Here is a 66,907-nt window from a genome sequence, read left to right on the forward strand (position 1 = left end):
GAGGGAGCTTCCCCGGGAGAAGATCATCGTAGCATCTGGTGTCTGCGTTTAGAGCACTTAAAGCTTTACCATTCAAAGCAATTATGTTTCTATGTTTGTCTCAGCACGCCAAATTTACCCTCATATAGCATCTCTGATAGGAGCTGAAATGGTACTTCCCCTTCCCTGAATTTCAGGCTCAACTGACAGCCCTGTCTGGAAATCCTCCTGCCAAGTAAGGCTAAGGGAGGCCAAAAAGACAGTAACAGCACAGAGACTTCCAAGTGGTTTTCTCTCTTTCTTCTTACTCTGGTTTTGGTGCAAAAGTTATTGCTCATGTGACCCCATGCAACATCATAAATGAAGTGGATTAGGAGATTACACTATCACGGAGAAAATTCCACCCTCATAATCTCCTGCTGCGCCTGTAATCTGCAAGACTTCCCCATTTTACCTCCTCTCTATTTTAACCCTGAACTCTTAATGCCTGGCAGGAGCCCATCAGCCCCCTGAGCCTCATTGGCCGGGGAGGGATTTGCTGGGTACTTAAATGTCACCCTCTTGTCCACAGAGGGTTTTGTGCTTTTCAGTTTTCCTGGGGAGAGGTGTCTTTCACATCCATCACCACCAACACTGAATCGGTACAGCCCGTGCACAAGGCAGTTTGGTTTTTCCCCGATACTGTGATCTCTGCAGTGCTGGGGACATTTGGACTTTAAAGGCAAGAAGCAGAATTTAAAAGAAAGCCCTCAAATTTCAGAAAACATCCATTTTTGGCTGCTAAGTGACCAGCACTTGGTGTGGAGATGGGGAACATGGACGGGAAAGCCGTGGAGGAGCTGAGCACTACCGAGTGCCACCAGTGGTATAAGAAGTTCATGACGGAGTGTCCTTCTGGCCAGCTCACCCTGTATGAGTTCAAACAGTTTTTTGGCTTGAAAAACCTGAGTCCGGCAGCGAACAAATACGTTGAGCAAATGTTTGAGACGTTTGACTTTAATAAGGTAAATATTGTCCTTCCCGCTCAGCCTGTGCAGGGATCGGCTGTGCTCTGCTCCCAGCATGCGATCGCGTGTCGTGTATTTGGGTGTATGCAATATAGATGTGTATCTAAGTATGTACGGTCTGATTCGCTATGGCCTCATAAATTGTAAAATCAGTTATGTCAGGCGAAAAATGTCAGCAAAAACTCCTCACCTGCTGACTGTTCTGGAAGAAAACAGACTTCTCCCAGAACTGGTATTTCCCTTTCAGTTTTAAATTATTAAAATAGTGGGGTTTTATCTGGTAGTGTGTGATCCCTTTAAAATGAAGTGCCCTTTAATCCTTAAATATCGAATGTTGTGACGGTAAGCAACAAGCCAGCGGTGTGAGAACAAGTGCTGCATTCATGCAGAAACAGCAAGCTCCTGAGCCACGCAGCGTGGCATGAGCTATGGTTTACAGAACAGATCGGGTTTGTTTTTCTATTGTTTTAAATTATAAATGGATTACGGTTTCATTGATTTTATTACATGTGCTCAGTCCCATATGATAAGGAGCTCGGGCCCTTTGTTCCCTGCGGAGAGGCTTTGCACCACGGGCTGTCGCTGTGCCGGAGCCCCAGAGCGGGGCAGCCCGGGAGCACCGGCACGCATTCCAGAGCACTGTCTTCCCAGCTCAGGAGCCGTGCCAGAGAAGCAGATGGATGCTGTGTCTCCGAGAGGAAGCAGCATCCTCCTTTACTTGCAAATGATTTGAAATTGCACCTCATGGGAGATGAGAAATATATTTTACGGCAACCTGCGTGCTTATTCCCACTGAAAATAATACAATTTAGGCCCTAAATCCTTTAGGTATTTTGTTTCTGCCTTGGCCTTTACCTTGCTCACCGCCCCATGTTTGAATGCATGCCTGAAAAGGGAATTGATGCCCAGGAAATCCTGCTGGGAATGGGGCTCAGTAGCTATTTATACCTAATCTGGCTCTTGCAGCAGTGGGATAAAGCAGATAGATAATCTCTTCTTGAACCCGCCTCGTGGTGCGGTGGCTTTGTTCATTGACAAAACCCTGGCTTATTGCCCCCCAAAGACTTTCCGTGGTTTATAGCATGTACCATCTTCCTTCGAAGTGCTTTGTATCTCAACGGTATGTGCCATCGAAATGCGCTGTGGCGAGCACTACGCATTTGAACAAACTTCCTCGAAGCTGTGAACGTCACGGGGCAGTGTCTGGAGGCAGGGTGGTGGCACGTGAGCTCACCCCAGCACGGCTTCGCATTGGTACCATAACCCTGGCCGGAGAGCCGTCTGCTCTAACGCCGTGGCGTGAGCTGGTGGTGGGCAAACACCTAGGAGGAAAGTCAAAGATAAAACTGTTTGTGCTTTTCACGTGACCAAACGTGAAGCAGATACACAAATGGCACAGGGACAGAGCAGCATCTTCCTGGCCCGAGATGTCAGGAACATGCTGGGCTAATTCCTGAGCTCGTTCCTCTCCTGGAGGTTTGCATGCGAGACCTCTTTGCAGCAGAAAAGAGCTATAGGTGTGTGCAGACAGGATAACGTTAGGTAATCCATCAGGGTTCATCTGCATAAGCCTGTTTGTCTTTGACCTCTGAATTACCACTGCTTTGCATAAAGAGATTCCTTTATCACAGGCTAGCTGTCGAGGCTTTGTTAGTCCCCAGGCCAGGTACACACACCGAGTTCGTTCGTTATCAACACATAGTGGCTCTGCATAGATTAACATGGAGGTTGCTCTGGCTTTAACTGGTGGGGGACCCGCACCCAGCACCTCTGCTGCGCTCCCCAAGCCCCGGCTCTCAAGGTGGTGGCCACACGCTGAAGTCTTCCAGTGGGGACTTCCAAAAGTGACCAGGAAAATCACTTACTGCCTGACTCTTTGCTTTTAATCTCATCTAGCTTCTAACCTTCTGCTTTTAGGATGGCTACATAGATTTTATGGAGTATGTGGCAGCTCTGAGCCTGGTCCTGAAAGGGAAGGTGGATCAGAAGCTGCGATGGTATTTCAAGCTCTACGATGTGGATGGGAACGGCTGCATTGACCGGGGAGAATTGCTGAACATCATCAAAGTGAGTGGGCTCAGCTTTTTCCATTTCTGTCATCACAGATGACGGTCGTTAGACACAGGTAGACAGAGAGGTTGTGACAGGAATATTCCAGCCCAAAAGACAACTCCCTGGTAAATTAGTAGGCACTGGCCAAACCTGCGGCTTGTCCTCTGCCAGTCCTCCCACCACGCTGGCCTCCCTGGCCGGACCTGTCTCGAACGCCCCACACCCCCCACGGCACCCACACGCTCCGACATGCAGCAACCCCTTGTCTTCTTATTGCAGGTCGTTCAACCACATCCACTGAAACCCAGGCTGAGATAAGCACTTGAATTTAATCTAAGGATTTTCAGAGGTGAACGGCTCCTGGCTTATCCCAGTATGCCCACTTAATCTTTTAATGCATCGATTGCCTTTTTAAGTGATTTTAATCTCCAGTTTTTTAGAAAGGACTTATTCCTTTCAGAACCTAACTGCCTGCAAAAAAGTTTGGCCTCTCATGCCTGGTCACTTAGCCACTTGTACCGATGGATACACAGATCTGCACAACGCTCAGTAATTGTCCTCTGTGTCCTTCTTTCCCTCCAGGCTATTCGAGCTATCAACCGGTGCAACGAAACGATGACGGCTGAGGAATTCACAAACATGGTGTTTGACAAAATTGATATAAACGGAGATGGTAAGGACCTTTCTTATGCAATGCCAAATACTGCTCCCACTTTTCCCCTTACCTGTAGTTCAGTCTGCCAGAGCAATTCCAGATGCTGGATGTCCCAAAACACCAGGACATGGGCTGAGCTGGCAGAGAGCGGCTCTCCGTGAAGGTTCAGCTCCCCATCCCCTCCGCAGGCTGCAGCCAGCCCGAGGGGACGCTGCAAATTGCCCCTCGTCATACCGGCAGGGAGGGGATCTGCGTGGATTTAGCTGTGATGGGGTCTGGGGTGTACGATACACAGACCCGGGACCTCAGGAAGGGCCCCGCTTTATAGTCCGTGCAGCTCCTGGGGGGCTGCTCCGAGGCTGCCGGCGGAGGGAGAAGACAGGCTGCGGGATGTAACAGACCTTTTCTGAACGTGCTCTCGCAGGCGAACTCTCCCTGGAAGAGTTCATGGAGGGCGTGCAAAAGGATGAAGTGCTGCTCGAGATCCTCACCCGCAGCCTGGACCTGACACACATCGTCCAGTTGATCCAGAATGACGGGAAGAACCCGCACGAGCCGGAGCAGGCGGCGGAGGCTGCCCAGTAGGCTCCCGCGACGCCTTCCCTTCATCTCTACTTTTTCCCCCTCGCATTATTAAAACAAATCAGGTTGTGGTTGTGGGAGCTGGTGAGCTGTCCCAGCACTAGTGCGACCAGCAATAGACTATCCCGCTAGCGCAGGGACCAGGATCTGCTCCGAAGGTGCCGCTCCCCTGGCAGACGGTTCGGGGCAGCCCGGGGCTCTCCGGGCACTGCCCTGGCCCTGCCCGGCGCAGCCGCACCAGCCGGCGAGAGGAAAGGCTGCTGCAAAGAGGGGGTGCTGCGGTGGCGGCTCATCATGCTGGGAGCACACAGCCACCCCCGGCACCGCGGCCCTTCACTGTGCGGGGGCCTCTGGATTATTGCTGCTGAGCAGAGAGGGGATAGAGTCTCGCCTCGCCGGGAAGGGGGAGCGGCACCACGCGATGCAGTTAGATAACGCACCGAGGGAGCCTCAAAATTCACACCAAGGCAGCGGCCAAGCCCAGCGACTGCAGCCTCTGTGGGGGACAAACCCCAGGGCTGCCCGGCACTTGGCCCCAGTGAGGGGGGGTCCCCAAAGCACACGCACACAAAACCTAGGAAGCAGACCTGAACCTTCTCTTTCCATATATATTTCCAGAGCACAAGATCAGTGGTTTTGGTCATTCATTCTTTGATTTGTTATTATTCTGTTAGCAATCGTTAGTGAGAATGTAAGATAAAAACATCTATGAGCTAGACAAAGGGGAGTGGTGAATGCAGTGGCTTTTCTTTGTTTAAAAGCTTTAAAAACATGGAATGGTGCCTTTTTTTAACAGCTCTCTGAACTTCAAGGGCATGTTTCTCCTTGAAATATCTGGAAGGTCTGCAATGGCAGTAACCTGAGAGGGAAAAGTTTTGCATGTTTGTAGGAATATTCCTGCATGTCTTATCACCTGTACAACAAACTTAAACTCTCCTGCAAGTTACGCTCCGTGGTGCCCTCGAGCATCAGGTAGTTTTAACTACTTTGGCAGCAAATTGTCTGCATGCAGTTCAGAGGGGTGTGCTGCTAGAGACGGGCTAGATGCAGCGTCCACACCACAAGCGTCTGCAAGTACCTGAGTATCCCTGAGCAGGCAATGGGTACCGTCACCTCCATGGTACAGTGGGCTCAAGTACCATCCCCCGTGGAATAAAACCCAGTCACCCCTTATCAGAGCATCCTGGGCACAGCAACCTCGTCTGCCGGTGCTAATTAGCAGTGCCACGAGCAGGGGCTGCACCCAGGACCCAGCACACGCACAAGGGAGGCTGCGAGAGCAGCGGCCTCGCCCCCGCACCGCCCGCCGTCCCCGCGCCGAGCCAGGGCTGCGCCTTGGCTGCTCCTGGAGAGGAGTTTCCTCGTGTGATGGGAGCAAGTTTCAGGCCTGGTGAGGCAATACGGGACACCAGGAAGGATTTCTGGCCTAGCTGAAAGACTTGTTATTTAACACTGGATGCTTGCAATTCATAAGCAACTTTCTGAGCATTTTTCCTGTGCATCTTTTTCATTTGACAGTGGTTTACCTGGAAGCTTTTGTACTTCCAATCTTATAGTGAACTAATAAAGATATTTTACAAGATTATTTCAGGTTGTGCTTTTTCTCTCTTTCAATCAATCATTCTGTTTCCAGCAGGACAGATTAACTGTCTCATGCAAGTGCAGAAACCTTTGTTTTGGCTTCATTAAAATCGCTCTTTTGCAAGAACAGCACCAGCGTGGGGAGAGGTCTGTTTTCTTCAGAATCAGCGTAGAAAAGGGGCTGCTCCCAGGTTCTCGCATCCCATGGGCACTGCCTGCTCTTCTGAACTTCACCTGCATTGAGCAAGCGTAGCTTGCTTTAATAAAACCTCACCCCCTGGGTGGTCCCACAACTCTTTCTTCTAGAGCTCTGCTTTACCTACCCACGTTTCTAGGCATCTCCTGCTGCCCTCCCTGCTGCCTTCTGGGCCACGGTGTGCCAGCCCCGTAGCTCCCTCCTGCCCCCGTTTTCTGCCCAGACAGACAGCCAGCGCAGGATGCACGGCCCCGGCCCCGCCGGCAGCTGCCCCGACAGCCTGGTTCGGGCTCCAGGGTTGTTGGACAGGCACGCAAACCAAAAGGGCGCGGAGAGGAACCCCTTGATGGGCCAGCTTGTCCAGCCACCCCACTTACACCGGTGCGAGAGAAAGCAGGCTGCGACTGTCTTATTAGAGCCGGGCTGAGCTGTTTACTCAGTGTGTAACATTCCTCCTTGCAGCAAAATTAACTCCCCCACAAATGACCAGCACAAAACTTACTGCGCTTCATCTTTACAACAGCAGCAAGGAGGGAGCCGAGTTCGGCGTGGGCTTTCTGCGCACACTCCCTCCGCAGAGACACATTCAGTCCCGCCTGTGCTTCCTTCGGCCTCTCTCTCCTCTGCATGCCCAAGAAGCTGCCAGAAGCAGCCCTGACAAGCCCGATTTCTATTTATAAAGACGAAGTTATTCTAAAAGGGCTGTCTCAGAACTGCCGTCTGGCCGAAGGCACCTTTCAAACATCAGCATCTCTCTCCAAAGGATGTTTTTTCAGCCTCTAAGAAAACAAATTTAAATAATTAAAAACTAATATTGTGACTCTCTTTGCCCTAACTCATGCATAATTAACTTCAAAATAGTGGTGGCTGTTCAGGTGCCAGCCATAGACACATTGCTCACTCTTGTGACAATATCACTGGTGAACGAGAGGCAGCACAGCCTCGCTGGTGAGCGTGGGAGAGGCTTTTTTTGGGAGCTGCCATCAGAGGGGCGATGGGCCCGTGAGGCTGCACGGCCGTGCAGCAGGTCCGACGTCAGGTCCCAGCTCTGCCTCCCCTTTGCAGTGACCTGGGACAAGTCCCTGGAGCCAGGTTTGTTAAGAAGGGTCGCAGCTACGCTAAAACCACCCAGCGAGTGACTTTCGGCAGCACCATGCCATTCCTCTCAGTGGGGTTTAGGTACCAAAACACCTTAAAAGCTGCAATGCACACCTGCCTTTTGAGGGATGCAGAAATCAGAGATCCATGGACCGCCCGAGGTCGGGAGAGATCTTAGGTGGGCTCTGCGCCCACGTCCTGCCACGAGCAGGGCTAACCTGCAAGCTGGGTTGCTCAGGGCCTTTCCCAGCCCAGTTTTGGAGGGAGGACGTCAAGCAGCACGTCAGCCTTTCATACGCTCTCCACAGCAGAGGAGCCCAGCCCAGAGCTCTGCCATCCCTCTGCAAAGGTACCCGCCTGACTGCCCCTCGCCGCAGCCGGGGCTGCTGCTCCGTCTGCTTGTGCCGCTCGCCCCGGGGAGCCGGGGCTGCCCCGTCCCGGTCCCCGCGGTGCTCTCTGCCTGCGCCGGGCGGGCAGCAGCGGGTCCCGGCGGGGGGAGTGGGGGACAGGCTCACCCGGCCAAGGCATCTCGGTCTGCAGAGGAGCAGCGCTCGGCAATGCTGGGAACCTGCTGGGAATTGAGCCGATGGGCTCTTAAGACAGCAAAATCAAACGGAAGTGAGATGAGGAGCTCAGGAACGGACGATGGCAAATTGCAAAAATATCTCCTTTTGCATCCCTATGCGTTAGGGTGTGAGGCCTGAAAGGCAAAGAAATGAAACAAAACAGGTTCTCAGCCAGATGCTTCTAAATGTCCCTTATCCCCAGGGGATGCGGCTGCCCTACAGCACAGCGCCGGTGTTCCCGTATCATGCATCAGATCCCAGAATACCATTAGATTACCTTAAATACGGGGTCCTTAAGGGTAATATGTTTGAGATACTTTCTCAACTTCTGAGGTGCACTTTCCTTTGAAGAGGAGGAGGAAAAGAAAGAAAGAAAGAAAGAAATATTTTCCCATATTGCCAGAGCTGAGCATGGGTGCTGTGAGAAAGTGACTGAGCATGGTGAGACCACAAAAAGTCCCTATAGCGATCAGCACGGGGCTGTGTAAGTCATGGCATGGCCACTCGGTTTTTCAACATGACATTTTCAAGGGGAAGCTGCACACGGATGCTTTGGGAATGACTTGGACACAAACCTTTCCTCTGGGCAGCCACCCATGGGTGAACCTCCCCTCTCAGAACATCAGGTGTATAGACAAATAAAGAGCATGGCTAAGCACAGAGTTAGATGTAATTATCCTCTTTCCTTCCCAGTCTCATTTCTGCTGCTCAGCGCTTTCCCCAGGAATGTGCCTTCCAGAGCACCTCAGGATGCGATGCCTCCTTGGCTCCTGTTCACTGGCGCCTCTCCCCATCAGCCCCCTTCAACAACAGCCTCACCTTCAACTTTCTAACCTGATTATTTCACCTTCAATCCTACCCAACCTCACAGGCATCAAACATCGGAGCAGATGGTAGACGCTCAGAAAAATCACATGGCATTTGCCTTTTCCAAGCCTTCCTGTTTCCCAATTTAGACCAAAAAGAAATCCGATCAGTCAAATCCAATTCTAGCTGGGCTGTAGTCTGGAAAAATGGATTATGCAAAATGTCTGACATCAACAGCTTGATGTGAATGTTGAACTGAGTTTGGGAGGAGATCAAAGTGTTTATACCTATGGATTTAAAAATAGGACTAAGACTAAAGCACCTTGACAAAAGATTACACAATTGATAAGAGGAACAATTTTCCACTGTGTTATGCCAGCACTAACACAAGCATTACCCACCATGTGCACCGCTCCCATCCTAGGTCTGCCCAGGCCAGAGGAGGTGGAACCATCTGGCTGCCGAGCCCAACGCTTTGAGCCCTAAATTCTTCAAGGTGCCTGTTTCAGTGCTGGCAGGGTTAAAACAGGGGCCATCTGACTGCAGCACTGTCAGCTCACTTTATTGTACGCACCTATTTCAAATTCCATTGAGAAATTTTATTTTATTTTTAATGATACCCTTATGCTTTTCACTGTCATTACATAGAAGTTAAACAGAAGAGACTCCTTTCCTACTCTGCATCTGCAATAGCATCGCCATCTCTGCCTTATATTTGTCTTATCCAGGTTAGCTGTTACACTTAACACCTTCCTTAAATTCATTATGTCAGTCTTAAAGACTACAGTTTTGGTCAGATACTCAGGTGCTTACACAGGTCTTCGCCTTCATTCTAAGTGAGAAATAAATACTACAAACCAGATAGAATTTTAATAAATCATTCTTTATTAAATTCACGTGTTACAAAATTTCTACCAACAACTGTACAAGTGCTCAGTGTTAGGATGCCCTCTACCACCCTAGCAGAGGACTGCTGGTGTGGGGGACACCGAACAGCTCCTTCCGTGCCTGGTCTGACCCGGGGAACAGAGTAAGAGAATTTAAAGCATTTAAGTAAACCTGCAGTATGCAACTACAGTAACTAAACATCCACTTAAAAATTGTGCAAGCAGCAGAGTGTGTTATGTTAGCTGAGATGCTGAAATTTAAGGAGTTAGAGATTTGTATCCTCCCATGAAAACATTTGTCCACAAGTCAGAAAATCAGTAAAGTGAATCTTTTCTTACAGGCCCTCAAGTCAGAAGTAAGATTTTTCTTTTAGATCTTTGGCTGATAAACTATTGACTTGAATGAGCTTTAAACATGAGCATTACAGCAGCATAAGTCAGAAGTGTAATCAGCTCTGATAAGTAAGCATGCCACAAGCTAGTGTGTATTTACAGAGAACTCTTGGAAAGGCTATTTAGAAGTGGAAATGTATATGCATTTGAACTCTAGCACTGATTGTGTCTTATCCTGACTACTTCCTCATGTTCCTGAATTTAAACATGGGTTAAATTGACAAGACCACAAACTAATCAACCCATGAATGATACTACAGTCATAATTAAAGGCCACGAAAAAGGGATTGCAAATCCTTTCATGGGTATGACCTGGCCCACTGATCCCATGGGAAAATTAAAATAAAACAGACAAACTCATATTATTTTCCTGGGGAAATTTTTCTTGCAAATAAACCAATAAATCCAATAAATGTGAACCAAAATATTGGTTCAACCCAAATCTCTTTCCACATACATGTATATACGTAGGAATACGGGTTAGAATAGCAGAGCTCAGACTACAACCTGTGCAAATTTTATATCTATAGTCTGTGGCTAAATTAAGTCCAGTGTAAAACCACTGTACTACTTCAGTAACTCACTCAGATTTTCTGTCACTTGTTCCATTCTGTTGTCCTGCCGATAAAGCAGCGCTAATCTTCTCATTGCAGAGACACTGCCAAGCAAAACTCTGCTCTTCCCTTATCTCTCCTTCCACACAAAACTCTCCCAGTGCAGTGGAAGTCCTGGAGCTCCTTGAGCTCATTCAGTCTTCATGGGGCAGAAAAAGCTGTTCTAGAGTGATGACTCAGTAAGAAACAGGGGCTCAAAAGGAGCAGAATCACACTTGTGCAAATCTGTCCTCTAAACGTGGCTGTCAAAGTACAATTTCTACTGCTGCTCAGTGTCTGGACATAGCCTTTTTCCAGCCCCACAGAAACCCAGGTCTCTGAACAGGTAGGAGCAGACTCTGGTCCCCAGGAGGGAGATGATGCAAGGAGTTACTGCTCCGCCTGTCCAGCCCACACATCATGTTCTCCTCAGCTCTGTGTACTGTCTTGGCTACTGCTTATAATCCAATTCTCGGTTTTGATAGCAATATGTTGGTGTTCAATAATTTTACATTAGCAGTGGTATAGTCTACTAAATATGCATACACATATCCCAAACATACAAAGCCTGCCAGAGCACCTCTTTTGTTGTCACTTTTGGTTTGATGTGTCTGTATCTCTGCAGGCACGAATGATGCAAACACTACTCTGCACTGGAGACAGTACCTCTGCGTCAGGATTTCTCACTTCCCGATCCCGTCTGTCATTAGACTAAAACCCTGCCCACGATCCACTGCAGGAAGCCACAAAAAGGTTGTTCCTTGGGGTGTAACCAAAAACCAGAGCTGGCAAACACAGTATTGTGTACACAGAAAGACTTATTTGTGGGCCAAAAATAGTCTCTGGGTACCAGCAGTATGCAGCACATGGGTTTTAGATTGAGATATGGCTTCTTAAACCACTGAAGTTTTCGTCTGGATGCTGAGATTGTATTAAAAAGGAAAGCCACTACCACCCTAGAGTAAGAGAGCCACAGTTGTAGCCAGCATCACATTTTCAGCTGTATCAAACCTGAATTTTCTCAAAACAAAGCGCTCTTTCTCCTCTGCTCAGAGATCCATCCCCCAGGGTTCACATCCATTTGCAACATCTTCATCACCCACTTGTCTTTCCTGGCCCCATCAATGAACTCGTCAAGAGACAACTGCCCTGTGTATGAGATGAGGAGGACACAAGATGGGGAGACAAAACATGACAGATAAGAGGAGGGCAGGAAGTAAAAACCATCTATGTTTCAGAAAATACGCTAATAAGACAAAAGCTATACTTCATTTCCCCACATAGTTTAGGCCAGCTAGCTGAAAGCCAAACCACCACGCTGTAACCCAATGCATTCACACCTACCCCATCCCGCCGGCTAACATGAAATGTTGCGTTAGCTTACACATGCTCCTCCAGGAGGATTGCAAGTCTGATCCTGCAAGCTCCAATTTGACTGGAGCCATTGTCTTCACCCAGGCTATTTGTGCTGGGACTGGGACCTGCACTCTGGCTACTGGGGGCTTTCAGAGGATGAGATCTCTGTGGCATCAAAATCCAGACCGAATAGTGACCTCTCTGTATTTTACATTAAAATAACAATGAAAATTATTTTGTCCTGCTGGACCAAGTTACTCTTGATCCTAACAAACAGACCAGAACCAAACCCAATGTGTCTAATATGAGTAACATAATAGTCCTAAGTGATTTCTTGATAGACGTAATTAAAGCTAGCCTGCCCAGCACAGATAACGTCTTATTACGCATGAATGCAATCTGAGCCATCGATCACTTACCATCCCCATTCTCATCCACTAACTGAAATATCCTGTCCACAACCTCCTCCGGCGTGAGCAATGGGGTCCTCTCCTCCACCTCCGACCGACACACTCTCTTCAGCTTGTAGATAGACTGAAAAGAAGTTCACAGATTAGGAGAAGCACTGGAATAATGAAAAGCAGTCAACTCCATTATCTTCCCAACAGTGTTAAGGTCTTCTACAAAGGCTGCGGTTTTAACCTTTCTGGAAAGATCTGCCACTCAACAGCCTCAGACCTTTAATGAAACCTCTGACCTTATGCTCACACACACCGTGGATTACTTCATTTGCTCTTTGAAGCTGCTGCCCTCCCATTTTCCTTACACATATTGGTCAGACCTCAGGGTTCCTTTGCAAAGAACAAGGCAAGAGTTTCACAGACGGGAAAATCATCTGACTTTTGGGCATAATTTTTTCCTAACATCTGAGGCCAGGCACATCTGGACTTACCTAGGCCTCTCTCCCAGGGAACGTGTGCCCAAGCTGCAAGACCAAACCTGTGTTAGCACACATTTTGACCCACAGTTTCTGTTCCACTGTGTCACTGGAAAGGGGCAGATTTTATCTATCCCTGCCATGCCCACCACCTCTTCATTATTAACTTCACTCCTTAGGCTGAGGGGTTTTGTCTGAAGTCTTCCCAGACAGCGGATTAGCAAGGGCCTAACACAGCTCTGGCCCATTCCTGGCTGACCTCAAAACTATAATTGAACCTGCCCCAGACAAGCTCCCCAGATGCTCCCATGCCTGCTGCTGGTGCTGCAGGTAACAAGCTGGGCACAGTTTCCAGCCAAAAGGACTTGCTTTCCACAGATTCAATTTCTGATGTTTTCTTGATATTGCATTTCACCCAAGATCCTAAAATGTTTGCTAACCATTGGTTAAGCCTCACAAGTACTGCTGTGCAAGGGTAACAGCACCTCTGGTGCAGAGGTGACTCGAGCACCATCACCAAGATATTTACCTTAAAGAACCCAGGTACCCTGTGTCTGACTGCTAAGCCCCATGCCTCCTCTCACACCTTCACAGAGTCACTAATTAAAGCTAGGTGCAGAACATAACAGAAACCCAGAAAGGAATAATTACAAAAGGGATTTCTGTACTAATTTGTGCCTCCCAGTGTATTCTCACCAGCTGCTCAGGCAGGAAACTTGGCTCCTGTACGGGGCATGGGGTGAAACCCTCTTCCACTGGCCAGTGTGATGAATCTTGGTGTAAAAAGGTTGAAAGGAAAGGCAGAGCAGAGATACAGGGACTCCGCAACAGCACTCAGATGCTGCGCTTCTGGACAGCTTCAGCAGCAGCCGGGGCCAGGCTGCCTGCAGTGGGTACCACTGGTCCCTCAGCCACCCCATCAGGCTCCACCAAACCACCGAGCACATAACCCTTTCACCAAGGTCAGGCATTTTCACTTCATCACTATCCACAGCTGCCTTGAAACCTGATTATCACAAAACCCATGTACATCATTACATTGCCAAAGAACAGTGATTGCTTAAATAAGTGATTAGGCAATGCCTACTTACCTCAACAATTTCCAGCAGCTCAGGTTTATCTATGCAGCCATTCCCATCCTTGTCATATACTTTGAATGTCCACCTCAGCTTGTGTTCCAGTTTTCCTCGTAAAACAAGATTCAAGGCAGCTACGTATTCCAGAAAATCAATGGTATTATCCTGTAGAAACAGAAAAGCAGCAGCTGAATGACACTTAACAAAACCTGGATAAAAACTGCCAAAAAGATAATCCATGGGACAGCTACTTATTTGCCACTTTACAGAAGATTTGTACCAGTTCAAGACCATCAGTAAGCACAGTCATATCCCTCTGCACCAAGGATAAGTTCACGAGGAGTGTGACAGTGGAGAGCAAAGCAATTCTCCTACAGTGCAAGAAGGGGGGGACACCTGCCAGGACTCCAGAAATGAGCGATTCAAATACCCCAAGACAACACAGATTACATGGAGGATGGGGAGGCAGATGAGGATCAGTGCAGGAGGTACTGACTTTTTGGGCAGGGATTGCCATTCTCAATGACCTCAGCTGCTTCACCGCTGAGACCAACACCCAACCATTACCCCCTTCTTCCGTCCTTCCCCCTTGTTTGGTCTTCATTCATCTGAGGAAGACTATGACAATGAAAATGTCACCATTCAGAAGGAGGCAGCAAGAACACCCACAATAAAGGATTTACATCAGCTGTTCACCCTCCTAAAAACTTCAGACAGTGAAGGGATGCAGGGCTCCCTCGGCAGCCTCCAGCTGCCCTCGGGCAGACCACCACCATCCCCAGGGCCCCACATCACCTCACAGCCCTCCCCACCCAGTCAGCAAAACCCCCGGGAAGACCGGGGCTGCGCATCTCCTCCCCGGCACGGAAACGCTCTGCAGTAACTGCAAGCAAAAACCGCTACTACTGGACTTCAAAGGCCAGACAGCATAAAAAGACAACTGAGGAATTGTTTTTATTTTCTTATTGTATTACTAATCATCCTTCAGATTGTTAGGTCCTGCTCAACTGATTGTATACCATGGGTATATTTAAGCAAAAACATGAACCCAGGCCTAATTTAGTGCTCTTCATATATGAAAGTACCAGCATCCCTTAAAAACAGATTTTCAGTCTTACTAGGAAAGCTCCTATAAACTAGGAACGGCACTTTGCCTTTTATGCACGCTGTTTGCTCTGCAACACTTTCTGCACAGCTTTCATAACAGAATTTGGACCTGGACCTTCAGTTTTTTGCAAGAATTGGGGTTTTCCCAACTTCAAATTCCGAGACAAGTCTGACCTGCCCACATCTTCCGTAGCTTTTTTATCCTTTCTCACAAACTGACTTTTGTTGCCATCTCAGTGTGATTTTGTCGCTGGTTTCAAAGGAAGCTTAAGGGAAATTGGTATATCTGAGAGATGACAGACTTCTTTGCTCTTTTCCTATATTGATACACAGCAACAAACAACCCCATACTTTGAATAGATAAAAGAGCTTCAGGAAAAAAAATTGGACTGTTTGGCAAGCATTGCTTACCCATTTCAAGATGAGAAAGGCAACCGTATTACATTTCTTTTGAGTATCTAAAATATCACAGGCTAGCATTAGGCTCTCTTTTGCACCAATACATGGGTATGCCTGAACTGCTACTAAACCTGAAAGCCCATGTTTCCCAGGTGTCTGATGACAAATGCAGCAAAGGGAATCAAAATCAGAATGCCTGAATTGTTCAGCATCCCTTCACTTTTCAGCAGCTAAAATCAATATTTTGTTACGTGCCACCTGTTCATACTGCATATATACACTTCCTCCAATGTATAGCAAGCCTGAGTAGGACTTTCCTCCACTGTAATTCCCCTTCTACCATAACAGATAAATATTTTTTGCCATGTACCAACCTTGGCTATTTGAGGACCTTTCAACAATACTGTCTCAAAATGTGACTGCCTAAATTTCAACCTTTTAACCTATCCTTATCCCCTTAAGGAGACATTCTGTCCTTAATTTGTGTACAGATTTATGAGAAGATAAATCCATACCAGCCCATACAGAGTAGCGCAGCATGCGCTCCTTCTCCTGCCCTAGCAGGTCCATCGCCCTTGCCTTAGTCTCACGAAGCATTGTAGCAAGGGTGGGAACTGCACCAAAACACCTCCAAATTACAGAAGACAGACATGTGAATTATTAGACAAATGATTGTAAAAACTCCTCACCACTTACCCCATTCTTATCAAAAGCTCTGAACATGTTTTCAATGTACTCTGCTGCTTCACGGTTATCCTGGACCCCAAAGAACCGCTTGAATTCATGCATGAAGAGGGTCCCACTGGGACATTCAACCACAAATTTCTTATACCATTCCTGCAATTCTGCAACATCAATCTCTGCTTGCTCCCCTTCGGCGTTGGTGAACTGCTGTCCCATTTTGCTCCTTAAAGCGAGATTTAAAAAAGAAGAAACAAAAGGAAAACCCTGCCAAAGTTGTTTGCTTGTATTGTCCTTTTATCACCTTTAGTTGTTTGTTCTTTTTCTTCTCCCTGTCTTGTGCCTTTATTTGATGTTAATGTGGTGTTGTGCTATTTCACCTTCTTTTTTGTGTTTTACTTTCTTGTTCCTCTTTCTTTCCTATGGTTTTCACCGTCACAGTTTTGCGTGCTTGCTTGGTGATCGTAGAGTTGCTTCTCTGCATTAGGGCAGTATGACATGTGGTATCAGGCATGTATAAAAATAACTAAGATCATTAGGAGATTCCCACCTATGAGTCACAGAGACCTTCAGATGTTCTGAGCTGTGCCCTATTTAGGGGCGAACTCCAGAGGCTCAGGGTCTTTTTGCACATTAAGGAACATCAAAGAATTTGGGAGCCAGGGTTCCCTTTACACACGACATACAACCCCACTCACTTTACTGTAGTTTTTCTAGAAACAAAAAGGGATTGTAAATGAACTTCCCTAACATTAGTTTTTCAGTGCTAGCATATATTACCTGCTTGTGGGGATACTCAATGTTTCAGTGAAATAGAACATAGTAACAAACAACAATTAAGAGAACAAATCCTGAAAGAATAAGCACATACAACTAACACCACTCACACAAAAAAACCCTGCTAATGCATTGTTATTTGAACACCTACTATAGGCTCTACACAAAATGACCAAGAGAACTAGTAAATGCACATAGATACAAATATGTATATTCCTCTCATTTTTACAATTCCTTCTTAAAACTCTCAGTTAAAAATAACAGGAACATTTGATCTTCCTATTTTTTAAAGCCTTGAGTTCTCCTTATTCTCCTTCTCCCTTTTGTGCCTTTATCCATTAAAATACTCTTCCTCCTCTCCCTTACCACTTTTATTACAGATATGACATACAGCTCTACCCCAGCTGCTGCTCACCACAGCCTAGCAGCAGACAGCTTGCAGCCACCTCCTGCCAGAGCTCAAGCCCTCCTCCCTCCAGGTAACCTCCCAGCCTTGCCTTGTCTTGCCGGAGCCACCAGCTTTTATCCATGTCATACCAGGTGTTCTGGATCCAACCATTATCTGTGTCAGCTGGAAAGAAATGACCTGTAGCTATAAATGTGTCTGTGCCAGCCTGACATCCAGATAGGATTTCTCTTTTAAGAGGATTGGAGCAGTATTAATAGGAAACAATACACTCCCTGTTATAATAATGCTAAGGCCCAGAAGGATTTAAGCTGTTCACTTTTTTGGGGCCTTTTTTTTCACTGGTTTGGAAAGAAGACTTTCTCATGTGGAAAAACACTAGTTAAGAGTCGATCTAAAACTTGATACTGCAGAATAGTACAGCAATTCATATTCCACTGTAAAAAGAGAGTTTGCTCTGAATCTACTTGCACCCGTAAGTAACCCATGAGTGATATTGCATGTGTGTATATATATGTTCACAGATTTGCAGGAGTATAGTATAACTTTGCACTTCTGTACATAAGTATACCCAGGTAAAGCATGGATTAACTTAAGCGTCTTAAGCAAGAAAAGGATATAGGCGGCATAGCAGAAGTATGGAGAGGGATGGGAAGGACCAGAGGAGTTACCAGAAAGGTTAAGACTGTTCTCTTTCAATGAAATGGTATGTGTTTATCTAATAATGTAGAGGAATCCTGTTTGTGTATCTTTGTACCTAGAAGAATGCAACACAATTAGTAAATTCAATCCTTCCTTTTGTAAATGCTTCAGCCCCTGACTCTAACATCACTTATTTGTGGCAGAGCAGCTTGAGGTCTGGCTCATCAAAAAAGTTATACTGGATCTATCCCCCAGCATTTGTCTCTTAGCTAGACCTACTAGAAAAAAGGCTTTAGCAGCCACAGTCACTGTGGTATTTATAAAATAGTTCTGTTACATTCTCTATTTCCCTATGCTCAGTTACACATACCATGTAAAGAATTAGCTTTTTCCCTCAATGGTATTTCTTGGATCATCTTGGCTAATATCTGGTGAGGGCATAGGTTCTCTCTGGGTCACCAGCTGCTTTCAAGAAGCAGAGGCCCTGCTGCTGGGACAGGGATGGGCAGGGCTCATCGCACTTTTTCCTGCAGCACAGCTGGGGAGTTTTGCATGCACTGGTGTGAAGCCTTCCACCATTTTGTGCTGCTCTCCTGTACTGAGGCTGCATGCTGGAATGTGAGTGCTGAGAGCACACAACAAGACTCCACATGCCCAGGACATTGTCTTGCCTCATTGCATAATTTTGTTTTGCCTTATGGGAACTTAGTGATCTGTTCCCAGGAGAGAAAATGGTTTCCATTTGTTTTGATGACTACAGTCTTTTCCAGCTAGGAACAAAGGACTGCAAGAGACCTGGGTTACAAAGCCTAGCTGGTGCTATTGCAGGTATCATGACATACAACCATGTTGATAAAAGTACTGATGTTAATTTGGCACTGAAATAAGTAAATCCTATGGCTCCTGGTATCAAAATTCCTCTGCATGTACACTCATTGTCCAAAGCGTGTGCTCTGCAGACTGTACTGAAAGAGCTGCTGTCTCTCAGCTAGTAGAATGTCACTTTATGAAGTACAGTTTATCAGCCAAAGGATTTGTTCATTTGATTTGAAAAAAAAAATGCAGAGAGAACTAAAAAATGATTTCTAGAAAAAGCTACACTGAAGAGGTTGGTGCTATTTGGCTGCCTGAAGGGTTAGGATCAATGCTTTATATATTATGTCAGAGTGAACACTTTGGATGATGAGTTAGTTGCAAACAGGTAACATCTGATTACATGTCCTGCCTAATGAGCTATCCCTAGATTATCACCTGTACAGCTCAAAAGCTGCAGAGTTTCCCAGCCAAGAGCATGGAAAAAGACAGCTTACTTCCCATCAGTTCACTAACACGACATGCTGCCACATGCTTCAGCAGAGGCTGGTAGAAACTCAAGAGAGGAAAAAACCCAAAGCCTGCAGAAGGCTGGGAAGACTCATCTGTTTGGCATCTGCGTTACCACTCAGTGAAGGCAGCAGAGGCTGTAACAAAGGCAGCAGGGTGCAGGCAGGCACAGCTGCCCGGCGTGAGAGGACCAACTTCAATGAAACCGGAGGCAAGCCTAGATCCTTCGCCCACGCTGGAGCGGCCCTTGCTTAGTCATTTTACTGCATTGCTCCATTATTTTTAATACCCCAGCCCTGACCTGCCCTAAGACCCCTCTTGTGGGTTGGACAATCCTTACAGTGGGCCCAGAAAGAGCAAAGCTCTGCCCAGGGCTGCTCCCAGCCCTCTGTCGCAGACAGCCCGGGGCGTGCGGGTGAGTGTGCAGCATCACTGTTGGTGTCTGCTTCCAAAGCTCTCCGAGCATCAGACCACAAAGAAAGCAAACCTGAAGCATCCTTAAATTTACCCGTCACCAGGCAGGACGGACAGGTGGACAGGAGGAATGCAGGGAGGATGAACGGCAGCTTTTGTGCTGACCCATTTGAGGAGAGATCAAAGATCCCTCATGCTTTGGCTGGGAGTTCAGCCCAATGTCTCTGTGCGTCTCTTCCCAGTTGCTCACCGAATTGGCCATACCGTTGCATGTTTTTATACAGCAGCAATAACGACATGGTAGAAGGTATTATTACAGGAGCAGCTGTGCCTTGTTTTGCGTATCAGAAATGGTCAGGTACAACTAACCAAACCCATCTAAAATCCACCATTGCAGTGCTATCCCACAAAGAAAACGCTAACCTTTGAGTGTCACCTATTGTCTTTTGCTTATTGCCAGAAAGATTTTATTATGTGCTGACAAAAGCCTGCTAAAATGTTACCTCTGAGTGGCTACATTTCAGTGATGAATGAAGCCTGAAACATTTATCTTGCACTGTGTATCTTGCAAGGCAAACTTTCCAAGAAAAATGCAGAATTACATTTTCTCTGTGTGTGAAGATTTTCAAAATTTTGCATAGATCCAAAGTCTTGGCACAGGATTGAGCTTTGGATGTAAGTCAGCCTTTCCAAAATCAGGATTCAGCACTACCCGTAGCGTTCACGGTGGGAAGGAGGGAAATTCCCACTGTGTTTTTTTCCTGGTCCATTGAAACTGAATAGTAAAGTATTGTATCTTGAAAAATAGTAAAGTATTGTACGGTCTCTTGAAACCAAGATTCACCACTGAGTCACGGTTCTCCACCTACGAGGAAAAGAAATGAAACGGGAGGCTGGCGGAGATCGCGGTGGAAGGCTGCGGAGGGGCCGGGGGCAGATGCCGCGGAGCCCCCCCCCGAGGTGGGTGTGCGAGCGGGGACGGAGGCGGAGAAGAGGAAGGTTTTTACGCTTCTCAGAGGAAACTGCGTGCCCGGGGCTTTGCGTTAATCGTAGCTGACTTTAAGTTTTGTCTTTGTTCCGCGCTGTGGCTCGGCTGGGCCAAATACGCTTTGAACCGCGAAAAAGCCAGGAACTTCCCGCTTTGTTTGCTCTCCTAAATATTCCATGAGAAAAGAGAGCCGCGGTAAGAGGACGGGGGCGCGGATGCTCCGCTTGCCCCCGAGACCTGCGGCCGGGCGCGGAGCGCGGAGCAGCGCGGAGCGGAGCTTCCCCCGCGGCCGTGGGCGGGGCGGGGCGGGCGGCGGCGCGGCTGCGCCCCGCGCACCTGGGCAGGTGAGGGCGGAGCGGGCGGTGAGCGTGCGCCGCGGCCGCGCTCCCCCTCGCCCCGCTCCCCGGCGCCGCCCCGCCGCTGCGCCCACGCGTGGGCCCCGCGGGGCGGCTGAGAGCCCCCGCGGGCGCCGAGCCGGTCCCCGCCCGCCGGAGGGGTAAGTTGCGCGGGCGGGGGTCGCGGTGCCCGGCGGGACCGGACCGGACCGGACCCCACCACCTCCTTCCCCCCCCCCCCCCGTCGCCGCGCCCCGCGGATCCGCCCGGCCTGGCGTGGACCGCGGCGGGCCCTTCGCGAAGCCCCGTTCCGCGTGGGGCTCCTCGCCGCTCCCGTGCCGCGGCGGGCGGAGCGGGGTCCGTGGCGGGGGAGTTTGGTTGGAACTGGAAAACACGAGGGGCGGCGCGCAGGACACGCGGGTGTCCGTGGGAAGGTTCGCGGCTCGGGGCTGGCAGGAGCGTCCCGATCCGGGCTGGAAAGGGAGGCGGAGGGGGGGGGGGGGCCGTCCGGGTCCGAAGGCAGCCGGGAGGGTGAAGCCCGCTGAAAATGTCTATTGCTCCCTTCCCCATCTGCTCCCGCGGCTTGTGCTGTATTAGCCCTAGGCTACGTCTTTCAAGTTGGCGTAAACCGAGGCCTAGAGTTAGGGCAAGGGTAATATTTGCCCCCCTCCCCGTTCACCGACAGCTGTTTTCGGACCACAGCTGTTAACCGCCCCGAGAAGCCAAATTATCTGTAACAGCTCGTGCCCCTTGCACCTCAGTGGGCTGTCTGGGCATGGCAGAGGGCTGAGGTTAGCAGGTTGGGGCGCAGGGACTGTGAATTGTAAGAGTTAATTGTGCTCAAGGTGTGTTGCTCGCCCTGCGTGGGGCAGGGGAAGCACGGGTGGCTGCGAGAAAAGTAATGTCCAGATCTCTGAAACGTGGGAGCTATAGGTTCCCGGTGCAGGGAGGTGATTAAGTGTCAGACACTCAGATGAAAATTCAGCCTGTTTCTCTGTGGGAACGCTAATGTTAAGGGTTGAGCCGCTTGTCTTTGAAAAAATGAATACAAATCCACAAAATACAGGGTAATGTAATCAAGCGAAGGTAACGAGCAAGGAATGAGGTCTGTAGTATTGCAGCAATGAACCCAGAGAAGACCCCTTCCTTCTTTAGAGCCTTGGTGAACAGGGTGGAGCGGGAGCACTGAATACATTTGGGTGTGCAGGCGGAGAGTGAAAGCATCGGTGCGGCAAGGCTGAGACAGGCTTCAGGTCGCGTTTTCCTGGTGTGCTGCGTGTTGTTATGCTGGCTGGCGCTGCGCCGGAGCCCCGAGAGTCACTGCAGTTCACCGGGGCTGTCCCTGACCTTGGTCACTCAATCTGCGGCTGTCAGGGAAGTGGCTGCAGGATGTCTGCTCGTTCCTGAGTTTGCCTGAGTTGTTCCTGTTGGGGTGAATATCTCCCCTCCAAGGAAAAATGTCTGACTTGGTTAGTAATAGTTGGGGTACAGGGAATAATTACATCACTGACCAGAGATGCGTTAGCAGCACAGGGATGTGCTAATTACACCCCCCCTCCCCCAGCCATTTTGAGTGGGAATAAAGCGAACTGGAGGATTCCTGGGTACGTGCACTGAGGAGTCTTGAGTGAGGGCTAAGGCTCCCTTGGCAAATTCAATTAATAGTGTGAAGACATTCCCCGAGCTCACCCTTGCAGCTCTCGGAGCGGGAGCAGCCTCTGGCGTTAGTGGACCCCACTGGACCGAAGTTGAAGGCTGTAAGAGGCTGACTCACCGTCTGAGCCGAGCAATGGGATTCAAGTTGATTTGCTCTTGGTTATTGTGTCAACAAGTCATTGGTGATAAAAGGTCATAAAGCATTGTAACGTCGCGTATTGACAGACGCTGTCTGTGATCTGAGGGACAATTCAAACCTAATACGGCAGCGCCAGCGCACCCTCCATGTGACCAAATTTATTTTGTTTGAGAGAGGCACGAATTTTTCTCCCCCTGTGTGTGGATTTGAATTTACACCTGGTCTTGCAGATGTGTGTGTACACAGTGTATGTTATTAGAAGCAGAGGGGACTACTTGTAAAGTTAAGTGTAAAAGACATTGTGGAACAAGCTTTAGTTGGGATTTCTTGTTACAATGAGAAGTCACTTTTTTTTTTCCTTTGCAAGGGAAATCGATACCTGGTTTTGGTCTCAATTCTAAGTCCAGGATTAACCTGGACTTTGTGTCTTTGCAAACACGCTACTGAAAGTTTAATTCTGATAGCATTTTCGACATGGATAACTAATACAGCAGAGTTTCAGAAGCACAAAAATAATTTTGATGATTGCTTTCTGATCCTTTGCAGCTCCTGGGAAGCAGTCTGCTGATGTGCCCAGGTCCCTGACGAAGCACGTTTTCAAACTATTATTTAAAGATGGTTTGCAATTGAATCGGAACACTTCCTTTGCTTAACAGATAAAATAAGTTGTGTTCAGATTAATTTTGTGTGAACACTTGCATCTGAATGGGATCTGCAGGTATTTGAACACATAAAACCTGTTCCTAGACTAGTTCTTGGATAGAATTTTTTAATCCTCTCTGTGTCTGCTATTAGACGCATTTTGCAACTCCTGCAGCAGTGTTCAGGGCTTATGGCAAAGGTTTTGCTTATCCTGAAACTGCTTTATTAATGGGAATATTTGTAATTTCTCATGTCTGTTTCAAGATTTACAAATGAATATGGGAGATACACCTTCTAAGCACACATGTAGCGTAAAAGTCCCCTCCCAAAATCCAAAGATACCAAATGCTGCCTCTTCTTGCAGAGGGACAGTCATTAATTTTGTTTGTTTGGCTTTGTATCTGTTCTGCACGAGAAAAATGTTGTTGGTTGGCTGCAAATGTAGTAGCAACACAGGGCTACTTAAACAACAACAGATTTGATCAGTTAACTACAGCGTTGTTTTTTAAAAAAAGCTAAACATTAAGTCAACATCACTTGATTTTTAGCACGAGTGCAGGCAGACTTGCAGTTCATGTCCTTGTGGAGAAACATCCTGGTTATTACAGGTCAGTGGTGTTTGCGAATGATTATACTGCACGCAGAGCATTCATGGAAAACTCATGAAATGCCTTTCAGAGGAATGTCTGTCTCCGTGAGAAAACGGTCCCCTCCACTTCAGCTTGATGCTTCCACCTTTACCTCAACTGGGGCAAAAGCCTCTGATTCGGCATGTTAGTTTTTCTCCTCCTCGATGTCTGACACGACTGAAGAACTAGATCAGATAGGCCCCTGCGCTAAGGCGTACGTGGAGGCTTTTGAAATTCCACTGCCTGTTCTTGCTGTGGCTTGTTTGCGGCTTTATCTCCTGCGCAGCGTTTACAGCTCAGGTCTGATTGGGGCTCGCCCTCCGTGCGCTCGGTTAACACAAATAACGCGCCGTCTCTGCTAACTGGAATATTTAATAGTGAGTTGTTGTTCTTGTAACAATTATGGTCCCCGCTTAGTGATGCGTTTGTAACTCCTCCTGGCAGAAGAGTCGTCTAGCTGAATCTGAATTAGTGGTTTCAATGTGCAGTAACATAACGAACAATAGCAGTAACACGGCATGGGGTCCTTTTTCATGAAATTAATTTTTTTTTGGAAGCATATGAGTCTCAACTAACCTTTAGCAGTTGGTCTGCTATTATCCCTGTCTTTTGTAGACGATGGCGTTACACCCGCGACGAGTTCGCTTGAAGCCGTGGCTGGTAGCCCAGGTAGATAGCGGTATGTATCCCGGCCTTATCTGGCTAAACCGAGAAGCGAAGCGGTTTCAGATCCCCTGGAAGCACGCAACTCGGCACAGCCCGCAGCACGAGGAGGAGAACACCATCTTCAAGGTGAGGGAGGGGAGAGTTCGGATATACCATGGCTCTTGAACAGAGACAAAGGGTTGAATTGTTGGCCCAGGAGCTGGACGGGCATCTCAGTAGCTGTTTCCAGGCACACTTTGTCCTCTTTCTTTGACCTCAGAAAAGCCACTTTGTGCACCTGGATGCCAAGCTTGGCACTGCCTGAAACGGTGTTGAGTTCTTTAACCCTTTCCGACCACCAAAGGCCAGACAATGTCTGATTGCACGGACTCTGGAAGATTACTGCTGTTTGCTTCATCTGCTCAGTTTAGGATGTGGTAGCTGGCTTGTTCTTAGCAGCAAACCATTAAATACTGTTACATAAGTCTTAAGAGGTCCACCACAAACTTCCAGTACTCCTCACTGCTGTCCCTAGTATTTTTATCCCAAGGGATTCATTATAACTCCTACGCTCCTTTGAGGAATTTCTGACCTCTGCCTTGGAGGGATCTTGGACTGATAGTCTGATTTTGGGGTGGGAGAGGGCCAGCCGGATGCCTGTGGCTGCTCTTCCACTCCATTTTAACCGAGCCCATTCCTCCTGCCCAGCATATGGCTCACTGTCAAAAATGACTTTTGGTATTGAACCTGGGAGACCTAGAAAAACTCAGTGCACAATCCTGTACAATTTACACTTTCTTAACTTGTATGAAGATGCATGTTCAGAATTGCTAATAGTTTTTGGAAATTTGGATTTACATCTTTTTTTTTCTCCCCCTTCTTTTAATGGGAAAACCTATTAAAGCAGGACTTTCCGTTGTTGTTATCAGAAGAGCTATAGTTAAGACTTCTGCAAGAGAAGGATTTTACAGTGAATTTGTTTCGAAGTTTGATTTCTGATAAAAGCTGCTCTGTTGAGAGGGCTGGACTGAGCACAGTGTACTTTGTCCCCAGGCATGGGCTGTGGAAACGGGAAAGTACCAGGAAGGAGTCGATGAGCCAGACCCTGCAAAGTGGAAAGCCCAGCTCCGATGTGCTCTTAACAAAAGCCGGGAATTTAATTTGATGTACGATGGCACCAAGGAGGTGCCCATGAATCCTATTAAAATTTATGAAGTGTGCGATATCCCGCAGTCCCAGGGATCAATCATTAATCCAGGTGAGGGCCTTGCTGACACAGGGCTGGTTACCGAGCAGGCGCTTGTCCAATGCAAGTTCCTTTCCCTCCGCAGCATTAACTCTCAAGCTGCCTTTGTGTGCAGTAGAAAGCAGCTGCCGTGCGTAAGCCCGGTTGTACTTAAACTAAGAGGACTTTGAACCATAGTGTACCTATACTAAAATTAATAAAGCTGTACACAGTTGCATGTTTTCTGCTGAACAGTCCAATGTTGGCAATAGTTTATCTGTATCCTTAGCTTTCTAGAATTAGATATTAAACTGAAAATAGTACGTTGTACAGATCAGATTTTTCCTTTTTTACTTATGTTCAGAAAATACACAAATAAATTTCCAATATTGTGCAGAGCCAATATGAGGATTACATTATTTTTTCAAGAAATGCATTGCAGTGTTTCACACTGATTGACTACCCACAAGAATGTGCTTGTTTGCAGGTTCCACTGGCTCAGCTCCATGGGATGAAAAGGATAATGATCTTGATGATGAAGAGGAGGAAGAACTGAATCAATCTCAGCATGTCCCTATTCAAGAGACATTTCCATTTCTTAATATCAATGGTTGGTGGCATAGACTAATGCTTTAGTGACGGTATTTGCTTGTAAATTGGTACATGCTTGAAAGAAAATCTTGGTTTATTGAAGAATTGTTTCCTTTTTGTAGATTCTCCAATGGCTCCAGCCAGTGCAGAAAACTGCAGCCCTGAAGCTGTGTGGCCAAAGAATGAACCTCTAGATATGGAAATGCCCCCAACTGCGCTGCAGCATGACTTCTTCAGCAGCCCTGAGCTCTGGATCAGCTCTCTGCCAAGTATGTACATGGATTTGTAGTGCTTCTGTCATTGTACTTTAAAAAAAAAAAAAAAAGTGTTTTGACTTTTTTCCTGTGGCTGTGTGCTTGTTGGCATGGAGAACTGTGTATAGTCTAAACATCCCTGTGACTGTAGCGTGGATTGCGTGGTGTGTCTCTACTGCCGATGCAGTACCTGCAGAGGTCCAGGAAAAAACACACTGACAGTTTTTCTCTCAGTGACAGACCTAGAAATCAAGTTTGAATATCGAGGAAAGGAGACTGGGCCGACAACGACTGTAAGCAACCCGCAGGGATGCAGGCTTTTCTACGGAGAGCTGGGTCCTATGCCAGACCAGGAAGAGCTCTTCGGGCCTATTAGTTTGGAGCAAGTAAAGTTTCCAGGAACAGAGCAAATCACCAATGAAAGGCAGAAGATCTTCACGAGTCGGCTGCTGGATGTTATGGACAGGGGACTGATCCTGGAGGTCAGTGGCCATGCCATCTACGCTGTCCGGCTCTGCCAGTGCAAGGTGTACTGGTCTGGTCCCTGTGCACCTTCCTCTACCACACCAAATTTGATCGAGAGGCAAAAGAAAGTCAAACTCTTCTGTCTGGAAACGTTCCTAAGCGGTAGGTACTTCTGCAAAATGGCTTTGCATACTGGTCTGGGCACGCGATGGCACTATTGGAAAGGGTGGGCTGCACTGGGGCTCAGCCTGGATGCACCAATTAGTTTGCTTGTCTGTGGAGCGTGGGTAGGGGCCACCGCTTCCCTGACTTCAATGGACCATGGAGCAGACGTACATCAGAAGAAAGTGAATGTACACTGATTTAATGCTCTGAAAAACATTGGAGGGCCTTTCTTCTAAAGAAAGCTCTTCTGGGTGCAAGAAATAAGCTGTAATTGTGTATGTGTAAGAGGTGGCTCTGGCAAAGGACAGTGTATAGGTAAGACCTAGGATGATATAATGAGGTGGGATGTGGTGAGTGTTTCTAACCGAAAGAGGACAACCCCGCAGCATTCTGCTTTTCTTCCTAGAGCTGATTGCCCATCAGAAGGGACAAATTGAGAAACAGCCACCATATGAGATCTACTTCTGTTTTGGAGAAGAATGGCCTGATGGAAAACCCAGGGAGAGGAAGCTGATAGTGGTTCAGGTAGGAGCTGAGGCTCTGCAGTGACACGTGCCAGCCTTGCTGGGGCCGGTGCGTTGGCTCTGGATCGATGCCCACGGATACCAGAGACCTCCTCTTTGTTGTGGTTACTGACACCGGGAAACCCCAATAAGCCCAGTGGGTTTTGTCACGGCAAATACAGATGCTAGGTGTGCTGAATAGCGTCAGTCTGTGAGTGCGCTTTAGGTTATTGTGGAAACCATCCCCTGCATCCAGGGCAGTGGACTCCTGCAAAATAACAGCAATATACTGCGCGACCGTTAGGCTAAAACAACTGACTTCTTCTTAAACAGGTCATTCCAGTCGTGGCCCGGATGATCTACGAAATGTTTTCCGGTGACTTCACGCGCTCCTTTGACAGCGGCAGCGTGCGGCTCCAGATCTCTACGCCCGACATCAAGGACAACATCGTGGCTCACCTGAAGCAGCTGTACCGGCTGCTGCAGAACCACCAGGAAGGGTGGCCGATGCAGGCCCCCGCCATGCACATGGCGCAGCCGCTCCCGGCGCAGTGACAGACGCTTTGCTTTGCCCCATGGTTTCTTACGTTGTACATACAGAAAAGTATTTCTTAATGAGTGCCTTGCCTAAATCTGAATAAAATCTGTAAATCTGGTCATCTGATTCAGTTTCAGCAGTCTGTGGTACTTTTGGTTTGGTAGTGTTCAAAACAGAGAGGGGGTTACAGGAATACCTCTAGCTCCTTCACCCTTTTCAGCTGTTTGCTTAAGCAACCGATATGTATAAATCAGATTTTCGATTCTGTAATTTTTTTTTTAATCTGCTATTGAGACATTGTATATAAATACTTGATCATTGGGGGGGGGGGGGAATAATCTGTGCTCTATTAAACTGCCTGGAGAGTATCGCCTTGTCCAGTTCTATTTTTCTCTTTAACTGGTCTATAGCTGCAAGCTGTGAGGCTGACACTTCTCCCAGCGTGCTTTTTTGTACCTACGTATACATGCACACACATATATATTTAAAAAAAACCAGCTCTGCATGCTCTGAGAAGCCACCTGAAGCTGAAAGCACGCTAATACTACAGCTCTGAAAGCTGGGAGATGGCTCTGTACTGTGCCCCCCGCCCCGTTGCTTCCCCCAAGCTCTGGCTGAAGGTGATGGCAGCGGCCTGCTCCTAAACGGCCTCTTCCTTATCGATGAGGCCGCTGGGGCCCGAGCCCACCCGGGAAGGCCGCTCCGCCCGGACGGGCGGAGCGGCCTTCCCGTGTGAGCCCGGGCCCAGGCCTAGACCGGGGCGGAGCGGCCTTTCCGGGCGGGACCCAGCCGCTCCGCCCCGGGCCACCGCCTACGCTAGCGCCGAGGTCGACCCGGAAGCGGTGGGCCCAGCGGTAGCTTCCCCTCAGCGTACCGCGGCGATGGGCCCAGCGGCCGGGGCGGAGGCGGAGGCCCCGGCGGGCAGTGCCTTGTCGGCGCCGCGGCTGGTGGCGGCGGCACGGGAGGAGCTGGGAGCCGGAGCCGGAGCCGGGGCCGGGCGGCGGCGGCGGTTGCCGGCGGTCCGCGCTTTGCAGCTAGCCGGGGAGGTGCTGGCGGTGGCGGCGGGGCTGAAGCCGGCCCTGCTGTACGATTGCGGCGCGGCGGGTCCCGCCGAGCTGCGGCGGTACCTGGCCCGGTTAAGGGAGGCCGGGCTGGCCCCGCGTCGCCTCCACTTGCTGGGCGCAGAGGGCTCGGCCCTGCTGCTCCACCCGGGACTCGCCCGGCGGAGGCTGGCAGCCGTGCTGCGCGCCCGCCCCGCTCCCTTCATGGACGTCTCGGCAGGGCGGCATTGCCCGGCCCTCTGCGGGCCAGCGGAGGCCGAGGCCATCAGGGGCCACCTCGCCACTCTCCTTGCCCACCTAGGGGCTACGGAGGCCACCAGCGCCGGCCCCGTGTCCTCCAGCGAAGTTGTCCCCGCGGGCTGGAACTTCTGCACCATCGTCGGGGTGCTGCTGGGCTACCCGGCAGCATACACCTTCGCTGTGGAGGAGGGTGCCGAGAACTGCCTGGCGCTGACGCCGCTGAGGGTGTTCACGGTCCAGGCCTCCTGCCCCAGGATAAGGGATGGTCTCAGGGTCCAGATCTACTCCTTCAGCATCCCGGAGAGCCTCTGCGTTGAGCTGAAGGAGGTGCTGGACGCCTGGTGCGATGAGCTGAAGGAGGCCTTCAGCGCGCAGAGTGACTTTGTAGATCTCTGCATTTCGAGCGAGGTGGTGTCTCTTCCGGCGGTTGCCTTGTAAAACACAAGCAAACTCAGACTTTTTGGCCTCTTTCTCGCTTGCATCAGGGACTGAGGCGAGAGATCTGGTTCCCGTATGTGCAGCCCACTGAGGCTCTCTCAAGAGGCCCCTGAGCAACAAAGGCTGAATTGCGACGATCTCGGGCCCTGGAGCTTGTGGGCCAGTTGCAAATCAAGCATGTGTACTTCCCAGAAGACCAGCGTGTGGATGTACGTGCTGACAGCTGCTCTGCAGCCTCCATCCGGACTGCGGAGCGTGCCCTGTAAAGTCAGGGTGTATTTATTTACTGCAAACAGCTGAGGATTAATAAAAAATTCTAATACCACTGTATTTTGAATTTGTGAAGTTTATTGTAGGCTCCGTATCATATTTACTACTCGTGCGATGTGGTGTCACGCACCGCCTCGTAGCTGAGCCTGCGCTTGAACGAGGGGTAAGTGCTACCATAAAACCTGCACAGTGCAGCTCCAAAAGGGGCTTAAAACCCCTCTCTCTGATGAATTAATGTGGCGCCGGCCGTGGAGGGGAAGCGGATGTGGCTGTGGGGACGCTTGGTCACGAGACAGGCTAGAAGAGCAGCGGGCCGAACTGGGCCTGGAGGGCTGGAGGTGGGAAAATTGCTCAGGACAGGCAGGGCATGGGGGGAGCGCGAGGGGACTGGGCTAAAAAGCTTCCCTGAGCTGGGTTTCTTTGTCAGGTATCAGTAGAGATGGTCCGGGGTTGAATACCTCCCATTTAGGGAGGCAATAAATAAAGGAAGAGAATTTTGTAGTCCTCTCAGCTGCCAGGCATGAAAACCGGGGAGGCTGGATGCTAAGGGCGCGGGTTGCCCTGTCCCTGCTGCTCTGTCCCTTCTGCCCCCCGCGAGCCCCGGCAGCGGTGGCTGGAGTGGCTTTGTCCCTCAGCGCCGCAGGAACTGGGCAGCACAACCTTCAACAGACGCAGAAGAACCAAAGCAGCCAAGGGAAGGAGTGATCTCCCAGCGTTTATTGGAGCCGCGGGAGTTTGTCTGGAGTGAGACCAGCTCAGGATATGAACCAAACACGCATGTACAAAACAGCAGAAGGTGCACTGCGGTGAGGGTGCATTGCTGTTGGTGAAGCAGAAGTCAGTTTATGCAGTGAAGTCAGTCATCAAGAACGTCCTTCATGGTCTGTAACTTGCGAGGAAGGTGGCTATGGCTATTGCTATCACTGCCACCACGAGAGGGATCCAGTGACCATGCTGTCTCTGCAAGGAGAAGCAAGTGTTACTAGGAAATCGGTGAGGAGAAGAAACTTCTCATCTCATCCCTAGCAAACATATCATTCATCTTTCTGCACTGCACAAATAAACGGGGGAATTTTTCCCAGACCGATCTGCAGCCTCGGTCTGAAAGCACTGGGAGTCGGGTGAGGAATGCCTCCCACCTTTGCTTGCTTGCTCTGGAAGTGGTTGAGCTCGTCCCGGCACTGGCGCAGCCTGGTCAGGCAGGAGCGGTACTCCTCGCTCAGGGCCTCCAGCTCCGAGCGCAGCTCCGTGCACTGCAAGCAGAGCGAGGGGCTGTTAGCGAGAGGGATCCCCTCACTTCTGTACGCACCGAGACTGGCAGGGCTCCCGCAGCGGCTGCAGCGCTTCGCCCGTGCACGGGCACTGCTGTGACGGGGGTTTTTCACTTCTGCTACCTGTATGTCCATATGTACCTATAGGGGACAGAGCAGATCTCAGTGTTCCTGGGAATGTGGTGATAGAGGCAGTGCCCGGTCTGTTGCCATCCCGTGACCTCCTTGGCTTTGCTGCCATCTTTCACATCCCATGGGAGAAAGAAGCAATAGTTATTTTTACGACCCTAGAAGTGTGCAGGTCAGGAAGATGTGGAGAACAAACTCGTGGCAGGGTTTGCTTCTCATTCTGAAATTCATTGTGCGTTTCACTGACTGCAAGAGCAATCGCAGAGTCCTATAAACCCTCTGAGACATGGGACACGTGGGACAGGTGCCTTGGTTGTGCTGCGCAACCCCAAAACCCAGGGAGCCCCCTTTTTTCCTGAACGGCCCCGCAGCGTGAGACCCTGCCGCCTTGCCGGTGAGCGGTGCGTTCGCAGCAGCAGCTGTGGCAGGAGGCTGCCTGTGCCGAGAGGCTGCAAGAGCCGCTGCTGCGGGGGCAGCCGGGCCCCAGCCGTTCCCTTTTGCTGTGATTGAGCTTTACAAAACCCTTCCCCAGGTGATGCTGGGTGATGTGGGGGGGTGGTGGTGCACTCACCAGCGTGGGTTAGTAGGACAAGCTCTTCTCCTGTGTGGCTCTAAGCTCTGCTAAAGTAAGTTATAAATCCTTTTTTTAGAAATCCTTGCAATCCGAGTACTGCTGTAAGAACTGTGGGGCTGTTGGTTGGCAGAGGGTGCAGTTTGATGGGAAATAGCATGAAAGAGGCTGGAAAACTTTGAATTTTTTTGCAGCTTAGTTGTAAGGGCATTGCTTTTGTTAGCAGACCCTTCTTGTTATTTGCAAGCCTTTTCTTTTCCTTCTCTCCTTCCTTTGTGCTCAGGGTTTCAGTGCTTAAAGCGTGGCTTTGGCTTTTCCCTATGAGCCTGTTGAGGCTCTCCTGCCTGTGAAAGCAGAAATGGGTTTGTATGGAGAGGGCTCTGCTGCTACAGCCCCAGGTGCCCTGCCCTTGCACGCAGATGCTGCATCGGGGGTTTAGGTGAGGCTGGTATCAGGATGAAAATTCAGCAGAGATAATCCTTACAGGAGATACCAAGCTTAGGTTACTTCCAGGAACTTTGGTGCGTTGTGTTGTGCTGCTGCTTGGAGCACTTATATGAGCAGCTTGCTCCCCAGCAGGGAACTTGGTCCCAGCTGTGATTCAGAGACTTCCTCACCTCATTCTCCTTTGCTGTAAGCTGGGATGTCCTTTTCTGCATCTCATCCTTCAGACTTTCTTCTCCCTCCTCCTCCTCGGGGTGCTCTAACAGAGCGTTTTGTTTTTCCTTGGCAGGAGTGAGAGGTGAGGTCTGCGTGGTGAAAACCTGGTCTAGAAAACAGTCAGCTTCTGATGAGAAACAGGTCCAGGCTTTCAGTTTGCTTTAGATCTTGTTTACTCAGCACAGTTTAAAGATAATATTTGCATTCTATGTGCACAGCAGAGGACACAGGAGCTGAGTTAGTTATCACAGGCCTGCCTCTGCTGTAGCTACAAGTTAATCATCTTTAGAGGAATATTTCTAAGTAGTTGCCAGAAACGGAGGGGAGGGAGAGTTAAAATGCCTTTTATTACTTTCTGTTCAAGTACAGCTGTAACTGCAATTATAAACTGGAATGTATTTTGTTTGGAAAAAAAATGGCATGGCCACTGAAGTAGAATTTGCAATGAAATCCATTTATTTTTTTAAAGTGTTTGCCATCATAAATACACTTATGTTTTAATGTAAACTAGCAAAATATAATAACTTGCTTTGTACAGCTTTAAAATAATCCTTTATTCTAAACCAACGCAGACTTCTCCTAGAGTCAGGTCTAATGTTCCTGTGTCCAGTGAGAGGAGTGCTAGGTGGAAGTTACAAAGTTTGCTGACCTTTCCTTTGCACTGTCGCCTCCTGGGTCTTCCATTCATTGCTCTGGTTCTGTATCAAGTCTGTGAGTGTAAAATGCCACTGTTATCTTCCACAGCGCTAACGCAGGTCTCTTACTTTGCACGTCTCTGTGTTACTTACTGTGCAAATGGCTGATGGTTGCCTCCAGCGTTACCTTCTGATTTTGTTCTTTATGCAATTTATCTAAAATAACGATAGAAGAAAATCAAGGTTGATGTAAATCTCTGTGTATCTTTATGCAAGGATGGTAACTTTCCCTTTCTCCACGTGTGTAAAGTGGAGTGGATATTGTTCTGAACTTTCTTCTCTGAAGGGATGTGATTTTTAGCTGTTCATTGCCCTTTCAGTTTTGGCAGCTTTTTCTAGTGTGCCTTACATTCTATTAATTTTTGGTTTATTTTAAAGCTGTTTGTGTGAGACCTGTTATGAAAATAGAACTGTCACCCATTTACTCTTCCTTAATTGTGTTTTAAAATAGCCACATGAAGTATGTGTGTTTCCTTGCCTCTATCTGAATTGGTGCTTTAGGACACTATCAGCACATATTTATATGCTGGTAACATCCACCACCACGCTGCAGCACCTCAGGCAGTAACGGGCGCTGCCTCGCCACCCGAGTGGACTTCCATTGCTGTGTTTGATGGGTCTGACAAGGATGCAAAAGTCCTCATCATAGCTGAGGACTCATCTTTGATTTTTTTTTTTTTTCAGGTCTCCCATTCCGTCCTTCCCTCTAGAAAAGTCACTTGACTTCTCTGAAGTCCTTTAATCTAGTTGGAAACGACTTTAGGAGCCTTTTGGAAACCAGAAGCTTTCTCGGCAAGCTGAGGTGCGCAGCACATTTGGAGAAAGCGCCTTTTGCGTGCGTGTGTACTTGGCTTTAAGGATCAGAATTTTAAGAGTATTTTTCTTATATCCTCCGTTCTTTTGGAGGACAGACCTCCCCCCCTCCATTCCCCTGCGCACCATACCTTCGATGGCGCTGATGTGCTCAGCCTTCAGGTCGTTGTCCTCCCGCAAGGCGCTGGCTCGCTGGTGGAGCGCTGCGTGCTCGCTCTGCAGGCTGCACAGGGCCTGGCGGAGCCGCTCGTTCTGCGTGTCCGCTTGCTGGGGGTGAGAAGAGCCCCGGCATCAGCCCAGCCCTGGCACTACGCTGCGGGCAGCCCGCCAGCATGCAACATTGCCGGCTTTCCGGCGAGGAAAGGCAGCCCCGAGCCGAGGACTGGGTTGCACGTGTGGCCCCTGTGCTTCATCAAAGGGGCTTTTTTTATATAGTGATCTCAACTGCTTCCCTGCTTGCAAATCAGAAAACGCGAACTCCCGTGGATGCTGTTCCTGCGGGGAACTAACGTACCTGCAGTTCACCTTGCAAAACGTGGAAGCTGTTTTTGAGCTCGGTGTGCGCCGTGGTCATCTTGGTCAATTCGGCTTTGAGCGTGGTGTAGTGCTCTTTCCAGAAGGCAAGGTCCTCTCTCATCGCTGCCAGGCTTCTCTGGGGAGGAGAGCAAGGACCCACGGGTGGGCTGGGACCCACGGCCCCGTGGGACCGTGCCAGACTGCCCCGAATAACACCTGCCGGCACTCGTGTCAGCTGGCCTGTGCGTGGGGCTGGGGCAGCGCTGCCGCCTCCTGCACCGGGGTTCTCGCAACCTGCGTGGGGCTGATCCCATCTGATGGGCAGAGCGAACACGGGCGGAGGGTTCGCTGGGGAACCCGAGTTCCAGTGCTGCCGGGAGGATTTAGAAGCCTGGTAGTATTTGGGATAAGATTTACTTGTTTTTCTGAAAATACCAGTTATCCTGTGGGTCAAAGCAAATAGCTACCTCTTGGGGAAAATCCATTTTCATATCAAAGAGCAACTCCAGAAAAAGCATCTCTGGAGACCTCGTGCCCTGGATGTCTGTGTGTGTGGCTTGTCGCTCCCTGCGTGTGCGCAGAGCAGGGAATGGGACGAAGGGATGGTGGAGGAGAAGGGATTACGCTGAAAACTGCCAAACAGCAGCATATTTCCCCAACTGTGTGCTGTTTTTAATAACCTGATATGTGGCTCACAAAATGAGCACAGGTTACAGCTAAGCTGCTTTGGACTTTGCTCGGTAGCTAAAAAATAGTATTTTTGCATCTTTGTTGCTAATGGTAAGCTAGTCATCACCTTTCCCTGAAATGCGGGGGCTCTTTGTCACACTCAGACCAGATTAAAGCAAAGCCAGGTGTAAAACACGTTGCTTACCTGAGAGCTTTGCAGCTGCTGCTCTGTCTGGAGTTTGTCCTCCAGCATCTTCTGAAGAGCCTCTTTTGCCTTCTGCTCGTAGGTCTGCTTCTGGTCCTCCATCTCTATCAGGATCTTCTTCACACACTCCTTTGAGTAACTCTTTAAAGGAAGAATTAAAGTGCTTGAAGGGTCTTATCTGACATATTCCTAATCTTGCTAAACCTGAATATTAGCAAATCCAGAGCGTGTAAATGCTACTGCTAATTTGCTGTGAAGCGTTGCTTCAGCAAAGAGGAAAAATCGTTTTCAGATCCATATCTAATCAGATTGCTCTAGAAACTGAGACCCGACTTAATTACATGGTTCTGTATTTCGTTTTCATGCCTTTCTTCACTCATGTTTGTTTCTCAGTGAATCAGACGTTACCTGGGTGCAGGCCTGCAGCTGATTTTCAAGTGCCCTTAGTTTACACTTCAGTTTATCTTCGTTCAGCTGACCCTGCGGAAAAAACAAGTGAACCGATGTGTGGAATCGTGAACTATGCAATACAACCCCAATGTTTTGTTAGCTTGTGTTTTGATTTGCTTTCTCCCTTCATCTATAATATTGTGGCTAAATTTGGTCAAAGTCTCTTCAAAGCTTAGAGTTCAAATAATCTTTCACGATCTCAGAATAAATGGGATATGGGGGAAGTAAAACTTTTATGCATTGAACAGCTCTCCTGAGGGAGTTCCACTGGTTACTGAGTGCAGGTGCTTGCAGTGAGATGAGAAGTTAAGAGCAAGGGGATTTCAGGTGAGTCTGGATGGGTCTGGCAGAAGCATAGCTGCCGCCTGTCCCCGCGTACAGCCCTGTTCCCTGGCTGATGGTTCCTCCCCGCAATGCTCCTTGCCTAAAGCTCTGGCTGGTGCTGAGGTCTTGTCTTGCTGGTTCCCTTAGGAAATAGGTTCGGTCTGCGTTGCAACATCTAGCAGTTGGGCAGGGGGATAGAGGGCAACAGTGATGATTCATTTTCCTTATTATAATCTCCTCTCAGTGTTAGTCAGGCTTCTTAGGTTTTGTGAAACCAGACTGCATGCAAATTCAGATAAAATTTCTAGCAAAGAGTTCACGTAGGCTGTTTTTCCACCGCCGATACTGAGAACGCCAGTATCCTCTCTGCTTACTGCTGTTTGAAGTCAAGCCTCTGAAAAACAGCTCCTTGATGTTACAGGAATAGCTGTTAGACCCAAGCAAAACCAGAGTCTCTGGTGTCTTAGCACTGTTTACATTTGCACAGAAGTAAGTTTACAGTCCCAAAGACTAAGTCTTCCCAGTTCGGTTGTTGGTACAAAGAACTAAAAGCTCTATCCTCTTAGGAAGGAGGTGGAATTTTGAAAAACATTTTTATGTGTGAAATATTATGCCTAGTTTTTCTCTGTAGTTTAGTTTATTCTGCTATCTGCAAAGGTTCACGTTGGAGGGTGGTGGTGTTAGGGCCATTGTGCACAGATGTAAATGACTGTGCAAAGTACAAGGCAACAGAGCACTGGGCCCTTCCTACGCTTCAGAGCAGAAATGTGCTGGCAAACTCCTTTCATGGAGATGCAGCTTATAAATTGGCAAAAGAACATAGAGTATAAAGATTTCCCTAAATGGAATAAGCTGTCTGTTAGGGCTGTTACCAGAACAGCATGGCAGTGAGGAGGGAGTGAGTATGTGCACATATGTGGGAGGGCATAAGAAATTATGCTTCTGACCAGAAAAGTTATGTGAGCAAATCTTGGTCAAGCCCTTGTGTTGAAGATTATCTATGTGAAAGGGGCTGCTTTAAAAAAAAAATAAAAAACAAACAAAAAATGACCAATACAACCCCCCAAAACCAACCAAACAAAAACCCCACCTGCAACTAAACGAAACAACAGCACAAAGCCCCCCTACAGCCACCATCATCAGATGGTGGTGGCTTTTCCTCTCTCCTGCAGCGTCTCTGGTGCCACTGCTTGAACACCGCCTGGGGATCCTTGCACTGAGCCTTGCTAGAGAGCCCAAAGACACCTACGGGAAGCCAGGCAGAGCAAACGATGAGGGCTAGCATGCTCAAAATACACCCACTCTTGCAAATAGCGGATTTGAATCCTCTGTAGCCCTCTTCTTCAGGGAGTCTGAGGTTACCTGAATGGACAGCTCCAAAACCTCTCTCAAACTCTTCTGCATTTCTCTGCCGCTGTCATTTAAGTGCCGTGTAAGTATTTTAAACTGGTTTTGGCTGACAGCTGTAGTGTTTTGGCTGTCCTGTGATCGGTGAATTCTCTGATACTCCTTCCCTTAGTCATTTTAAATAGCTGGTTTAAAGCAATAATAATAAATGCTGTTTATGGAAGGCTTCCTGTTTGCCCAAACATGATGCTTGCACTAGAAAAATAAGTCCATATAGTAGTAGTCATGCACTGGAAATGACAGAGCTTAAACTCTGCAGAGCTGCAAGGTACTTCCAAAAGTCAGCGTCAACTTCAGAGGTCAGGAAGGGAAGAATATATATTAAAGTAGCAATTTTCTTCTTTAAGAAGATAACAGCTTAAAATTAATTACTCTTAATAATCATAACTGAGACTTACTTAGCTTCCTTCATCTGGTAGCATTTTTTGATCAACTAAGCAAGTTTCACAACAGATGGGGGATTTAAGGTACAGACCTGTGGTAGGAAGGTCTCTCTCACCTAGAAGTAAAATCGTGGGAGGGGGAAGGAACCAAATGCTTTATCCCTTCAGTTTAACGACACCCCCATCCTCCTGCAGAGTATTCACTTGCTCCATCAAGCCAGAAGCACCCACGAACACGAGCAGCACCTCAAAAACGCCTCTGTGGCCGTTTCAAGAGTTACTGCCATATCGTTCATGTGTATGCAACAGCATTTCTTTGAAACCCGAAATATTAGAAAGGATTAAAATCTGCTGCAGCAGGCATTTGGCATCTCACCTGGGCCTGGAAACGGGCAACCAACCATCAGTTTCCACGGCACAGCGTTATGGTATAGGGCCTGTCCCTACCTCCCTTTGCCAGTACCTCCTGGAGAAGCCCCTTGCCCACGGCCTGCCTCCCTCCACGCAGCTCCCGGGGGATCCCCTCCGAGCAGACAGCATCTGCCTTGTTTCCCCCTTGGCTCCAGCAGCGAGTTAATTTTTAGGCTGATGAAAGGCTGAATGCAAGAGGCAGCAGCAGCGTCTCCCTCCCGCAGCAGGCAGCGAGAAGCGCAGTGCACCCACCTGTTTCTAATCGGAGGTTTCATGGCTGCTTCCTGCAGAGCGTGTCAGGGTGTTTTTTCCTGCTCATATTATTTGAAGAAGCAAGCGAAGGCGGAAGTTTCTAACCGCAGAACATCTAACACAAGTTTTTTATATCGTCTCGCCCAATCACTTGCTTTTTTTGTGCCCCAACAGAACTTTCAAACCACTTTTTTAATGGCACAATGAACTGTAAATTAATATTTGATTTAATAATCCTATATAAACCACTTCATACGTTGCATAAAATGCATCACCTTAATTTTACTGCCTGATAGCAAAAAATTGGGTCCTGGTTCAGCGCTGCCTAGAGGATTTTGTTTTGAGCTGTGGGGAAATAGTTTGATGCGGGGCCACGATTCAGCAGCACGCCTAAGGCTCAGCCGGTGTGCCAGAGCATCGTGGCATTGGGTCCTCTGCCCTGTGTTTGGGGCCCAGAATGCGTCCCCGAAAGGAACTGGGGCAGTGGTGTGTTTGGAGCGTGTCCCCGCAGATCCTAGTGAGGGGCAGACTGGGTGGCCGGGAGCTCGGCAGGAAGGCTGTGTGTGCTGGGTGCGGGTTTTTAGCTGTTGTGTTCCCAGATTAAGAAAGTCTGCTTTTCCCCCATCCAACGCAGTGTTTGCCAGCACTTGGGTGCACCAGTTTGGTGCATCCAAAATTCTTATTTTGGCAAAAAATGAAAAAAAATTTGGTTCAAAATATTTGAAACTTGTTTTGACTAGGAAAGAAAACTTGGTGGAAAATGGTTGTTTGGGTTTATTCCAATTTTTTGCCCACTTACACACTTCTGTTTGCTTTTTATTTAAGAAAAAGTGGGAAAGGCAAGTATAAAAAAAAAAACAACCTTACAGAAGAAAAGGGTTTTACACTTCCTGTTGATCTGAAAGCAAAGTACATTTTGTAACAATCTTTTGGGGCACAAAAGGGAAAAACTTCAAGCAAAGTGACCCCCTAACTTCTGAGTGTGTGTTCAACCCTCCCCGAAAAGAAAGGTGGCAGCAAGGCAAGAGGCAGGGCAAGCAGCTGCTTGCAGGTGAACGGTTCTGCACGATGTCTGGTCTGCTAGGTGACAGCGTTGCATTTTAAACCTGTAACATCAGCGCCGAAGCCAGGCAGAGCTAGAGCTTGGCTCCGAGAAAGAAAGGGAGACCCATGGGGTGCTCGTGCTTCTGCACACAAGCCCAGTCCCGCCAAGGCAAAACCTCCCCCCAGCCCCAGCAGGGATCGCCTCCTGCAGCTCTCTGGTACCTGCCAGGATTTTTCGGACGCTTGCAGCAGCGTGGAGAAAAGCTCCTGCAAAATCACCATCTTCTGCTTGAGCAGCAGCTCGCGGTGCAGGGCCTCCTGCGGGGAAGGGGAGAGCTGGTCAGCGGGGACCCCCGGAGCTGGCGGGGACCCCCCGGCTCCCCCCCTCCAGCTCAGGGTCAGGGCTTCTGCTGCTCAGGGGGTTTCAGGCAGGTCTTTGAGTTCAGTGGCTTATCTGTAGGCTTTCTTGGCCACGTTAAAATTGGGCATATAACACCCCTTCATTTAATAATAATTTAAAAAGTATTGTTGTACTTGCTGAAGACCTGCTGTCCCGGTGGGTACTTAACAATATTTGGTACCTACCTTCAGGTAGTTGGACAGCTGCACCATTTCCTGAAAGGGAAAGGGCAAATGTTTAAAAACGATACGATTGTTTCAGTTCATAAACATTTTATGAACTGGCTACAAAATCGAAATATTTTGAAATAAAACTGAAATTAACAGCCTGTGTCTGGGTGGAGGAGGAGAGCCTGCTGGGGTTCGTTTGTTTGGTTTTTCCAGGGAAGTGAAAATATTTTCTGCAGCAACTTACAGCATTGGAGTTATGGCATCTTTGCCATGTAGTGTATCAAATCAGGGCAGTCACTGAACGAGAACAGTAGGTATCTGTGGGACAGAAGTGCCTCTCTCTCCTATAGCAGCAGTGTCACCATTTTTGAAACTATAGAAATTTAGGACCAGTCAGTGTCCCAGTCAGAAATCTTAGAAACTGATTTCATTTGCAGGAGTTCAAGGCTAGTTATTATCTGTGTTTTGCTTACCTTATTTAAAACTGCTATTCCACAACTAAAATAAAAAAGAAAGTGTGTTACTGAGGTGAGTGCGATGCGGGGGTCTGCAGCAGTCCGTGGCTCTGGACACCAGCCGCTGCCCCCCAGCCCAAGCTGAGCACGGGTATTTGTACAGTGAAAGCTCGTGCCGAGGTGAAACACGTTTGGGCTTGGGCATTGGAGGCTGCTGCCCCGCAGGTATCTGAATTCATAGCCCAGGGAGGGAGGGGAGGACCGGCTTACTCTGTCTGCTGGCTCGAGTCTTTCACTCCTGTGCTTGGATTTGTAAGGGTCTGGGTTCCTGTGAAAGCAAAGCGAAAGGATGTGAATGATCCTCCTGTCCGAGGGGCTGTGAGGTTCTTCTATTTGGGTGTCCATCTCTGCTCTCAGAGGTGGCATCACTTCTAGGATGGAGAGCAGTTGTTTAAACAGCCTCCAGTAACACAACTCAATAGGGACAAGAGAAGTAGAAGTTAAGTAATCCTGCAGACTGAAGTTAGCCCCCAGACCCCTGGATAATCTGGGGCACTTACATGGAAGCCGTAGGGCAGAGCATCTGCTCAGCAGCACTGGCTGTTAAGCCGTGAGCCGGGCTGGTTTATCCCTCCACAGGAAAAATATTCTTAACGCCTGCAGTCTGCAGGGGAAGCTCAGACTGGGATGGTAAAACTTAGCAGAGGTGTGGGGCTGCTGGCAGGGGAGCTCGGGTTAGAGGGGAGCTACTGGCTTGCATCCCAAACCGCTCGATGGAGTCTTAGAGGTGGGAGGGAAATGCCGTGGCTGCTGTTGTGCTGGGAAACCCGAGCATCTCACCTACCTTGGCTGTTCACAGAGGCACCTCGCCTGGGGATGGTTTCTGCCGAAATGCCGAGGGGGACGCTGAGGCTGAGCCGGGAGTGTGCAGGGGGGAATGTGGGGCAGCTCCACGGGTGCTGGAACGAGAGTCAGCATCTCTCCAAAATGGGCTGTGAGGAATGGAGGGGAAGGGGCTGTGGCCGGGTCAGGCTTTGTACCTGTGGTGACTGGGTGAAGAGCATCAAAGAGATGCCAAGAAACCATGGCAGATCCTCAAGGATCTGCTGCTTTGGCTGCAGCAGCTGCAGAGCTCTGTGAGGAAGTGGGAGAAAACCTGCTGGCTTCGGCGGGGGGCGGATGGGACAGGACACGACACACCACAACAGGACAAGGAACCTCCCCAAAGTGTCTTGAGATATTTTTGGAAAAGACAAGAACTTTTGGTGGCAGGGAGCTGGGTCCTGGCTTGGGTCTCTGCTGCCATTTGGCTGCCTTGGAGCAGAGGTACCTGTTCTGCACCCGTTTTCCCCAGGGCTGGGGGAGCAGAGTGCTCGCCCCATCTCCCCTCTGCCCCCCCCCCCAGCCTCCCGCCCCTTGTTACCTCTGCAAAAGCAAACAGGGGAAGGCACCGTGCATGGGCCGTGTGCATGTAAATGCTTGTTCCAGATTCCTGCTGTCTAGCAGGTGATTAAACCTGGTGAGCCAAATGGCAGCAGGAGGTAGGTGATTGCTCTGCACACTCCTGAGCTGCAAAGGGAGCTTGAGGGCGTGCCTGTGTCAGTCATCTCGCGTTCCACTGTCTCTGCTCACGTAGGCTTGTAAAGCCCCTAGGATGAACTCACAACGTACCAGGGTAATTGTTCATTTTGCACGGGACAGAAGTTTAGAAGGAAATCTGTTTGGCTCTCAGATTGCGGTGTTTTGCATTGCATCTTTCTACAGATGGTATTCAAGGCAGTGAGCCCTCTGGGTTACTGTTAGCTGTGCAGCACAGGGTAGGTAATGAGTACCAGGGAGTCTCCTAATCCCTGCACCCTTCCTGCTAACAGCGCAGGTGATGGAGGGAAGCCAGGTGTTTAGAGCTCAGTTTTCAAGGGTAAAAATAATTTGCGTAAGCGCAAAACTGGCAGCTAGGATGTGGGGTTGTACTTGGAGGAATGGCAGATAATCTCCGTCTGGTTCAGGGTTTGGAAAACAGGAGAGGAGCATGCTGGAAGGGAGACGACAGCGTTTACCCGTGCCCGACTCTGCAGTTTGTAAGGAAATGCACGTTTTTGTCTGTGCATCCTCACTTTTTGGCTGTACTTTGATTTGGATCCCGATGCTGTTGCGATCGGTGGACAGGCTGTGGATGCTTTAGTGGGTGCTAGCTGGAGCAGGCAGAGCACTGAGCTGCGCTCCGGGGGCAGGCATTACCTGGAGCAGGACGGGCGGTCTCGGCTCCACCTGCGAGGAGGGGTCCGGGGGGACGCGTGCTTCGGGCTCCTGTCTTGGCGATCTCCTTCCAGCATCGCTTGCCAGGTTTCTCCTCCTCAGGATCTCCCTTTGCCGGGGGCTCTGCGACGGCTCCTCCGCTCCCCTCCCGAGGTGGCGGCAGGTCATCGTGTTGTTTCGCCGCCGCAGGCTCTCCCGCGCCTCGTGCCACCGCTCGCACTTCTCATCGTAGCTCTCGCTCGAGCGCCTGTGCCGCAGCCGTGCCTTCTCGGGCTGGCTGATCATCTTGGGCGCAGCTCTGGCAGTCTGTGACTGCCCCGTCTGCTCTGGGGTCCTCTGTCCTAATGAAACCAAGGGAAAAGACACGATTTGAGTGAAAATGACTACTTCTAAGATTAAAGGAGTCCTCATGCAATGGATGCAAGCAGTGTTCCTGGAGAAATCTGTTGTCTGTGAACTCGTATGTGTAAAACAAACACATGTGCTGCTCTTGCTCCTCTGTCGTGTGGGTGCTGACCCAGGGGATGTCAGGAACAGAATTTCAAACAATTAACGCAACCTCATGAAGTTGCCCTCACTACCAAGTCATGATGCTTCCACTGCTTCCTCTGGGAGAATTCCTCACCTGATAGAATAAAATCCCTCTGTTATTCAAACTGATTCTTTTGTGCATGCTGTTATAGCTCTTTAGCCAACCTAAAGAACACAATGAACACACAGGAAGAGCGATAGCTGCTATTTCTGCAGTAAACTTCTTTTAAGTGTGCATTTCTTTTGCCAGTTTGGTTTTTTTGATAGGTCTAAACGTAGTGGTGCTGTGGTGTGACATACTCTTCAAGAAGTTGCATTATATTTCTTAGTGGTGGCTGCCTTTTCTGTGTGCACAGAGAGATCTGGAGCAGTGAAAACCTTGCAGTGTTGTAGGGGTTGGCTTGTTGTTTGTTTGTTTGTTTTTAACGGAGTGTCTGGCAAAGTCCCTGCAGGTCTGAGCACACCCACTCTCTGAAGACCACAGCTACAGAGTGCTGCTTTCTCTTACCTCCTGGTTGCTCCCTCCCTCCCCAGCTCTTGGTTCAGACGCTGGGTAACACTTTGCCCTCTGCTTGTTCGCCTTCGCTTGTCCTCCCACAGCCTGCCTGGCTGCAGCCCTGGGTCTGTGTGTCAGCCAAGCTGTGACTTGGTTCCTTCATTGCAAATACAAGTGTAGCGACTGATCGTTACACTTTGGGATCAATTCATTGTTAAGCTGTGCTCGAGCACTGGCGGCACAGGCTCTCGATGGTACCAGTTTGCCGCAGGTACGAATTCTGGGGACTTTGTGGCCCAGACAAGGCAGTGGCCTGGGTGAAGGAGGAGCTCCTCCATTTCAGCACTATTGCACCGTCTACATGCGCACGCAGGGCGTAGATATGAAACCTCCTCCCTCCTGCTGACTTCTCTGCACAGTTGCAAGCCACCGGTGCATTGTTTTTTAATGGACTTTGGTTGTATTGAGTGTATTTGGGCCTTTGTCTCTGCATCAGTTAAAGAGAAAGCTGAGCAGTAACTACCCACAACTGCTCCTCTTCCTTCCTCCCCTCGAGCGAAAGCTGTGTCCCCCTCTCCTGTCCCCTCGCCCCATCCGCAGTGGAGAGGCTTGTCATCCCCGTGCGCGTCCTGTGAATGTTGCTCGGAGGGTGCCCAGTCCCGGGGGGCTCAGCCTGGGAGCTGCTGTGGCCGTGTCTGGTGTGGGGCTTTTCTCATATTTAGTAAATCATGTTAATGTAGGAAGGAGGGGGAAAAAAAAAAAAGAATTTTAGTCTCTGAAAATTCAGGTTAAGTGTTCTTCAGTGTCAAACCACCACAACTTCATTCATCTCATTCTGTCTCAAGCAATTAGGAAGTTGTTGAGTCTAATGGAAAAAAAAATGGGAACAAGTAAACCCCATTTACATATATAATACTTCCGTGCTTTTTAGTCTGCATTAAAATCCACTCCATAATTCTTTTTATTGTCCTTGTGCTAGCTGTGGTGTACTCAAAGCTCATTACTAGTGCTGTCTTTTCACTGTAGGGGCTTCCTCTGGAAGGAGAGCGGTGCTTTCGGGGCGGTCAGCTCTCCCTCTGGGCAGGGAAGGTGCCTGCAAACCCACAGCCAGGACACTGCTCCCAGTGCTGAGCCCACATGGGATGGGGGCTGCGAGACCCCTGAAGCACTTGCTTATGTGCTTTTATTCATTTTTATTTGACTATTCTCTTCTTTGAATAGCTTCTGAAGTGTCTCTAATTTTAGCTTAAATTTACTGAAGGATCCCAACAGTATTTCACTATTCAGGAGTTTCTTGTTGTGAAGAAACTTAGAGCTGGAGGAGTCTGGGGGTATAAAAGGCCAAGCAGCTTTCACGTCCATACCGTAACAATCCCACTGTGCTCACCCAGGGCCGTTCCTCTTGGTGCCCACACGCTTTCCTTGGCCCAGCAGGCAAGGCCAAGGTCTGGCTGACAGCTTCACACAGAGAAATGCAAGAAATGCCAGCACCCCGCAATGTGCTCCCTTGAAGCTGGGTACAAACTCCATAGCCTGGGACAAAGCGTGTATCTACAGCCAAACTGCTCCGAACTCTTCAGGACACTTCAAAAGCATTTTTCAACTAATTTTTCTTAATTTTAGAAATGGCCCAATTGCATGTTCAATCTGGACCTTGGATGCCCTGCTCGGTCCCCGCTCATCCAGCTCTTCCCGTCAGGAATAGCTCAGCCCCTCTCCCACCTGCGCTGCCTCTGGGCTGCTCAGCCTGTCACAGTGCATCCCCAGCGCAGCTCTTGTAATAGCTTCAGTTAACCAAAAATGCACTTTAAAGCAAGGTAAAGCTTAAAGAAATACACAGTCCATTACTCACCCCAAGCTGAGCAAACTCTTGAGGCCTTCTTGACAAGCTAATACTCTATTTCCTCCTTCTGTTACCCCAAATTACCCTCTCTAATTAACAAATGTGTCCTTTATCTTTGCTTTCCAAGCTGTTACACTTCTCGCTTGAAGGGAAACAAAACAAAAAAAAAGTGCTTCTCGCTGGTTCATGTTACAGCCTCCCGGTGTCAATCGTGTAGGCTGAAAGCGGGGTGAAAAAAAAGAGGAAAAAAGGTGCACGCTGCTGCCGTTAGTGCAGCAGCCTCTGCTCCCCTCCATCTGTTGCCAGCCCTGGTGCTGCATGCACTTACCTGGCCCGAGGGGTCCCGTCCTACCCCTCGACCGCTGCAGAGAAGCGGGGTGAGCGGGGGGTTATCGGGCACGAACACACGCCAACTGCCATCTTTGTGCCAACCACCTCATTTTGCTGCTCTCGCTCTTTTTCTTGCTCTGTAAAACAGGAAACGTTGCAGCCGCAGCTGAGCCCCGGTTCCTGTCTCTGCTCGCAGCCTGGCTGCGGGGCGCAGGGGCCTGGCTCGTGGGGGAATTTGCGTTATCTTGGGACCCCAAAGTCTCCAGCTTCTCTCTAAGCAGAGCTAGCAATTATCTTTTGGGCCATCTCCCTTTATCAGTCTCCGACATGCGGAGGTTGAGCGCTGGGTCACAGAGGTGCTTGTGGCACTCAGTGACTGAGTCTCCCCGAGCTGCTTTGGGGTAGAGATAGCCAGACTTAAGGAAGTACAGTAATGCTATTATTTTAAGGCTTCTTGCAGATTGGAAAGGAAAAAAAGTGTGTATCGGCAGCTGAGGAGAGGTCACGAACGACAGAAATTCATTAAGGTCTTTAGAGAAGTGAAAGCTGCGTTAATGCAAATCATGCAGGGAGGTCAGTTGAACCAGCTGGGCGCTGATACGGGCCCTGTGCCTATGCACGTGGAAGAGGAACACAAGTAAAAGCAGAGATCTCATAAAGTAATGTAGGATTTATTTTTACAAAGACCAGCCTAGAAGGGATACATGACAAAAAATTTCCCAGTTCAAAGACCCTCTCGTGGCTTTGGGTGGTTCGTGCTGCTTGGCCCAAATCCTCATCCTGGGCTGTGGCTTGGCTCGCTTCCCGCAGTGCTCAGCACCACTGCCTTTGCAGCTTTCGGTGGGGGAACGGTTTCTGGAGGTTGAGCGGGAAACCCGCTGGTGAGCAGGACGCTGGCAGCGGATCCTGCTGCCAGGAGCTTCTCTGAAGTGCCTCTTGGTCGGAAAAAGCCAGTTGCGGGAGTTCATTACTAAAAAGGACGTTTTCATGCTGTGTGTTTTAGGCTTCTAGTGCATCCCATCTCAGGTTGCCAGGGTGCATCAGCATGGGGCTGCCCTGGTGGCACGGCAAAGGGCACCCGAGTAGCCGGATTAACACCCAAATCCCTCGTGCCTGGCCCAAGGTGTCCCGGCACGCTCGCCACCCGGGGGGCTATGTTCTTCTGATGTTTTCCACCTTATAGTTGCTCCTGATGAGGGAGTCGAGGAAGTCGGGGGCTATGCACTGGAGGAGGAGCAGGCTGCCCGCTACCCGGGATGGGTAGTACAGCTCCCGCCAGCGCAGTGCCCCGCTCTTGATGATCTCCAGCGCGCACTCCTCCTTCGGCGCTGGCGTGGCCTGGATGGCGTGTGAGACTGCTCGCACGGCGTTCTCTGGAGGGACGGGAGGACAGGGAGGGAAGGAGCAGTGTCGGGTGGAGGGGCTGCCACAGGCACCACTGGCTCAGTCGGGGTGTCTGTAGCTTCCTCTAACAAACCAACAATCTCTGGGGATCAGACCTACTTAACAAAGCTTAGAATAGTTAAAATAAATAACAATTATAGCAATGTCCTTCCCATTCGTTTCCACCTCTTGAGTGGCCATAGGATGGAATCCCCACCTCCCCTGGGTTTGCTGCAAGGATAGCAGAGTCAAAGGTCCCGTTTCCACAACTGCACAGCCACTGCAGGCGGAGGGTCCGGCAGCGGTGGCGAAGCAGCGTGCTGAGCAGCCTGGGGCCAGAGGGTGGGCGGTGGGCTCGGCTGGGCTCTGTCTGGAAACAGGCTGAGTTGCGGGGCCCCGGTGATGCTGGGCTTACCTGTGTTGATGTAGCCCAGGATGCAGAGTGTGATGGAGACGTTGACCTTGTCTATGATAAATTCATTTCGCAAGGAGCTGAAAAATCCGTCTAAGGCGAACTTAGTTGCAGAATAGGGAGCAGTAAATGGGCCACCAATTTTACCTGGAGCAGAGACACAGCGTCAGGGTTCGTCTACTGGGCAGACACCAGACTGCACGGCTCTCCCTTCCTCTTGCCCTTCAAGTAGCTACAATATTGTGATTTAGGGTGACGGAGTAAGCTGTCATGAATGCTTGAGAGAAACGAATGCAGGAATGTTTAAAATGTAACATATGGCATACAATGGCATGAAGTACCTTCTGTTGTGGGTGATACTGTTCTTGTATTCCTGCATATATACCCACGTATAGCAAATGCATGTGTAATATGTGGCCATGCACATAAAATAACCTGCAGTGGTGTACCATCGACTGCGATGCATGAAGGCGATTAGCGGGTGCAGAGAGGCTAGCAGGAGAGGGCATAGAATATAAATCTCCCAGAGGACTTGAATTGTGCACCCAGGATATAAATCACATGCTGATCCTGACTCCCAGTGGGCTGGCTCTCTGCCTTATGGCCCTATTCTGTCTTTTGAAGAAGAACTGCAGCAGGGGTCCCCAGGGATCCCAGGCAGAGGAAGGGACGTGGGCAGGGAGAGCCTGGCCCCTCGTGTGCTCACCAGCCATGGATGAAACGACAACGATGCTGCCCTCGCTCTCCTTCAGCATGGGTAGGGCAGACACGGTCATCGCCACGTAGCTGAGGAAGTTGGTTTCCAGGAGCCTTCTTACGTGCCCAACGTCCCCGTTGAAGTAGTTGAAGTAGCTGTAACCAATGTGATTTAAGATGAGCATATCAAGGCCTCCTGGAAGCAGAGCATGTTTGCTATTAGCAACCAGCATCTCAAAACAAAGCAGCTTCTTGGTGGCTGGGATGGCCCCAAAACGTAGCACGGGGTGTGTTGGGGAGTGAGGAGGGGCAGCTCCCCACCACCTACCCCAGGTGTTCTCAGCCTCCTTCACCACCACCTCGGGGAACGTGGTGTCCTCCATGGAGCCACTCACATAGCGGGCGGACGCGGCACCCAGCTCAAGGCACCGCTCCACAACCTGCAGTGACAGCGAGAGCAGTGTTAGCAATGGACCCCCCTCTGTGGACCCCCCCGTCCCCATCCCACAAAGGCTGTCGCTGTCCTGGGGCGGATGGGCAGCGCATCTCCCTGTCCCACTGGAAATGCTTCTCCCTTCATAGGAGGAGACACGTTGCTCGGAGAAATGTTTTTGGCTGCGGAGTTAAACAATGGCACATCTATGCCAAATATTTAGTATTTATAAATAGGGATATGATTGCTTAATTTTGATTCTGTTGTATACAGGATGCAAAAACAGTTCAGACTTTGAGAAAGTGCAAGAGTTGATCAGACAAGGACTTGGGCAGACTAGTGTTGTCCTTGGTGGTGGTGATCAGAATTCACAGCTGAAGACTGTGCAGAAAGAAATGCCATGCTGTCAGCATTGAAAACGCAATTTGTTGCGGTGGGGGGCGTGCGTTAGCACAGGCTCTTGCTGGGGGAATGCTGGGGTGGATCTGTAGGCTATCTGGTATCCCTGCGTGCCCGGGCCGGGGTGAATATCTGCATTCTGCCTGCCTGTGGGGTTCGGGATTGCAAACGTGCTTTGCCAGCCCGGCACGCTCTGCTTGCTATTTACTTTCTGCAGCTTGGCCTCCGTCCGCGCTGTGAGCAGTAGGTGGGCTTCCATGCGTGCCAGGTGATATGCCATCTGCTCCCCGATGCCGCTGCTGGCTCCGGTCACAATCACCCGTTTCCCCCGGAGCATCTCTGGAGAGGAGGGCGCATGGCTCGGAGCCGGCACAGCCCACACCGTCCCCCCGCACGCGGGCACCGCGGCTCCTCTCTGCCCCCACCGCCCCTCGCCTTCGGGTGCAGGGAGCTGCAGGCAGCAGCACCGCCCCGCTGCAGCATGCACTGCTCACGCAGACCCCGGCTGGAGTCTGGTCGTTAATCCCGGTTTGGTGGGGAGCACGTGCGAGGCTTGAGCTCTGCATCCAGCCTGGTCTGGGAGCGGCTTTTGGAAATGGTGGGAGTTGACTAATAAAAGGATTAAATGTTTAAAGTGCAAAACTGCATGTTTCCTAGATAAATAATTTACTGAGCTCAGACACTTACCGTGCATCCCAGCAGACCCAGCGTAATCCCGTGAGCTTTCCTGTGGGGCGCAGGGTGCTCTGACCCCTTGCACCGGGGGCTGCCTCGTGCTCCCCGCCAAGCCCTCAGCCCTCCCATGCTTTGGCTTTTCCGGCTGCCCTTTGAAAGGCCCTTCAAATGGCCCGTGCTCTTCTGCGTGGGCCCACGCTGCCGCTCTGGCAGCACCCTCACTGATGGTGGTTTTAAAGTGTGTTTTTTCCAATTACTTACCTTCATTGAAATTCTCGGGTGCTGAATAAAAATAAAAGGCCAGCACCAGTCCCAGCAAGGGGATGAAAATCTTCAGGAGCAGACCCATCCCTCTGCAAAAGTACAGGCAGGAGCGAGACAAACTCTGCGGCTCTGACCGCGGGGAGTTGGACACGTCAGTAGGTTGCAAATCGGGCTGGGAGTGCCAGCAGTTTTGAACTGGTTCTTATCTTGCACAGGCTTGCCGGTATCTGTTGGACCTTTTCTCTGTGCTTCCTGTGATTTAGCAAACATTAACCTACCGGAGAGTGTCGCTTTGGACTTTAGGCTGTCCCTTTGCACCCTTGTCCTGCCAGGAGTTTTAGGCGTGGTTTTTGAGAGCGTTGAAGGGAAGGCACTGAAAAGCTTCTAGCTTCATAGAGCGGTGGGCATGCTGTTTGGTGGCTGCCTTTGGGGCTGGGACACCCGTGTCCCCTCAGTGCAGACCTCCATGGGACGGGCATCCTTCTCTCTCTCCACTCCACGTCTAAAACCGAGGCAACGCTTCCCGTCCTTGCTGGCTGCCGCAAGGATTTATTAATCAGCCATGATCACCATGGTACAGGTCCATAGGAATATCTAGAGAGAGCAAGGCTGGTAAAGTTTGTGGTTTTAGACTCTTATCAGTGCTTCTGGCTTATCCTACGTGATATCACCATTGGTGTAATACTGACAGTTTGTTGGGTGGCTCGTATACCTAAAAAATTGCACTTTCGTCTTGAGGAATCCACTGATTGCAAAAGGCAGTAAAAGAGCCAAGCAGGTGAATAATAAAGATTTTCAGCTTTCACAAGCGTTGTGTGTCGCACTGCTCAGCATCTGCCTGGGCATATGGTTAATGGATTTGCAAATAATTTTCTGAAAGTTTAAAGGGCAAAACCCACTCCGTGTGCACTGGTTTGTGTAGGCGATCTCGGGATAAGGAGAACAGACATGCCAGTTCCTGATTTCCTTTAGAAAGTGAGGAGCAAACCGATCCTGGGGAGTGCTTCAGTGCGAAGAGGTTGGGGAGGTTTCGCATTGCTTCGTCTCAGGACAGGTAACGGTGCTCAAATGGCCAGAAGCATGGCAGATGTAAATGCATCAACTTGGGCACCGCTGCCAGGGTCAGGGAAACGGTGCAGAGCTCGCTGCACGCTTGGGCTTTGGTTTTGCATTCAGCATGCGTCGCTCCTGGTGCCCAAGCTCTCGGCTTAGCGTGGCGATGCAGCAGCTCCGTGCATCTAGAAGGCATTTTCCAGTTACAGTGTTTGTGTAAGGAACTGTCTACCAAGTTTGGAAAGCTTTGTTTGGGCTAAAAACTTGCATTTAATTTGGCCATTAAACTAACAAAAAAATAGGCTAAAAGACAGTTATTCCTAAAATGAAATAATGAAGGATTATGGCAAGGATTCAACTTTCCTGTGAGAGGCAAGTCAGTGGAGTTGTGCCTGTTTACAGCAGCATTTAGTAGCGGAGAAAGAAGGAATAAAAACCCCACAGAACACACGAAACTGTTCGGCTAGTAAATTTTATTTAATAATTAGTTTGTTCCTACTTTTCCCTAGTCCGGGGAAGGGAATGGGTCTAACCAGGTGGGATGCTGCAGCTGCAGGGAATTCCCCTCTTCCACACCTCGCACCGCACTCCGCCGCCGTCCCGCCCAGCCCCGGCGGAGGCGATGCCGCCCACTTAAAACCGACAGAATCCACTTTTCAAAGCGCAAGCAGAGATTTCTGGTGGGAGGCCCGTCCTGCCGTGCGAGCAGCAGCCCGCAGCGCCGGGGCCCCGGCTGCAAGGACCGTCTCCGCCGGCAGAGGAGGGTGTTGGACCGGCGAACCCTCCCGAGCCGGCGGCCGCCGCGTCCCCCGTGAATTACAACTCAATTAAACGGGGAGGGCGGTGCTGGGGGGGGGGGGGGGAGCGGGGCGCTAGTTCCTCTTCAAGCTGTCCAGCCGGTAGCGGCTCCTGACCAGGTAGTCGAGGAGGTCGGCGGCCCAGTCCCGCAGCAGGAGCGGGATCCTGGTGGAGCCGTACCGGTAGTAGAGCTCCCGCCGGCGGAGCGCCGCTCCCTTGAGGATCTCCAGCGCGCACTCCTCCCGCGGCGCCGGGGACACCAGCAGCAGGTCGGCGGCGGCGCGCACCGCGCTCTCTGCGCGGCAGCAGAAGGGGATCAGGCCGGGATGCTCCTCGCCCGGCTGGCCCCCCCAGGGGCGAACCCGAGGGGCGAACCCGAGGGGCCGAGGCAGGCCGTCTACGTTAACGTGAAGCGGGGAGAGCGGGGCTTGCGAAACGTTCTCTTAAAATGGGACGTATCGGTGCGCACGTCAAAGCAGAGGTACATTCACGAGACTACGTTCCTCGCCGCTGCCCCAACGCATGCAGAACTCTTCCAGCTGCCCCAATCGTGCACTTGCATTCCCATACCTCGTTGTTGCATCAATAGATGGGATTAATGGGAGATAGGTGGCTGGCACATCCATTTGTACTAACTGAATGCTAGGCTGTGCCGGCCCGTATGCGGTGGCTCGTTTTATGTAGCATGGGGAAAGAAATTACTTTTGGGACTGTTTTTTGGTGGAAGAGAGGTAGGATCCCCCCGAGACCAGAGTGTGTTCTGCATGCACTCGCACTACAGCAGGGCTGGAGGAAAAGCAGCAGCAGAGGTGAAAGGGGAGAGCTGGTGGCAGAGGGAGTTGAAGGGCAGGATAAGAAGCTGAGAAGGTGATGCTCGGCTCCTGATCAGCCGGATCAAACAGCACTGATCTTACCAGTATCGATGAAGCCAAGGATGCAGAGCGTGATGGAAACGTTAATGCTCTGAATGCTGAATTCCTGCCTCAGGGAGCTGAAAAATCCGTCCAAGGCAAACTTAGTTGCAGAGTAGGGGACCGTAAAGGGAAACCCGACTTTACCTGGACATAGAGTGAAGTTCTGTTACAGCACAGAAAGCTGCTCTGCCTAAACCTCTGGTTTGCCCTTCATCAGATAAAGTATTTTATCCAAAGGGAGTTTACTGTTAGCGAAATGTCATTCTGGCACCTGAACAGCAGCATTACAAATATTCCTGTCAGCTTCCAGCTCCTTTAAGGTCTTAAGGCCAACGCCATGTCTCATGTCTTTGCTCAGGGTATGAGCAACCCGCAGTAACTATGAAACTCTCAGAGGGGAGAGATGGAGCAAAGTTTAAACTCTTGTCTCTGGATACTGAGCTAAGCTGATCACCAGAAGACTAACCAACATACTGGCTGTGAGTGGGGACATCTGTTAGTAATTTAGTTTCCTGACTTAACAGAAATTTATCCAAGAGAGTCATGTTTTTGTGAATAGAGTCAGTCGATAACTCACTCTACAAATATTAGCAGGAACTTGACCTACCAAACCAAGATGAACAGTCAGAGAACCAATGCAGTGAGAAACTGCTGCATTTCCACTTTTCTCCCTAAAACTGGGGGTATATAAGCTCTGCTGCTCTAATGAGCCTGACACCAGGGTGTGGGCTTTAATTACAGGGCTGCTCGAAAAGCAAGCTGGGGCGATTGGATTGCATCAGAGAACAAACCTCATCGAGAAAATACAAAAAATATCTGGATTCGGGGTGGGTTTTTTTGAGTGCGTTAAGCAGTTACGGCTCCTTTAGGATGCCTGGTGTCTCTGCATGCTCCTTACTTCTGAAAATCAGCCCACGGTGTCTTTTGACTGAATCCCGTGTCACCTACCTCGCTCCCCACTCACCTGCCATGGATGAAACCACTACGATGCTGCCCTCGCTCTCCTTCAGCATGGGCAGGGCAGACGTGGTCATCGCCACATAGCTGAGGAAGTTGATCTCCAGGAGCTTTCGTACGTGCCCAACGTCCCCGTTGAAATAACCAAAGTACGATGTGCCGATATGATTAAGAATCAGCATGTCTAGGCCTCCTGCAAGCAGAGGAGCAGGCATTAGTGCTGGGTGGGAGAGGGCTACAACCAGCAAAACAGAGCCTTTCCTGGGAGCAGAATAAATGTAATCAAAAGAAATCAGGTTTTTGGATCAGAGCTGTGGCCTGTCATCTCTGGAGTAGGGATACAGTCCGGACGGTGGCTGCTAGTAAAAATTTTGTTGTGATTCCCCCCCCCCCACCCACCCAGTTCAAAACACAAATACCGTGGCACAAGGGAGATCACCCTTGAGTTGTCTATGGGCCTGGGGCAGGAGCGGGAGTGCTCCCCACAGAGCTGAAATATTGCATTTCCGCAGCCGTGACCCATGACCGCAATAGCAAGGCTGCTGCGGGCCTGACGGACGGTTTCAGACCACAGTAGCTGGGGGTGATGAAATCCAGGATTATGACACTGAAACACGATGTCATGAGGGCACAGAGCTGAAATCGAGAGCGCAGTTCAGTTTGAGCAGGAGCGATGAAGCTGGGTGGAGGAGTGGGGCTGCAAAGGGCAGAATTAGGGAAAAATCTCTCCCGTCTCATCCCATCTCCATCTCTCCTGCTTTTTCTTAGTGGTGGCATGGTTTAACCCCAGCTAGCAACCCAGCACCATGCAGCCGCTCCCCCTTCCCCCTCCCAGTGGGATGGGGAGGAGGATCGGGGGAAAAAAAGTGAAACTTGGGGGTTGAGATAAGAATGCTTTAATAACTAAAGTAAAATAAAATATAATACTAACTAATAATAATAAAAATATAATAAATGTAATGAAAAGAATATAACAAAAAAAAGAGAGAGAAATAAAACCCAAGAAGAGACAAGTGATGCACAATGCAATTGCTCACCAGCCGCTGACTGATGCCCGAGCAGCGATCCGCCCCTCCCGGCCAACTCCCCCCAGTTTATATACTGGGCATGATGTTCCATGGTATGGAATACCCCTTTGGCTAGTTGGGGTCAGCTGCCCTGGCCATGCTCCCTCCCAGCTTCTTGTGCCCCTGCTTGCTGGCAGAGCATGGGAAACTGAAAAATCCTTAACTTAGGATAAGCGCTACTTAACTCGCTGATGTTTTAGTTGTTGCTGTCAACGTTATTCTCACACTAAATCCAAAACACAGCACTGTACCAGCTACTAAGAAGAAAATTAACTCTATCCCAGCCGAAACCAGGACAAGCGGGCACGTGGCGAAAAGCAGGATGGCCAAGGCGAGATGCAACGTTCTGCTGTCATTTGCGGAGAGCAGGCTGTAAACGTACCCAGCGAGGTCTCTGCCTCCTTCACCACGTGCTCGGCGAAGGCCATGTCCTCCATGGTGCCGCTGACGTACTGCGCGGAGGCTGCCCCCAGCTCCAGGCACCGCTCCACCACCTGCCACACCAACACGACGTGTCAGAAACCCCCGTCCCTGCCCTGGGAAGCCTGGTGCGGTAGCAAAAGAGGGTGTCTGTGCTCCCTGGGATGTGTCCCTGCCTTAAAACAGCGGTTTGGAGTTTCGGGAGTATGTTTGGAGCCTTTTAAGCTTCAAAGGGAGCCTGAAAAATTACGCCTTTGATGCACACGTTACCCAAGGCAGTCTGGCTCTTTATCGGTGCAGTCTGTGCCGGAATTGCACGCATCTAGGGTGAGCAGGAGCCTGTATATCACTGCAGTGGAATGAGGGTGTGTGTGTGCTGAGGGAGCCTGTGTGTATGGGGATATGTGTACATAGCTAAGCAAGTTCAAGTATCATAATACGTGCTACGCTGAGTGCATGTATCTGCAGGAGAGGGATTTCTGTGCATGCAGGAGCCCCAGACAGCACAAGTATGCATACCCGTGGATGTAACTGTGCCTGTCTGGTATTTGTGCCATGGCAATTACATGGGCATATATTCATGCATGTACCTGTGATGTGAGATTGGCCTTCATATGTTTGTGTGTGCACTGCCATGAATGTGCATGTGTGAGTGCTCAGCTTGCCATTTACTTTCTGTAGCTTGGCCTCTGTCCGTGCTGTGATCAAAATGTGGGATCCCATCCGTGCCAGGTGATATGCCATCTGCTCTCCAATTCCAGTGCTTGCTCCTGTGACAATCACCCGCTTCCCTTTCAGCATCTCTGGGGACCAAGGCACAGGGATTTAATTTATCCAAACGCTATTTAAAAAAAAAAAAAAAAAAAAAAAAAATCCCCTAATGCCCTTCAGAGTAAGTAGTTAATTGGAAGCTAAGCAAGCCTGCAAGCGCAAAGCGTCCGGCACCAGGGTGTCTCTTCCATCTGCTGGAAAAAGCTGTGCTGAGGAGCAGCTGCAGCTCCTCACGAATGCAGTGACACGGGGACAGCGCTCGACTCTTTCGGCAGCTTTTTCCACAAGTCAGGAGACAACTTAGAAACGCCCCGACTATTTTGTAATAAAAATCATCCACTAAGTGCATGCTTCAAAATTTAAAATCCAACATTTAAAAGTCACGTTTATAAATCCTTTTGCTACACACTGGAAAACGGAGCGTTCAGAGCCCTCTCCGTCTCAGCCCCCCTGCCTCACCTGCTCCCTCAGGAAGTATTTCTGCAATATTACTTGCTCAGTTTGATTTCAAATCTTTGTTAAAACAACTTTCCAGTATCAGCCACCACACAAAGGCTCAGACATGGTTTGGTCCAAGCTCTGTACAGTTTCTATGCAAAACACTCAAAAGTGGCTTTTAATATTTTTCCTTAAAGACAGATTCACTTTTAATACTTACCCGGTTTGAAATTCTCCCTCGCAGAATAAAACCAGAAGGCCAAAACCAATCCCAAAAAGGGAATGAGAATCTTTTGCAACCGACCCATCCCACTGTGGAGTCAGGAAATAAAGCATGAGAGAGAACGGAGGGAAAAAAACCCTCTGCAGAGCTGCTCCAGAGGGAAGCAGCAGTGCCAATCCTTTAAAACCTGTTAGCGAAGGAACTGCAACTTCCAAAGCTCTGGAAAATCACGAGTGGATGGATAAGCGAAGCAAACGCTTTGATTTGCTCCCTGCTGGCGAACCTCGGCCTAACCGGCAGTGCTGTTTGGGTCCTGCCCGGCTCTTTTCATATTTCCTGTCCTACGTTAAAATGCAGAATTTTGCACAACACCCTGGAAGAGGTGTGTCTTTGCTGAGCAGCATCAAGTTTCACTTCGAGAACATCAGAGGCAGCCTAGTGCAGGTGGTTAAACATCCTCTTTTATTCCTGCTGGCACCGTACGTGGGTGCGTGCGGAGATGCAATCCGAGTGGAGATGCAATCCGGGTCTGATCGCTGGCAGGAGGTCAGGCGCCAGGGGAGCGACCGGGGGCTGCTGTGCTGCGGGGGGACATGCAGCAGGACATGCAGCAAAGGGCCTGTGCTCCCCAGGGCATCGCTGCTCTGCGCCCCAAAGCAGCTGCCTGCTGCCGGGATGCTGGGCAGCAGGGGCCCAGCAGCCCCTACCACCCCCAAACAGCTCCAAAAATGCTTTGCTGAGGCAGGGTTTATTTTTTCGTCTCTACCTACTCCTGGGAGCAGATGAGGGAGCAGGGGCTGAGCTGAACCCAGCGCCGGGGGTGCAAGCACCCCAGCTCCAAGGGGCCGTTCAGGCACAGGGAGGTTTGCAATGAAATACTGAATGTTGTTTTCTGCAGAGAAATAAGGGTCCTTGCTGCTGTGGTTCCTGCTTTGAGTTTTGCAAGAGCTTTGTTCTTCCTTTTAAGTGAATATAGTCTGAGGAAGAACCACGTAACATCCACTAGCTCCCCGAGTCTCTGCAGCAGCAAATTCAACGCTATCGATCTTATGCAATAGGTATAAACTATGTTCCAGCTTTGTTCTAGCGCTGGGATCTTCATCGCAGAGTACCAGTACCTGCTGCGGTACGTGGGATGGGGACACGCTGCGGGAGCTTCGTGTGCTCCTGGCGCTGCCTTGCTAGAGCCTCTGCCTTCTCAGCCAGGGGAAGGCCGGTTTTCTGGGACCGGAGCCTCATCCGCAGCGCAGGGGCTGCACCATGGTCTGATTTGCGTGGGCACAATGCTGTGGTTGGCCCTCAGACCCCTCTACTGTAACCAGCCAGAAAATTATTTAAAAAAAATTTTTTTTCCCCTGTTGCAGCTTTAAAATAAAGATGATTTAATTTAGTGGCATACCTGGTAGGGCAGTGGAGCTCTCTGGCATTGCTCCTGCTGTATAGATTATTTTTTTCTTTTCTGCCTTTCTACTTCAGTCTCAACTTTCCCTCCGATAAGAAGCACTCAACCCACACTTAGTCTGACAGCACCAGTACAGTCACTCTGCCTTTTCCTGCCTCCCTTTGCTTTGAATTTGGGTCATGATCATGGGGCAACCATTTCATTCCTTGGCTTGAAAAAAACCTGAGCTACTTAACCTTGCCTCAGCTGTGATCTTGTCTGTGTTGCCGGCAGGGAGAGGGGCTCTTTTCAGATATTGTTGTTTCTTACTAGCGTTAGGATACTGCAGTAAAGCAATAACTGTCAACCTCTGTGCACTGTCTGCAAGCGTGTCGGGAAGGTATCGTGCTCTTTGCTCTGCGTCGGCGCGGGGAGACGCGGGGCCGGCGGCAGCCCGGTGGGTACGGAGCCAAACACTGCCCTTGCCTTGCTGGTGTGTCGTTTAATAAGAATTGCGGGTTTGTTTTGGGTTTTTGTGTGAAACAAAGTAGCTGATAATAAAGGACTGAAATACTGAATATTTTGGACATAACTTCAAGTTTTTATAAAAGGAAAATTTGTGTATGTGCCATTTAGGGTGTCCTGTATGGAAATGAAGCACGGGGGGGTGCTGGCGTGGTCCCCGGGAGGGCTGGGGGCTGCGGCGGCAGCAGGAGCTGCCGGATCTGGCCGCGCTTTGCTGCCCACATGGGTTTGCTCTCGGCCGCCTGTCGCCCTTCCAGGGCACTGCTGCTCCTCACTCCCACTTGCAGCTTTTTCTGGGTTTGTTTTGCTGTGTGCAACTTAAGAACTTGTTTTTAACGTTTTCTCGGGGGTGGGGAGCGAGGGAAGGGAGAGGAGGGCAGGAAGAGGCGACTACGGAGAAGTATTTTCTGATCTCAGCTGGTCCTGGCCCTGCTGCTGCCAAACCTTCGCGCCTTGGCAGAGGGGAGCCCGGTGGCGTGCCGGGCCCCGGCCCCGTGACAGGGAGCCCCGGGGGCAAGGAGGAGCAGCCTGTTGCTTCTGAAACAGCTTCACCAGAATTGTCCTGGATGTATCCCCCCGCCACAGGTCGCTTCTGTATCGCTCGTCTGTTTGAAGCCATGTTTTTCAAGGGGTGATGCTCGGCGTTGTGCTAGCTGCTCTGCTGCACAGGGGAGGTTCTTCATTTAGCGTCGCCTGGAGCTCACTTGGAGGAAACAAATAACGTGAAGGAAACTTGTTCTGACAACCAGCTGGCAGAGAGGCAGAGGGGAGCTGCTGGAGAGCCCCCGCCATGCCCGCAGCCCAGCGCTGCCTGGAGGGAACGCATTCCAGGGGCAGGGCTGGGGCTCGGGCAGGTTTGTGCACGCCGCTCAGGGACTCAAAAGCACTTGGCAGGAATTGGGATACCGCTGCTTTTTTTCTATTTTGAGTGATATTTGGCTTTTTTCAACCCACTACCAAATCTTTGTTAAAGAGAGGATTTTCCTTCCTCCCCCCCCTGCTTTCCTTTATCACGTAGACATTAAACCATTTTTTCTCATACCCAGCTCTCCCAGCGTACTTTACCATGAACACAGATCTAATTCCTTTCTTTACAGATAGGGATATCACCATTATAAAGGGCTGCCCTCAGTTATTCTCGCATTAGGCTGATGTGCATGTCAATACGATGCTACTGGGCCATGACAGATGCGTGTGTTTTCCGGTGCGGCTGCAGGCCGCCTCGCCGTAGCTCCTGGACACGGCCCGCAGGCAGTGCCGGTGTCCTGCCAACGCCATCGCTGTCACGGCTGTACCGCGCCTGAAAAATGCGCTCTCGGGTCCCGAGGGAGACTTGAGATGATTGCAGGACTGGGTTTGGTTTGACAGGATATTTCTACTCACTGCCAGTTTAGAGAAAGCGCTGTGATGTTTAAGTCACTTCTAAGCGCTAAATTTATTTTTTTCCTTTGTGACCAAATCAGGAATTGCTGCCTTGATATTTGGTTGTTGGTACTGTGGCTACTTTGAGTCTTGGCCGCTGTCTGTGTTCCCAATGCCCTTGGTGTTGGGTGGCAGAGGCTGATATGCTTATCTGGGCCCCTAAATTTAGCCTGGCAGCTCTTGAAACAGCCAGAGTCCAGACTGCAAATAGCGAGTGAGGGCTCTCTGAAGACATTCGGCTCATGCCCTTGAAGCGATTGGCCTGTGAGGGAGGGCTGCTGGGTTTTAGGTGGCCTTCAACTTCATATGATGAAAGCCTGGACAACGGCTCCAAGCTGAAATAAGATCTTTGAAGAGGTGTTGCAGGATGGGTACAGACAAATACTCACCAGATCTCATGCCAGCTGCAATTTTCCTGAGGATTTAATGTACCAGGAAAACGTCACATTTACAGGTTAAAGTAAACTGGGTTCAGACAAGTCTTAAAGGAAAGAGAATAACAGAAATCAACCTCATGTGACGCTTGGCAATCTAACTCACACCTTGGGCAACGTGTGGCCCTCCTCAGCTTATTCCTCAGGACTTTGGTTTAACTCAGTCTTAAATGCTCCATATGCTTCTACACTGTAGCTTGCCCGAGGTGTCCTTACTAGTACTGACTGTATATCTTATTCCACCTGGTTGCTCTCTGGTATCCCAGTACTTAAAATTTCTCTTTGCAATTCACACACGGGCTTTCGGGGTGACTCTGCCGTGCTCCGTTGCCAGTGTGTGTGGATGCCGTTTGCTGGTTACATGGGGTTGGATTTGTGGCAGTTGCATTGGCCAGGGCTTTCTGCGGTTTGTCTGGTGTCAAAATACAGATGTGAGGGGGCTCAGGAGATGGGGCTGGGAACCAGGCTGGTTTGGAGGGTCGTGCCATGGTTTAAAGACAGGGAAGTTTGCTGAAGCCTTTTAATCTACTGCATCTGGCAAGTCTGTCATTCATCATAGTTAAAGTGATGTTAAATGGATTACTAACCCTCCATGCACACTGAATTTATCACTGTGTGGTTTAAATAAGACTTTATATGGTCATTGTGGTAAAATCAGCCATTAATATGTGTCTAATTCGCCACTCTGCAGAGAGCCGGTCCTGTCTAATATCCATGCGATCCGCTGTGGAAATGGTAACGCGTAGGCTTGACCTCTCAGGCTGACCTTTCGGGGTAATATGCAGGAGGTAACGACCTCTGAGCTTGCAGTGCGTCAGGAGGCAGGAGATTGTCTTCTGCAGGACATGATTTTACCAAGTTGGCTCCAGAACTGCCGGCGCAGCGCGGTGGTTTAGCTGTCTAATCCCGTTAGCTGCCTTAGGAGGAGCTATTTTGATTGTTCCACAAATCTCTCTGCTTTAAGCTTGTAAACCCTGTGACTGGATAACTGTGGAGAGGAGGTGTAGGCAGCAGGGTGCTGGCACGATGTGAGGAGGCCACGTACGTGGTGTGAAGACAAACCTGAGGTCCAAACCCAGAAGTGGTGGAGGTCAGCCTGGATGGGCTCGCCTGGACCTCCCCGGTCGCCTCTGGACTCATAACCTGGGCAGGATGAGACACCTATAACTTGCAGAGAAGCGCTGATCTTGGGAACCGATGTGTGATTAACAGAGCTTGCAGCTGCCTTGGACAAAGGAGGGATTCTCATCTCAGTTTAATCCATTTGTCAACTGTTTTGCTCTGCTTGCTGCAGCAGCGATGCTTCTGAATGACAGGAATGCGCGAGAGCTCAGACCTGGCAATATTCTCATGCCTGATCCAGCCACAGACATTCGGGTCCCTGGTTTATCCATGCACCAACTGTGCCACAGAGAATTCCAGGTCAGCCTTCCCTGTCCCTGAGGCCGTACTGCAAATGTATAACCTGCTTAAAGCTGGAATTGGGGGGGGGATGGACGGACGGATGGACGGACACACTTGTCAAGTGATGGCTTTCTTCAGGCCTGAATTCTCCTTTCATGTTTGCCCATGAAATTTCCCTTGGCATCAATGAGGTGTTGGATTGTTCAACCTTGCTAGAGACCAAAGGCTTGGTTACAGACTAAATGAAGTATTTCTCAAAGGCCATTTTTAATTGGACTCTGCTCTTTTCCCCATGAGGCAAAGGTACTTTACCCTTGAGTCAAAGCTTGAACGGAGTTTTTGTGCAGACTCGGTCGGATTCCTCCTCCACAACGTGCTGCTGGTTTGGTTTTTTTTAACAGAAATAATTGTCAACAAAATGAATTGTTGGTTATGTATTATGAAAATGTAAGGGTGAACTTCAGCTGCATTGTTATATTTTTGGATTCTGATCTTAACTTGTGCAGCTCTGGGAGGAGCTATGGATTTGGCACTGGTGTCAGGCAGTGCTTTTTCATTTTCCATAACCTCCTGCTGTTTGTATCGTTTTGCTTTTAGCTAGGTAGTGGCATATCGCTGGTACATCTCCCAGTTTCTGCGCAAGGTGTGTAGCCTGCTCCTACCTCTGCCCCACTGGCCGTGTCTTTGCCATTGAGCAGATAAAGAGGGATTTTCTGTCCCAGTCATGACTGGCAGGGACTATTTCCCTTCCCTCCCTTCTGTAGCGTGGTCAGGATCTTTCAGCTGTGGCTGTCTGGAGGGTTTATTTGATTACTGTGATATAGTCCTGAAGGCAACAGATTCTTACTAAGCCCAGGAAAGATTTTTACATAGGTGAAAGTCCTCTAATGAGTCTGGCAGTGCCCTGGGCACAGCCCTGAAGCTTGGATCCCTGTTTCCACACCCTCCGGGCTGACTGTGCCATCATCTCTCTCTCCATGCTTCAGTTTTTCTGTCTGTGACACCCCTATAATACTGGAAGCTAGTATTATTCTGCACAATTAGGTGTCCGTGGTGGGTTTGTGAAGGATCCCAGGAAAGAGATTTTTTTAAAGTTTTTTAGCTGTGCAGCAGCCATAGCCTGCTAGAGGATTGTGAGGGCATGAACAGGTTTGGTTTTCTTTAAACAGTTCTGGGCACGCATGGCCACGGCAGAGACGTGAATCTGTGCCATTAAACCCAGATAACCTCATGAACTACAACCCCACCTCCAACTCAGGGCATGTGTCTGTCACCCGTGTGAGACAAGTGCTGCCTCCTCCCCCTGCCCCAGTTGCCCCATTTTGGAAGGGCACGTTTGTCTCACACCCCCCACGGTCCCAGAGCTGCCTCACGGGGGGGGGGGGGGGGGGGGGGGGGGGGGGGGGGGGGGGGGGGGGGGGGGGGGGGGGGGGGGGGGGCTTTGTTGGGAGGGTGCAGCCACCACCCTCAGCTTTCCCTGGGTCCCCCCAGCTACCCGACACCCCCCCCCCCCCCGTGGAACTAGAGGCACGAGTGAAACCTATTTGCAAATCAGTAAGAGAAGGCTTTGAAAATAAATGCAGCTAGAGAGCATTGGTACCATATAAAATATTTATTGATTTTGCAAAATGTTGTAAAATGCATCTGTAATAAAAATAAGAAACCATGCTGTGCATCTTGCACATTTTTATACCAACAAAAGGTATTTTTTCCCACTGCTGCACAGCAGCAAATATAACCATTCGCTTCTTTCAAGTCTTGCACTTGCGGTCTCCTCCTTCAGCCAACCCTTCTCTCTTCTTGCTGGAACCACCACCAGATATGACAGGACAGCAGAGTCTCTTGTGCTCGGTTGCTCAGCAGGCACCTCTCCAGCGGCGGGGCTCTTAGGAGGCGTGCTGTCTGGTCACCAGGGCCCTCTGCATCCCCACCGGCTTCTTGCTCTTTTCCAAGATCAAATCCTCCTGTTTCTGGGGAAGCATTTGCTCTCGCGTCGGGGCAGGTTTCTTCTCCTCCTCCTCCAGCCTCCCTTCGGAGGTGAAAGGACTGCACACTGTCTCCACCAGACCGATAACCACACCAAAGAAAGCCAGCACGCTGCCCAGCATGTACAGCTTGATCATTTTCCTGTTGGGCTTCTGGCTGAGCATTTCTTTGGCAAAGGGGATCAGCTCATGCATGGTTTCCATTTTTTTGCAGCAGATTTGGAAGATGTCAGTTCTACAAGAGAAAAAGAGAGGAAGAGGGACATTAGTTAAATCCAGCTGCTTTTTCCTGCAGTGGTCAGAGCCCTCCAGGCAGTCCAAGCTCCCCGCAGACCCCCCGGCCCTGCTTTAAGTGGGGATTTTTGATTTTTGCTAGAGGCTCGCTTCAGGAAAACACATCCACCCCACTGCCCCGGTGCCCGGCAGAGCAGACCCTTCGCAGCCAGAGCCGGGCTGCAGCAAGGGGGGGAGCGGGCGGAATCCAGCCGGGCCCCCCACGGCATGCCCCCCCATTTTGCACAGCATCCCCGCGCATCCCCCCCCATCGCACCCACTTACCCAGAGACGGCGGCTGCTGCGGGGCAGGGGAGGGGAGGGTGGGGGGGGGTGAGCGCTGCGGGCTGGGCTGGGCTGGGCTCGCCTGGGCTGGGCTCGGCTAAGCTCGGCTCCCCTCGGCAGCTGCTGCCCGCCACCCGCCGCCGCCGCCTTATATCGCCGCCGGGGCGGGCGGGGCCGGGCCGGGGCGGGCATGATGCCCCCGGCAGCACGGGCCGCCCCCCCGCCGCTTTGGCAGCTCTGGCCCCTAATCCGGCCAGGCTAAAAAAAACCTCTTTTTTTTTTTTCTCTAACTTTTACAAAACGTGTTAGTCTGTCGTGTCCCTCCCCGCCCCCCCCCCCAAAAAAAAAATTATCCTGAAGTCTCATTTCAGAGCCAGAGATCTTATGTGCGACTGGCAGTGCAGCTCCATGGCTGCTGCTGTAAGAAATGTTTAATACATTAATAGGAGCTTTCCTGAGCTAGTACTTGGGAGCGAGGGTGACGGTCTGTGTCCATAGCTTGTAAAATATTACAGTGTTGGGATCTAGGGCTTGGATTTGTGCACAGTCCAATTCAGCAAAACAGATGTTTTTGCCTTGCTGCCCTTTCTTGCAGTGAAGTGGGTAAAAAAAAAGCCTTAGTGAAGCATAACAGAGGCGTTACCCACGACAAGGTGTGAAGACATTTGTTAAAGGTTTCTATAGGTGGCTCACAGCAAAGGGAACCATTAGAAAGCGGAGAGATGCAGTGTGTGACAGCACCTTGATTTCTTGGAAGTAAGAGAGTAATTGGAAATTCCTAAGTTAGTGAAAGTTACAGGCAACCTATTAAGACCCTGTTTTTCACTTTTCCTACACTTGATGCTGAAACTCTCTAACACCCCGTTGTGTCACTCCTTGTGATTCACCTAAAGGACAGCGTATTTCCTTTTTCGGCAAAAACAGAAGGCAGCACTGTCACATTTCTTCTCTGGCTTGCTGCCGCAGATCATTGCATCAATAACATACAGCAGATTACATCATCTGCTTCCACTGGTGGCTCCATCGGTGCACATATACTGCTCTGGCTGGAAGAACCGTATACATTTCAGCGGCTGCTGACCTTAGAGAAGTTGCTAAAGCCACAAGAAGTTGTTGGGATTTACAACTTCTGATTTTGCAGAGCAGATGATGGCATCTGGGCAGATTTCTCATCTGATCTGTATGGCTGAGATGATGCGAATCGCTCTGCCAGGGCAGCATATAGACATTACATTACAGTGTGAGCTGATGCGATAGCAGCACTTTTAAGGAGCGGTTGGTATATGTAGAAAGAGGTAAAGCTCAGAGGGAGCCTTCACAGAAGATGCTGTAAAGGAGGCTGCTGCCTGGTGGCTCCCCAGGCTGAATCTCCTGCAGCCCGAAGGGTGGGCAGGCAGCCCCCAAAGCAAGCTGGAGCCAAAGGGGGCTTGTCCTCAAGCCAGGGAGGGAAAAAGGGGGGTTCTCTTACTCCCTGCCCCCCAGTGCATGGAAAGGAGGGACGGTTGCACAGGGAATGGGGGTTTGAGGCCCCTGAGCTGGGTTTTATCTCAGCCTGCCCGGGAGAGACCTCTCTATGACGTGAATAACTTGTGATGTGAATGACTGGTGCCGTGTTTCCCCTTCCTGCCCCTGCGGCATCACTGGTGCCGCGGCTGGCACGTCCGCATGCGTGGCACAGCCGAGGCCGAGCACCGGTTTCGTATCTGAGTGTGGGGAAAGGGGCAGAAGAGAGCTCTGAGAAATGTGGGAGCTGCTGGAGCGTGTGTTAGTTAGCTG

General features: G+C 49.9%; 8 protein-coding genes across 14 annotated transcripts; 3 read left to right on the top strand and 5 right to left on the bottom strand.

The window, feature by feature from the left end:
- The first annotated feature begins 785 nt into the window (after nt 1–785).
- On the top strand, nt 786–4,278 carry GUCA1A (guanylate cyclase activator 1A). Its single transcript, XM_050911279.1, has 4 exons — nt 786–983; nt 2,904–3,053; nt 3,621–3,711; nt 4,118–4,278. Exons 1-4 carry the CDS (start codon nt 786–788, stop codon nt 4,276–4,278), a joined length of 600 nt encoding a protein of 199 aa, XP_050767236.1.
- A 5,125-nt stretch (nt 4,279–9,403) lies between these two features.
- Nucleotides 9,404–17,130, bottom strand: GUCA1B (guanylate cyclase activator 1B). Of its 3 annotated transcripts, none has more exons than XM_050911275.1 (5): nt 17,085–17,130; nt 15,908–16,370; nt 13,721–13,870; nt 12,172–12,286; nt 9,404–11,545 (listed from the first exon to the last, which is right to left on the bottom strand). In XM_050911275.1, exons 2-5 carry the CDS (start codon nt 16,109–16,111, stop codon nt 11,418–11,420), a joined length of 597 nt encoding a protein of 198 aa, XP_050767232.1. In that variant the 5' UTR covers nt 16,112–16,370; nt 17,085–17,130; the 3' UTR covers nt 9,404–11,417. The 3 variants fall into 3 exon arrangements, with proteins under 3 accessions (XP_050767232.1, XP_050767235.1, XP_050767233.1); XM_050911278.1 differs by having other exon boundaries at nt 15,908–16,118; nt 17,085–17,114; XM_050911276.1 differs by lacking the exon at nt 17,085–17,130 and having other exon boundaries at nt 15,908–16,118; nt 16,197–16,766.
- A 249-nt stretch (nt 17,131–17,379) lies between these two features.
- Nucleotides 17,380–28,355, top strand: IRF6 (interferon regulatory factor 6). Of its 4 annotated transcripts, none has more exons than XM_050911401.1 (8): nt 17,380–17,550; nt 24,429–24,635; nt 25,542–25,746; nt 26,201–26,323; nt 26,427–26,573; nt 26,781–27,185; nt 27,595–27,713; nt 28,025–28,355. In XM_050911401.1, the coding sequence occupies exons 2-8, from the start codon at nt 24,462–24,464 to the stop codon at nt 28,244–28,246; spliced, it is 1,395 nt and encodes a 464-aa protein (XP_050767358.1). In that variant the 5' UTR covers nt 17,380–17,550; nt 24,429–24,461; the 3' UTR covers nt 28,247–28,355. The 4 variants fall into 4 exon arrangements, with proteins under 4 accessions (XP_050767358.1, XP_050767357.1, XP_050767360.1 ...); XM_050911400.1 differs by having other exon boundaries at nt 24,459–24,635; XM_050911403.1 differs by having other exon boundaries at nt 24,459–24,635; nt 26,793–27,185.
- Nucleotides 28,356–29,110: 755 nt separating this feature from the next.
- Nucleotides 29,111–30,298, top strand: C27H1orf74 (chromosome 27 C1orf74 homolog). Its single transcript, XM_050911472.1, has one exon. It carries the CDS (start codon nt 29,111–29,113, stop codon nt 29,966–29,968), a length of 858 nt encoding a protein of 285 aa, XP_050767429.1. The 3' UTR covers nt 29,969–30,298.
- Nucleotides 30,299–30,745: 447 nt separating this feature from the next.
- On the bottom strand, nt 30,746–46,618 carry TRAF3IP3 (TRAF3 interacting protein 3). Of its 2 annotated transcripts, none has more exons than XM_050911447.1 (16): nt 46,518–46,618; nt 43,302–43,660; nt 41,908–42,022; nt 41,334–41,391; nt 41,082–41,106; nt 40,624–40,653; nt 40,261–40,356; nt 36,176–36,247; nt 35,768–35,908; nt 34,892–35,029; nt 34,509–34,644; nt 33,658–33,720; nt 33,519–33,578; nt 32,827–32,978; nt 31,378–31,491; nt 30,746–31,198 (listed from the first exon to the last, which is right to left on the bottom strand). In XM_050911447.1, the coding sequence occupies exons 2-16, from the start codon at nt 43,602–43,604 to the stop codon at nt 31,115–31,117; spliced, it is 1,587 nt and encodes a 528-aa protein (XP_050767404.1). In that variant the 5' UTR covers nt 43,605–43,660; nt 46,518–46,618; the 3' UTR covers nt 30,746–31,114. The 2 variants fall into 2 exon arrangements, with proteins under 2 accessions (XP_050767404.1, XP_050767403.1); XM_050911446.1 differs by having other exon boundaries at nt 31,378–31,650.
- A 1,053-nt stretch (nt 46,619–47,671) lies between these two features.
- On the bottom strand, nt 47,672–50,866 carry HSD11B1 (hydroxysteroid 11-beta dehydrogenase 1). Its single transcript, XM_050911488.1, has 6 exons — nt 50,779–50,866; nt 50,051–50,181; nt 49,339–49,450; nt 49,021–49,206; nt 48,318–48,461; nt 47,672–47,892 (listed from the first exon to the last, which is right to left on the bottom strand). Exons 1-6 carry the CDS (start codon nt 50,864–50,866, stop codon nt 47,672–47,674), a joined length of 882 nt encoding a protein of 293 aa, XP_050767445.1.
- A 1,840-nt stretch (nt 50,867–52,706) lies between these two features.
- On the bottom strand, nt 52,707–57,507 carry LOC127026098 (11-beta-hydroxysteroid dehydrogenase 1-like). Its single transcript, XM_050911168.1, is given in 7 exon segments — nt 52,707–52,927; nt 53,547–53,690; nt 54,511–54,696; nt 55,953–56,064; nt 56,581–56,619; nt 56,621–56,793; nt 57,420–57,507. Coding segments are annotated over 7 exon segments (963 nt in total).
- A 6,678-nt stretch (nt 57,508–64,185) lies between these two features.
- G0S2 (G0/G1 switch 2) lies at nt 64,186–65,196 on the bottom strand. Its single transcript, XM_050911455.1, has 2 exons — nt 65,132–65,196; nt 64,186–64,808 (listed from the first exon to the last, which is right to left on the bottom strand). Exon 2 carries the CDS (start codon nt 64,775–64,777, stop codon nt 64,475–64,477), a length of 303 nt encoding a protein of 100 aa, XP_050767412.1. The 5' UTR covers nt 64,778–64,808; nt 65,132–65,196; the 3' UTR covers nt 64,186–64,474.
- Between the last annotated feature and the right edge of the window lie 1,711 nt (nt 65,197–66,907).

Source organism: Gymnogyps californianus, chromosome 27, assembly GCF_018139145.2.
Source record: "Gymnogyps californianus isolate 813 chromosome 27, ASM1813914v2, whole genome shotgun sequence".
NCBI classification, from domain to species: Eukaryota; Metazoa; Chordata; class Aves; order Accipitriformes; family Cathartidae; genus Gymnogyps; species Gymnogyps californianus.

Coding starts and splice junctions, on each gene's coding strand:
- GUCA1A (XM_050911279.1), top strand. CDS start 786: ATGGGGAACATGGACGGGAAAGCCGTGGAGGAGCTGAGCACTACCGAG. Junction 984..2,903: donor AGACGTTTGACTTTAATAAG/GTAAATATTGTC, acceptor TTCTGCTTTTAG/GATGGCTACATAGATTTTAT. Junction 3,054..3,620: donor AATTGCTGAACATCATCAAA/GTGAGTGGGCTC, acceptor CTTTCCCTCCAG/GCTATTCGAGCTATCAACCG.
- GUCA1B (XM_050911275.1), bottom strand. CDS start 16,111: ATGGGACAGCAGTTCACCAACGCCGAAGGGGAGCAAGCAGAGATTGAT. Junction 12,287..13,720: donor AGCTGCTGGAAATTGTTGAG/GTAAGTAGGCAT, acceptor ACTTCTTTTCAG/TCTATCTACAAGCTGAAGAG. Junction 11,546..12,171: donor AGTGGATGAGAATGGGGATG/GTAAGTGATCGA, acceptor TCTCATACACAG/GGCAGTTGTCTCTTGACGAG.
- IRF6 (XM_050911401.1), top strand. CDS start 24,462: ATGGCGTTACACCCGCGACGAGTTCGCTTGAAGCCGTGGCTGGTAGCC. Junction 27,186..27,594: donor TCTGGAAACGTTCCTAAGCG/GTAGGTACTTCT, acceptor TTTTCTTCCTAG/AGCTGATTGCCCATCAGAAG. Junction 27,714..28,024: donor GGAAGCTGATAGTGGTTCAG/GTAGGAGCTGAG, acceptor CTTCTTAAACAG/GTCATTCCAGTCGTGGCCCG.
- C27H1orf74 (XM_050911472.1), top strand. CDS start 29,111: ATGGGCCCAGCGGCCGGGGCGGAGGCGGAGGCCCCGGCGGGCAGTGCC.
- TRAF3IP3 (XM_050911446.1), bottom strand. CDS start 43,604: ATGATCAGCCAGCCCGAGAAGGCACGGCTGCGGCACAGGCGCTCGAGC. Junction 40,654..41,081: donor GAATAGCAGTTTTAAATAAG/GTAAGCAAAACA, acceptor TTTCCCTTTCAG/GAAATGGTGCAGCTGTCCAA. Junction 35,909..36,175: donor AGCTGCAGGCCTGCACCCAG/GTAACGTCTGAT, acceptor CTTCCTTTAAAG/AGTTACTCAAAGGAGTGTGT.
- HSD11B1 (XM_050911488.1), bottom strand. CDS start 50,866: ATGGGTCTGCTCCTGAAGATTTTCATCCCCTTGCTGGGACTGGTGCTG. Junction 50,182..50,778: donor ACCCGAGAATTTCAATGAAG/GTAAGTAATTGG, acceptor CCTCCTCTCCAG/AGATGCTCCGGGGGAAACGG. Junction 49,451..50,050: donor CGGAGGCCAAGCTGCAGAAA/GTAAATAGCAAG, acceptor CTGTCACTGCAG/GTTGTGGAGCGGTGCCTTGA.
- G0S2 (XM_050911455.1), bottom strand. CDS start 64,777: ATGGAAACCATGCATGAGCTGATCCCCTTTGCCAAAGAAATGCTCAGC.